At 45.3% G+C, this 72089-nt stretch overlaps 1 protein-coding gene across 2 annotated transcripts; it reads right to left on the minus strand.

Moving 5' to 3' along the window:
* Positions 1–14735: 14735 nt before the first annotated feature.
* On the minus strand, positions 14736–33579 carry SHOX (SHOX homeobox). 2 transcript variants are annotated; one of them, XM_084841772.1, is made up of 5 exons: positions 33264–33579; positions 29229–29437; positions 20058–20115; positions 19862–19950; positions 14736–14981 (listed from the first exon to the last, which is right to left on the minus strand). In XM_084841772.1, exons 1-5 carry the CDS (start codon positions 33577–33579, stop codon positions 14736–14738), a joined length of 918 nt encoding a protein of 305 aa, XP_084697898.1. The 2 variants fall into 2 exon arrangements, with proteins under 2 accessions (XP_084697898.1, XP_084697897.1); XM_084841771.1 differs by having other exon boundaries at positions 19859–19950.
* Positions 33580–72089: the final 38510 nt, after the last annotated feature.

Raw genomic sequence — 72089 nt, forward strand, 5'->3', positions numbered from 1 at the left:
GAAATTATCTTAACCATTGCCTCCAAATGATCATTATGAACAATATCAGAACTGTATTAATTATGTTTTGAAATTAGTAACCCATGGTATAATATACTTCTAAACCAAAAGAGATATGCCTTGAGTGACCTCGACCTTTGGCCTGACTACGTAATGTTGTCTCTATGTGGTAACAATAGTGGTTGTAGTAGAGGCAATAGGAGACGAGACTTCAAAGTGGTGATGTTTATGTTCAGTTGCTACCCACATTTAAAAAACCCTTTTAAATTTACTTATTTTAAAAAATGCAGTAAGTTATGAGCTATGGTCAATGAGACATTTAAGTACTGTTCTGGAACACAGAATACAAAGTTTCAGAGAGGTACATGTAAAGACAGGGTTTATACATATACTGTACTTGTACCAAAAACATAGGGCTGGATTCAAAGGTTCCCTTCCTCCAGCAGAAGGAACTTCCTTCAATGGAAGGAGTTCTTCCACTGGAGGAAGATTTCTTCCGTTGGAGGAAAGGAACCTTTGGATACAACCCACACAGTTCTGAATTGGAATCTATGTGACCCACAGTCCATTTCTGCAAATACTGCTGCCTGCCTGCTGGATTTATAGTTACTGACTACTGTGGTGTTTGGCAATGCAGACATCTGTACAACGTATCACTATGGGCTGACTTACATGTTATGGCTTAGGTGTAAAGCTTGGGACCAGGTTACTTTAAGGACAGCCTTTGCCCATCTGTCCCTGCCCATTCATTCAGATCTGCTTCAGAGGCCCTGCTTGTGTGCCTACTGGTAAAATCAGTTAAGTTGGCAAGCACAAGAGACAAGGTCTCCTCGGTGGTGGTCCCACAGTTATGGACCTCCCTTCCAGTTGATTTATACTTAGCTCCTTCAGTACAGGCCTTTAAGAAAGTTTTGAAAATGTATCTCCTCACTGTAGTCTTTCCTTAAGGGTGTGAATGGCTTCTGTGATTCACAGCAGTTTTCCTCTTAGTAACTGTATGCCTATCTGATGTGCCCAACTGTATCTTCCAACATTCATCTTTGTAGGTCGCTTTATGAGAGCTTGGTCCTAAAATGTGACTTAGAAAACAATCCTATGGACCCTGGGAGAGCATTCCAGGGTCCATAGGATTGCTCAGAAAACCCTTCTGAGGTCAGAGATGGCTCTCTGACCTTGGAAGGGGGAGTCAGAGATCCAACCCCCCTCCCCTGCCCCCTCAAAGCTAGCATGGAAAGAACCATGCCAGCTGCTCTCCAAGGTTGGAAAAGTAACCTCAGAGGAGGAGGAACGGGGGTGTTCCGGTGAGCAGGGAGGGGAGGAGACTGGAGAGACTAGGATATGAGATATCCTGAGCCTCCTCCAGCCCTCTTCCCTCCCCCTCCAAAGTGCCCTCCTTAGACAGACTAAAAAGCCCATCTAGGGAAAATCGCCAAAGACAGAGGACAGGGAGGAAAAAATCACCTCCACTGTTCCTCCTGCCCTACCAGCTTCAGCCCAACAAGGCATAGGAATCTCAGAAGCCTCTGGGTGTGGAGGCTTCTGAGCAGCAAGGATGCAAATGGTAGGACTACACCCTTATAAATACTTTGGATGGATAGACAGACAGATAGATAGATAGATAGATAGATAGATAGATAGATGAATGAATGTATGTTGTGGAGTAAACCCCCGTCTCAGAACACAGGTCAAAGCTGAACTGCTATAAAGTGATGGGGGCCATTTTGAGTGTAAAAGTGGTGGGCAGGAGAAGGCACTGGACCCTCATCCACCACATATTCTCCCCCTCAACCCCAGGCTCTCCTAGCCTGGCCCCCGTCAAACTTATTTCTGAACTCAGGGCCCAGCTGGAGGGGAAGCAGCAGGTAGGGAAAGGATTCCACACTTTCCTCCCACCCAGCCACCACTTCTCCACTTCAGATCTCACACCCAGCACTGCTTTATAGTTGTTCAACAGCAACTGGCATTCTTAAGTGCAAGACTGCCACTGAACAAGTTGTTTGGCCTTAACTGTGGTGGTATATCATCATAGCTACTCAGTGAATGACACGCAAATCAAAGAAAGAAATTCATCAAGAAAGAAAGAAAAATGTTGTTGTTTTTAAACTGACAACATATAAGGGCTCTCTTCTGTTATGGTGTTTGTTTATACTTCATTTAATTCAAAAAATCTATGAAGAAAAAGGTAGAGACTCCAGCCCAAATCGCTCATGGTGATGGGTCAAACCATATGTTTTTGGAATGGAAAATAAATTCTCCGCTAGAAGAGAATCATGAATGGATAAAATCATAGGGATAAAAAGCCTCAAAACTGAACAGCTTCAGAAAACAAGAGGAGGAAAGTGACACTCAACAAAGCATACTTACTTCAAAGAACAACAGAGAAGAAAAGCCTTTAAAAAAAACTTTTTTTACACAACAAAGCTTTAAAGGCATTTTGTTTTGCTTTACCTATTAAAATCATTGTAATTACTGTTTTTTTATTTTTGTTCTTTTCCATATGTTGAATTAAGATTAATATGGAAATGGACATTTTTATAAAACAAATGTATGAATTAATCTTTTATACAACTTCTGATTTAGACAACAATACTGTACGATTGTGCACCTATAATTTCAGTTACACCAATGAGATTACATAGAATCATAGAATCATAGAACAGTAGGCTTGGAAGGGGCCTACAAGGCCATCGGGTCCAACCCCCTGCTCAATGCAGGAATCCAAGTCAGAGCATTCCTGACAGATGGCTGTCCAGCCTCGTCTTGAACGCCTCCAGTGTGGGACAGCCCACTGCCTCCCTAGGTCATTGGTTCCATTGTCGTAGTGCTCTAATAGTCAAAAAGTTTTTCCTGATGTTCAGCTTGAATCTGGCTTCCTGTCACTTGAGCCCACTATTCCTTGTCCTGCATTTTGGGATGATCTAGAAGAGATGCTGGCCTTCTTCTCTGTGACAACCTTTCAAGTACTTGAAGAGCACTATCATCTATCCCCTCAGTCTTCTCTTCTCAAGGCTAAACATGCCCAGTTCTTTCAGTCTCTCTTCATAGGGCTTTGTTTCCAGTCCCCTGATCATCTTTGTTGCCCTACACATCTGGGACAGAGTATTACATGTAGATTATTTGTACCTAAAGGTGCCATGTTATGCTTGTTTATTCACCCCCTATAATCACTAGCTTTAACCAAGCATAGAGTTATACACAATTAATTTCAGATATCCAAATGTAACCACAATTTCCCTATCAGCAACCCTGTGAGGTGGTAGAAACCATGGGACCTGGGTTCGCACAATAATGGTATGGATGAAGGCAGGAAATGCGTAACAGTACCAATAGGGATCAGGAAAAAAAGGCTGTAACGCTGGAAACCAAAATCAAAAAAGGAACAGCTGCACCAATTGAATCTCCAGCATGTTTTGACACTGGTCTTTATCAAGGGGAAAACTCTTAGAGATTCTTCTGGAGGATTCCCTCTCCCTTGCTTCTTCTAAAGAAGAAATATCCCTAAAATAGTGTGTGGTGCCTCCAGCTGACCAGGACCTCAGAATGGGGAGGAGGGAAAGAAACTCATGAGTGATGTACTGGAATACATAAAAACCAAGAACTAGGATTCATTTAAAAGGGGAATGGGGGAAAAACAAAAAGAAAATTCCAAGCAGTAGAGAATGGTGATTTCAATGTCATTGAAGCTGTCCCAGGTGCTGGGAACTGAAGCACCTTGGACAGCTCCTTTAGAGTTCTGACTGGTTCTGACTGAAACCCAGAGAGGATTCACCGCCCACTGACATTGGAGCCACCAGCCTCCACTGGTTCCAAGGAATAAACACTTTAACACAAGTTTCTGAACAAAATAGTGGGGAGTGGAGTCCAATAATTATAGGATCCAAAAGTGTGAGGGCATCTCTTAATACCTCTGGTTGTGCAGTCCAAGGCTCCAAGGTAGCTCAGTCACTAACACATACTGAGTCATGGAATGGCTGCTGAATTAGGAGTGTGGGGTGGCAGGAGGCTACCACTATGGATGCTTCTCTTCCCTGTCTCCTTTTAGTACTCCTCAGAACCTCTGTTCTCCATCTCTGTCTCACTTCTCCTTCCTCATGGTCACCTCAGAATTCCCCCTTCTACCATGGTTCCTGGCCTTCCACCTGAGGGCTGCACTGAACATGGTCACACTTATTTTACCTGCTTTCTTTCCCTTTGCAGCTAATAGCAGCTATGGGGTGAGAGGCAGGGGCAGGGAGAAATAAATAGGGGAAATGGCACATGGAAATGGGCCCTGCTGATCCAAACTGGGGTCCCAAGCAGCTACTTTTAAAGAAAGAACAAGTCATCGGGAGACCCGGTCCCAGATCTCTTGAATCATGTGTAGTTTGGCCCAAACTTCCATGGGCACAATGCAGGGAAACTTGGATGCACTGAAGTCCCACTGAAAGCAACAGAACGTAAACACAAGGTATGCATGTAAGCCTGTGATCTTTAGTGAAGTAACTTCCACTGAAATCAATGACACTTCTAAATAAATAAAAAGGGATGGAATCAGGATGGCGGTCTGACTGATTTCAGTGGCACTCCCAAGGCATTTAACATCTGGGCGGTATTCATTGTATAGGGTCTAAAAATATTCATCAGTTAACAAGCATTGATTTATTAAGATTTCAGGGTTTCAGATGTGGATTTTTAACCGGATGCGCCCCAAGCAAATGAGTGTGCATCGCTGATTATTGCACCCTCTCGTCCTTCTCCACTTAACTCAGAAGGTGTGTTTGAGGTGATTTGCACAAGATATTATTCACATACATTATGGAGTCAAACAAAACTGCTCTCAGGATTGCATTTCCTCAGGAAAGCACCTACTTCCAGACAGTGTGAATGTTAATCAAAATATTGACCCTTTAGAAACTTAGGGAGCTGCCTTATACTGTAGGCAGACCACCGGTCCGTCTAGCCCAGTACTGTCGTCACTGATGGGCAGCAATGGCTCTCCAGGGTTTAGGCAGGAGTTTTTCCAACCTTACCTGGAGATGCCGGGGATTGAACGTGGGACCTTCTGCATGCAAAGCAGGGGCTCTGCCACTGAGCTATTTATTTATTTATTTCATTTATACCCCACCTTTTTTCCTCTTGCGAGGAACCCAAGGCGGCTTACATTATCCTCCTCCTCTCCGTTTTATCCTCACAGCAACAACCCTGTGAGGTAGGCTGGGCTGAGAGTCTGTGACTGGCCCACAGTCACCCAGTGAGCTTCCATGGCCGAGTGGGGACTAGAACCCGGATCTCCCGGCTCCCAGTCCGTCACTCTCACCACGACACTACACTGGCTATGGCCCCTCCCTATAGTTCCATTGTCTAATTAAAAGCACACACACCCCAGTAGCTGATCCAAACCTCAGGGATGGCCCTGCCATTAGGAAAATGGGGGGGAAAGCCTCAGGTGGCAGATGCTGGGGGAGCAGCACTGGCAGGCCCCCAGCCATTCCTCCTGAGTCCCTTGACCATTCCCCTCTACCTGTACCTCTTAAACTAGCCTTCTGCCTACAGGTCTGTTGGCTGATGATGTCCTGTTGCCCGTGTTGAGGTAAGATTAAACTGCCAGTCCAGTCAGCTTCTGTATGTGGAGGGGGGGGCACTTTTTTCTTTTGCCTCAGGCAGCAAATTGTCACAAGCCATAATGTTAAACTTGTGTGTTTTCGTAGAGATATAAGCTTCTCCCAGGTTTAGATTTGGTCACAGAGACAGCTGAGTTTCTGGACTGCTTTCAGCTTACACATTTTCAAACTACATATGGGTCTTACGAAATGAACCATCCACTAGAAAACTGGTCATCCATTGATAATAAACCATTACCTCCTACACCAAGAAAAGGCGATTCAGTTCATATGAAATAAATATGATTATGTTTTAAGGTAGGGGCAGGCAACTTTGTGGCCCTTCAGATATTTGGCCTACAACTCCCATCATCCCACACCATTGGGTATGCTGGCTAGGGCTGATGGGAGTGGTAGGCTAAGAACAACTGGAGGGCCACATGTTACCCATCCCTCTTTTAAAGCAACGATTTTTCAGTGTTCTTAGAAACTCAGAGTTTCTTTGAAAGCTTAACAGGGGTTTCTTGACATGAAGATTAGTAATGGTATGAAAGAGAGATTAAATATAACTTGCTATTACAAAAAATCATAAAGAAAACCTCCAAGCAGCCAATGGATTCCACCCATATTTTTGTCTATAAAGGGGGGAAATATGTTAAATGCACTACCCTCTGTCAACAACTAGGCCTAAACTTCCGGTAATTTTCTTGTCTTTTTGTTTGTATGTTTATGTTTGGAAAACTAATTTTTAAAATTAAAAAAGAATGAAGTAATGCTATGGCAGCCAAACGTCTCTGAAAGACAGCTAGACTCCCATTACTGCCTTCCCAGAGCATCCCTGGTGAGACTTGTTCACTGCATTCTAGCATTCACTTCCTGGTTATGTGGCACAAGAGTTAGGCCTAAAAGCAAGAACAGGCCAAGACATTTGGGTGTCTCTGAGGCAGAAAATCAAAATGGTATCCCCATGGTGGTTAAAATAAATTATTCGCAATTTGGTGGCCTTTCATGATACACCAAATGTTGCTCCCTACAGTGAGGTCACCTTACCCTGCCTAATGGTAGGATCAGACCTGCCCAACAATTGTGGCTGATATCCCATGCAAATGTATAGTGCTTGATCAGAACCCTTTATAATGAGATCCTAATGATATTGGGCGGGATACAAATGTTTTGAATGAATGAATGAATGAATGAATGCGGGTTCTTCCGTGAAAAGGATTCCCTGAAATTAGGAAGCATCAGAGAGCCCCCAAATGAACACTTTGCACACCAAACCAGGCAAATGGTCTATTGAATGGTCTACTGAAGGCACAGGAAATCCAATGCAATCCTACCACAGCTGCAGTATGTCACCTGTGAATATCAGCCCCTTTGTATCCAGGGCTGATTACATAACTAAGCCCCTGATGACCTAACCAAGGTGATGACTGGATGGGAAGGACCCTGTTATTGACCCTGTTCATGTGGTTCCAGTACTCATAGACATTCTGTGGCCATGTGTGATTGTGCCACAGAGAAGGAGATCCCTAAGCGCTCTGTGCATTGCGTGCTTGTGTGTGATGGGAGCCTAGCAGAATAAAGTATCCAGGATTTAGATACAGTAAACAAAAAGTAGAGCCTTATGTCCATCATGATTTTTTGTTAACAAGGGGAGAATGAAAACAAAAGTCAGAATTTCTCAACATAAACTAGTTTGTTTGTTTGTTTGTTCGTTTGTTTGTTTGTATAAAAAGCATGACATTGAAAAGGGTGCAATGTGTTAATTTTTGTTGGCAATAGTTAGTCTATCCTGCCATATTTAAAAGTTTAATTTACTTCAGGGGGGCTCCTACTCATAGAGGCATGACAAGTTATATATACTGCATCATACATGAGATTCATTTCCTTTTACAAACATAAAGATGAAAAATAATATACAATCTCTCTGTATATTTAATGCAAAGAGTCCGATTATGAAATATTTCCTTTGGCATCATTTCCTTTGAGTTTCTTTTTAAGACAGGATTACAAATATTTATAAGTTTATTCATATCTCAGTTTTACAAGATGTACATTTATATCATGTGATTTGACATAATAGGCTCTGGAACTGGAACTCAATGTAAGCATGAAGGAACATGCTGACATAACTAAAAGTGTGAAAGGTCTCTGTTTTCTTTTCTTCTTTCAATTTCACAATAGTTGAGGGCTACATAGTTTAAGATCTGTTACTTTTCGATTGGGGTGTTTTTTTTCCAATTATTGTAGAAATCCCTGATATGTCTATAAATTCAGACTGCATATACAGAATCCATACAATGCAATGATATTTTAAATCATTCGAGCTGCCCATAATTCAGCAAAAGCAAGTGCTTTAAAAATATTTTTTAAATGGAAAGCATTATCAAATTTACACTCAACATAATTAAAACATTATACATTTAAAAAACAAAACAATAAATAAAATGTCCACATAGACCTGTATAAAGAAACAAAGAAGTCAACCCATCTGTGATGTCATTCACACATACAGCAGGCTTAGATTCACAAAATAAATATTTTTCAGCCAGAAACAACTCTTTCAGCAGAGCATATTGCTTGCCAGAGATCCAGAAATAAGCTGTGTATCACCACACCTATTCATTTTGATGTGGATGATGTAGAGCACAGCACACCTTATCATGCTGCAAACCTGGGTTAGCTAGGCCTTCACAAGTACAACTGCTGAAACTGTTGTGGGATTAGGTTATAGAGCACTCTTCATATGCCACAAAATCAGATCAAATTAAGTGGATGAGTACCTTTTAATCCTTTCTGAGCCATTTTAAACATGAAAGGAAGCATGGTGCATAGTCAATGGGACTATTGGGACACATGGTGCATGGGCTAGAATCACCTCACAATGCACACGAGAGATCACTTACTTGAAAGCACCCTCATCTGCAGAAGCTCACAGCACATGGAAAGCTGATGTATCATCAAATTAGGCTAAAAGTCTTAAATTCTGTGGGATGCATGCATTAGCTTTCCCAGCACAAGGAACTTTTGACGTGGAGCCCCTTTCAAACAAGGGATTTGCATTGTGAGATAGTAGAGGCTCAGGAGATTACCAAACTTCATGTCTCCTCACATATTTGAGTTGAAGATGGCAGGATTCAATGAACTATTCCACTTGTGCCGGAGAGTTATAGTTCTGCAATTCTACAACACAGTTTTAAAAGACATTATTTAGACATTAGCAAATGACTCTAGTTCATTTCCTCATCTGCTAATACAGGAATCTTGCCTTCCTGCCCTTCATCCAGTGTTCTTTTATTTCCTTGTGTCATATACAGGGAAAATAAAAGAAGAGACCTGATGATGGACAGGAAGGGGAAATTGTTCCGTGATGTGAAGCAGTCCTACAGTAATGGACAGAGCAATTCTATGGATGTCTATTCAGAAGTAAGCCCCACTGACTTCAATCAGGTGTACTCCCAGTAAGTTTGCATAGGACTGCAGCCTTAGTTAATCATTATACTTTCCATCAGCTGAAAAGCAGATCCATAACCATTCTTGGTGACAACTCTCCAATCAATAGCTTTCACGTTTCTGCTTATAAGGGGTGGCCACCAAGAAAAAAGGCTGTATGTGTGATTATTTAGTGCCAGAACCATTCTTCCTTTTGAATGGACTATCCATCTGCTGAGAGAGGAAAAGCTGAACCAGAACTGTCACCTACAAAATGTGAAGTTCATTATTTCCATGGCTAGAGACAAACAATTTAAAAATAATAAAGCTAACGGTGGTGTGATGTAGTGTATGGGTTGGAGCCAGACTTTGTCATACTTAGAGCAGGAGACCCACTGAGATCATTGGGACTTGTTACTCATGACAAGCCCCATTGATTTCAATGGGTCTACTCGAAGCATGACTAAGTCTGGCTCCAACCCATTGTTTCCTGTAGGGCACCCATTCATTTCATTTGCCTCTACCATTGTCTCTGGGTCAAATGGGCTTTGCATATTTTTTGAAGCACTACAGAAATGGGCAAAACCTGTGAATAGAGACAGTGTGCGCATACCACAGGCAATGATGCCACTTCGAACTATCAGGGACGGGGGAGGGGGGGATGACCATCTTTCACCAACCTTTGTAAGAATAACATCAGTTACTATTTTATATGTGAGGACGTACACTCTTTTTTCCTAAATGAAGATTATTTCCAAGTTGGAAAAATATTGCATGTGGAGCAGTCCTTTTGGATTAGGAAATAGTCATTCAATCCTAAACACAATTATCATTCAGTATAGCACAGGATGCACTTAAGACCATTTATGGTTAATGGACTTGTGCACTCATCACTTGTGGCCATTGTGTGAAATAGCACCCTTTACAATTGGCCTGTAAATCCACCATTCATATTCTGCACAGAGAATTACTAGGGGCCCATTCTGATTTTACCAATAACTATAGAATATACCATCACACTGAATGTAGTAGCCAGTACTAAATGTTACAAGGAAAGTGTAAAGGAGTGTTAAACTATATGGATCTGATTATATGGCATTGGTATATACATACTTTATGAAAATAGAAATATCACCAGCAAATGAAGTTCTGACTGTATAGATCCTCAAGTGAAAGAGAAAATGGTGAGGCCCAATATACAAACACAGCCTTCCCCAACCTGGTGCCCTCCAGATGTGTTGGGGAGGGCCATGCTGGCTGGGGGTGACAGTAGCTACAGTCCAACACATCTGGAGGGCACCAGATTGGGGAAGGCTGACGAATCAGAACAGGAACTATGTTCTAAGGACAATAACACAGCACAAAATGCAGCAATGGAGGTCAGATAAGAGATTGTACATGAACAGCTTTCAAAGGCACAAAATGGCACGTTAGCACAACCTGCCAATTTCACTAGTGCCATTCTCATGCCTTTTGTGCTTTGGAAAATCTTTCCATTGGGCCCAGTCTTGAAACGCCAAAAAGTCCCATTTAATAGGGTCATCTGAAAGTCCTACTTGGCTATGGCATCCTTTCCCAAGGCTACTGAAGGCCACTGAACTAATCAAGGGCCAATTCAATTCTACAGGTAAAGGCAGGGTCAAGGTATGGGATATCTCCTCTTGCAAATGGACAGTTTTGTAGTAGACATATTAATTAGGCATTGTATAATGCATATTGTAGTATTATGTGTGTGGGGGGAAGGAGATCAGAATCCAATTCATGTGGAAAAGATCTGTCACATCTAACCTTGTGCATGAGATAGTGATAAAAGTTCAAATGATTGTGAATATCAAACAAAAAGGGCACTGCAGTTGACTGGTGCTTTGTGGTGAATTAAAGGGGAATTATTGACTGTACTAGGCCCAGCTCTCGGGGGCTGAATTCCAGTGGTGGGTGCGGCCGAAAGCAAAAGGGGTGGCCCAAAATACCAAAAATACCGGCATATTTTAGCTTAAAGCTCTTTCAACCTTTTAGAATGGGAAAAACTGCACAAATGCCAGGAAACCACCAAACAATCAATGATCAGGGGAAGGGGTGGGACCTCTGAGGGGATCACTGGAGGGCCAGATTTGGCCTGCCAGAGGGTTGGACTCAGTCCTCCGGCCTTATGTGCTGCACAGTTGGTCTTGCTGATGTTACGTACAGGTTCACAAAGCATTTCCTGATTGTCTTAATCTTTTCCATAGCTCGGTAGCATAGAGCCCAAGCTGCAGTCCTGCCCTTTGTGTTCTTCCTGCTGGTTTCACTCAGTGGGGCTTTCACACAAGATGTTCTGCACAGATGATGGCCTTTGGCTGCAACTCCCCATGAAGTTGCATGGGGGGTCCCCATCTAGAGGCCCCACAGACAAATCTGTTTGACCATTATTTAGGGATGCTAGAGAAATTCTTAACAGATTCAAATAAGGTTGGATACCAAAATCCACAGCAGACCAGCTCTACTTGCCAGTGTTAGCACTGGCAGGGAGAGCAGGAGGTTGTACGCTGCTTGCAAATTTCATCTAAATTTTTCCCTTTAAGGATAGCAAAATACGTGAATGGGATAAGCAATTTGCGTATCTGGGGCAAATTATATAAGTAGCACATTTTATGCAAATCGCAGCCATGAAGTGTTCAGTTATGTGCAAATTGCAGCCACAATTTAAGCACAACTAAGCACTTTAAGGGCACAATTTGCATATGATATGCTGATTACAGCCATAAGTTGCCCAAGATATGCAAATTAGTTACACAATTCACGTATCTTGCTGTTTTTAACAGGAAATCTTTAAACAAAATTCACAAGCCCGGCTGGGGGCTCCAAGGAAATCCACTGAGCCCCAAGAGGGCTAGATTGTCCCATGATAGACATCCCCCAGACTGGACCCAGGTGGAATCACATGTCCCTACTGTCATTGCTTTTCTCCAATGGGAAATGGGAATTGTATTTTTGTGAGAGCACTCTAGATGTCAGAAAAATCTCATTAGGGAGCAATCCTACGGCCGCTAGATGGCCATAGGATATCCTGTTATTTGGGAACCGACCTTGGAGCCTGGAACCCAGAGAACCAACCTCCCCCTGACCTCCCCCTGCAAAAGGAGTACAGAGTGGCCAAAAAGGGGCGTTCCGGGGGGCATTCCAGGGCGGAGAGGTCAGAAATGCCTGTATGACACATCCAATGTGTCGTACAGCAGCCTCCTCTCCCACTCCGTCCTCCCACAGCTAGACAGCCGCAATCAGCTGTCTAGCTGAAAATGCAGGGCAGGAGAAGCATGGAGGGAGCGATCCCCTCTATGCATCTCCTGCTCTGTTTTGGATAGGCAGTAGCCTCTGCGTTTGGAGGCGGCCGCCTATCTGGATAGGATTGCGCCCTTAAAGCCTTACAAAGGTACAATTCTCAGTCGTAGGGCGGGAAGAGTGTTGACCTCTATCGAGCCAGCTTTAAGATCTCAGTGTCTTTATATAACCACACTTATTTCAGTGTGACATATGCACATACATCTGTGTGCAGGACTGCAGGTATATTTAATTTTCTGTTTGCACTATAGTCTTGGCATAAAGAGGTACTGGGGCTTTCACAAAGAGGTAGGAAAGTCAGGTAAAATGTATCAGTGCTCAAACATGTCCAAAATATAATCACTGTGCACAGAATAAATAAGACAGAAAGGAGAACATCCCAACAATGAGATTTACATGCAGGTGAGAAAATATTATGAGCAAAAATTGCAAATATCAACTTTTTAAAAAATGCAATGGATCACTGTCCTATATGGACACTGAGAAAAAAATCAACCAAAATAAAAGCCCAAAGTAGTAATGGATTGCTTTAAAAAGAAATACACTTGAGGGCAAACTGAACAGACATAATGACTTTATGCTGTTGAGAGGCAAAGATTCCATCAATGAGGCTTTGATATCAAATGCAAAAACAGATATAGAAGTAGACAAGACCAGTATTTGTTTCTAGTAGAAGCACCAGTTAATAAATTGATTTAAAGGAATTTACATGTGAGTGAGAGATATGGGTATAATAAACCTAGACACTTTGGTAATATAATTTCAAGGATTTTTTCTCAGTTTCTCTGACTGGTACTAGTAGCTCATAGTAGCTGATAGGCTCCAAAGAGCTTGCATTTAGTGTGTATAAAATTGGTATTAAATTCTCTCTCCCCACCCCACCACCCCACCACCCCACCACCCTGAACACTGAGCTTGTCCACCTCTACATGACATTGACTTGGTTGTTGCTTCCTTACTATAAAACAATTTGCCAAATAATAATAACAATAATTATAATTATAATAATTAATACAGGCATTTGAGTTTAGTTCCAAGAAATATGGCACATGAACTGGATTCAAAATCATGGCAATTCTCTTTTATATATGCAATTCATATTTCTTTACCAATCTGTTGAAGGCTCAGACTATATCATTTTGGCAACAAATGGCAATCTCCAGGTCTGAGCACAATGGACAAGGTTTCAGTTCCTGCAGAGTTGGTTACGAACAGAATAAGAATGCACTGCTATTTTTGTTTTCCTTTTAATCTATAATATTTACAGTATTGCACTTTACTGCACTTAATTGCATTTCACTAAAATTAACGCTGCATCAGTATTAGGCTTTTAAAATGGTGTGTCCATCTTTGACAGAAGAATCAAGCACTCTAGATCCGTGTAAACCAAGAAGGCTTTCCTTGGAGATCCAGACGTCTGGAAATAAAAATGATGAAGTCAACCTGTTCGCACAGCACAAGCATTTCAGCCTGTCCAGGTGGTTCTTAGGAAAACAGATGTGTTCATAATTGTTCCCATCACATGGATCACTACTAAGTTTGGTGTCTTTTTCTCACAAACACTTTTGTTGTTGTTTTTGCTCCATGTGAAGGATGTAGCTTTTTGGACTGCTTTGTTTTGAAAAAACTGTGTTGTCTCAGATCTGAAATTCCACATTTAAATTCAAACCAGTTCTGCAGCAGCTCCTTAATGATGGAAGAAATTCATGAGATTGAAATAATACTGTTGGCAACAAAGAAGAAATGTCATCTTAATGGAGACCAGCCCCAAGGATTTTTCTTAAGCTTTTGTTTCGTTTTTTTGTTTCAGGATAATTGGTGATTTTCAAACGGTGTTTAAAGTTAGGCACATGCACAACGTAGCAAAACTGGCAGCAGAAAATGGTGTCAGCTTGACGGGATGATCACTTTGGCCAGGGTCAAACTCCAGTTGTCCCAAGATTTCACGGATGCCATGTGATTGGGAGAGTTCCCCCCTCCCCCGCCGCCATCACCTACTTTCTTCCAATATTTTTCTGGATGTTTTAGCTTTAATTGATACTTATACATAGGATGCAGACTGATTTCAACTTAGCATTATGCAGCTGGTGGCAGAAGAACAGTTTAACTGCAATCATTAGCACTAAGTGCCATTTTTAAAAAAAGGGGAAAGTAGGTTAGGCCGGTGAGTCCTTCAGTCCTTGGATCAACTGAATGAGTTGCTGATATTTCTGAACAAAAGAAAGGAGAGGAGAAGAGGGAGGAGGGAGGAATGAAAGAAAAGACAAAAGAACAGGCCAGTGCTAACCATGTCTACAAGTATTTGCAGGCCTTTTAAAAGGTAGCAATCATCCTTATCCCAGCCAAACTTGGATGAGAGAGCTATTGTCCATCCCTGGCGATGAAAAGGCTTGTGGGAAGGAAATGTCAAAGCCCCAAGGCCTCGGCGTGTTTCCGGGCCTTGAGCCTTAAGTCAGCGATACTGGAATTCTTGCTGTTGCTCTTTGCTGCTGCGGCCACTACTGCAGCTGCAGAGGCAGAATCTGCCAAGGAGGCGATAGGGAGTCCAAAAGGGGGTGGAGGGAACATCAGGTAAGGGGCATGAGCAGCCAGGTGAGGGTGGAGATGAGGGTGGGCATGAGTGACGCCTTCCAGCTGTAGCTGAGCTTGAACCTGGAAAAAAATACACCGACACAAAAGGAAGGAGAGAATGAATAAAGGAGCTTCCGAGAGGGTGGCCAAATGGGCATAGCTCTGTGCATCTGCAAACAACTTGCCATTAATGGTTGTAGCTCTCTGTAGGCCTGACTTTCTAGGGGATGAGGGGACATCAAGATAGGCATTGATCTATATCTGCCTGGGCAGACAGAATGGCTTTCTATATGGCTTTGGCTGTGAAGGTGGATGAAGAATTGCACATAAGGACTGATCTTTCAGGGTAGGGTGCAGCCTTTGGCCTCATTTCATGTGGCCCTCAGCTTTGTCTGGCTCTCTGGATGCTGTGGGCCCAGCCTCGTTCTCCAGGCCTGCCCTCTGGGAGTCGCTCCTTCAACTTGGGGTACGTGTGTGTGAGAGAGAGGGAGGGAGTTACGCCAGCCTTCCCCAACCTGGGACCCTCTAGATGTTTTAGATTACAAATCCCATCATCCATTGCCATTATTTGTACTGGGTGGGGCTGATGGGAGTTGTAGTCTAAAACATCTGGAGGACACCAAGTTGGGCCAGGCTGAGTGATGCAATGCTGCATGCTGTACCCACTGTTGGCTATCCCTCCAGTCACCAGAAGCTACTGCCCCTATGACTTGTCAGTGGGTCAAGAGCCTTTCATAGGAGAAAGATCCTTGACCCTGCTTTAAGGCATCAATAGCTTGGGGTGTGGCTTTGAGTGGGCATGGCTTTGGGGATAGGAATGACTTCCTGCCAAGTTGAATAAAAGGTCAGTAAGTCAATGCCACAGCAAAGCAGTTAGATGTTTATGGCAGCCTTCAGCATATTTACAGTGCTCTCCAGATGTAGTTGGACTACAATTTCCATCAGTTCTAGCCAGCATGACCACTGATGGGAGTTGCAGTCCAACACATCTGGAGGCCAACAGGTTGGGGAAGGGTGCTTCCTTGAAATAACCTCCAGAGTCCATACTCACACACAGTCATATTCACACTCACATTCACACACTGTTACTGAAGTCACCTGCTAAAGTCCTTGTGGCAAAAGTCCAGCAAAGGTGGGACTTTTGAATTTAAAAAGGGGACCATGTGGTTAAATAGCTTCCAAAGTGAGCAAGTTTGAACTGGTCTTAATACCAACAGACTTCTAATTTACAGCAGAGCTGTGCAGAGCTCTGTGCAGAGCTCTGTGCAGAGCCAAAGCTGTATAGAAAGCCATTCTGCCTGCCCAGGCACAGCTCTGTGCAGAGCTGTGCCCTCAGAGTGGCTAAGTGCCCTTCAGATACTTTCTCTGGCCATTACATATAAGTGTGTGTGTGTGTGTGTGTGTGTGTAATGGCCAGAGAAAGTATCTGGGTGGGTAGGTGGGTAGATAGATAGATAGATAGATAGATAGATAGATAGATGATTGATAGATAGATAGATAGATAGATAGATAGATGGTTTAATAGCTACTTAGCCTAGAAAATATTGAAATGAAGCAGGGGAATGAAAGGCAATGGGATAGGGAAATGTGGCTTCATTTACAGCCTGATCCTATTCAGAGTTAGGCACGCCAGGTATGGGGGGGGGACCACATACCTCCATCCCTCTCCCCTTATTTTGTCACTTTTGGGGCATGCATTTCAATTCTATACAAGTCTGCTCAGAGTATTCCCCAGTGAGTTCAGTGGTACTTAAGCATGGATAGGATTGCAGCCTAAATGGCTATTTTAAGGCATATTTATCTGTAGCCATGTAAAATACTCTACAGGGACAAAGTGACGGCCAGAGAGGCTTTAGCTATTTTGAGGAAAATGGAACAGGGATCCTAATCCTTGTGCATGTGTGTGTAATTCTATCTATCCTACATAACTTGTGTGAGAGAGTGGCTATTCTGAATTTTTAAGAAAACTACACAAGAACACGCCATGTGCTTGTCAATCATCCCGTGCCTTTGCACTCTCACTGGCCAGAAGCTGGAAGCGCTTTTCCTTCTTGGAGAGCATGCGAGTTCTTTCCTTAAATCTCTATAGGTAAAGGGGTGAGAGATTTGCTTGGTTGTTTGCTTGATTGTTTTAAAGAGAGAAGTCAGGAATGGGCTTTGGATATTCTTGAGCGAGCCAAACACCCACAAGCCCCAAAGTGGCCTTGACTAGGCTCACTGATTTTCTCTTCCTCCTTTGTTTATTTATTACTTTCCCTTGCCTTTGGTGGGAGATATCTATAATAAAACTCTATGGCCATCTCATCCAAGCAAAAGCCCCTTAATCATAGGTATATCTTTAAAAACCATAAATAGAACTATATTCCTAGTCCATTTTGCCGGACCCTAAGCACTAATGATGGTGAAATTGACACTGTGTCAAATGCTTTTGCCCTGTCTCTTCGAGCAGCCGGGAGGAAGGAAGAGTCCGGAAGCAACTGCCAATATTTTCCCTACCACCCTTCTCCTCCTCCTGGATTTCTTATAGAAATGAACTGGAACAAGGTCTATTTTTCTGGTGTCTCGGTAGTGAGGGCACTTTTTCAGATAAGATCCAGTTTCTCCTGGCTTTCTTTTCCTGAACTGAACTTGAAAGCATCTCAGAGTCGAGGGAATATCTATCCAGAAAAGCACCCACGACAGTCCCAGGGACACCCGTGGGAGGGCTGGTAGAAAAACCACTTTCCCGCCCTACACATCCTGCCTGGCTATATAAGCGTTTGGGGCTTTTCTTCTGGCGTCCATCTTGTTACCTGTGTGAGGAGCATTAATGGGACTGAACTTTATAGGCAACATTTCTGAGTGGCTTTGAAAAAGGAGATTCACACAAGCCTCTTCTAGGTAAGCCCGGGGTGCAGCCTAGAGAATTTTCAGAAGTGACTCAAAAAGCCTCCCTCGTGCTATTTGAAATAGGGTTGCCCATTTTTCGTCTGCCTCCTGTAAGCTGTGCCTTTACAAATGGCATGATATGCAACAATTAATTAGGGGATTGAAGCCTTTCACATCATGGATATAAACTTTTATCACCACTGATATGCTGACGAACAAGCCTCTGTTAAAGGCAGAGCAGCCTGGACCGATTGAAAAAATGGTAACCATACTCTTTTTGAATGTGTTGTTAAAGATGCAGGATACAATTTGGAATGTACCATGATTTGATTTCTGCTCTCTAGTATAGGTTACACATTTCTATCATAGTCCAACCATGATTTAAGCTTTGTGTGTGAAATTACATGGGGTAATTTCTAGGCTGCGGGAGATGGACGTTATAGAAAAGTGGGCAGTATAAACTGCTGTCAATTCACCAGCCAGTTTTCTGAAGCCCCGTAGAAACAACTGGGACCTTTTCAAGGGCTTCAGAATCACAAGAGTGCTAAATTATATGTTTGTTTATAGCAGGCGTACACTGCACAGAAGCAAAATCGTCCTAATTCCCTTTGGCCTGTATCTCTTTGCTACTGACTCCCTCCTACCTGGTCAACATCCTTATTTATTAATACTTTCCGCTCCCTCTTGCCAGGCTGACAAAGATGTATTCTACACTCCCTAGGAGGAAAAGATTAAGGGCAAAGCATCGCTGTTATCTTCCATACAGCGCCAGGCATAGTACCAGACCAGTGCAGGGTAGCGGATGGAGTATTAAGCTTTCACGTAGGAAACCTATGCTCAAATCTCCATCCAACTAGTTTATTTATAGAGAGCTTTTGATTAGAAGGCCCAAAGTGATTCACATGCTTCATTTTAGTACTCCTTACAACAAACCTATTATGTTCTACATACTTAAGGCTGCAATCCTATGCCCTCTTATCTGGGAATAAGTCCCACTGAACTCAGTGGTACTTACTTCTGAGTAGGCATGGAGAGGATGGCACTGTTCAGCTCTCCTGGCCCCTCAACTGCTTGAGGTGAATAAGCAGTGTCCTCAATAGAACTGTGAACTCAATGGGACTTACGTCTGAGTAATCATGCATTAGATTTCACTATGTCACAGCAGCCCCCAGCAGGTATATCACCCCAGTAAGAAATGAGGTGGTGTTGCAGTATTCTCTCTGTAGCTATCAAGCTCAGTTTGGTTGTTGTTCAGTCTCTGGGCCGACCCTACCTCACGGAGATGTTGCGTGACTAAACTACTTCACTGGGATCCTTAGGAGAAGAAGAAAGACACAAAAGGTAAAATCCAACCTAAATCCTACTTAGAGTAGACCCATTGAAATGAATGGGATATAAGCTAGTCATGCCTAACTGGAGTCCCATTCATCTCAATGGTTCTACTCTAAGCAGGACTTATGTTGGATTTTACCCAAAGGTAAAAGCTGCCAGAGCTGTTAAGAGGTGCAGCAGGTGACAAATTGCTAGAAAGCAAAGCCAAAGGATTGCCCTTTATTTCCAGAGGATGGATAGAAGTAGCCCTGGCTTTTGTTTTTGGAACGATGTGGTCCTCCTAAGCGCTCTTACTTGGAGATCCTAGTGGCTTACTTCGGAATAAACCCGCAATGAAGCAGTCCGTCCGAATCCTGGTTTCATTGTCAGGGCAAGTCCGAAACGTTTGTAACGGAGGTGCATCTGAGCATTTGCAGAGTGTGCTCCTTTGCCACTGAATCGTCCCATCCCTGAGCTCCTGCATCGGAATGACAGAGGCGTGGTCCCTCGGCGGACTTCGGCTGCAATCCTGTGCACACTTTCCTGGGAGTAAGCCCCATTGAACTCAATGGTACTTACTTCTGAGTAGACATGGAGAGGATGGCACTGTTCAGCTCTGTTGCCCCTCTTCTGCTCGAGGTGAATAAGCACCATGCCTCCCTTCCCCCTAGGCGGAAGATGTGTCCCTTTCTAAAGAGAAGGCGTCTTTGGACCATATGATCGATTCGCAGCAAACCTATTAGGCAGGCGAGCTGGGATCAAAAGGAAGAAAAACGAGCTACCTGCTGGAAAGGCATCCTCAGGGCACCCATGTTCACGTAAGGCGCCACTCGGCAGGCGTCTAAATGGCTGGCCGTCCCCAAGATCACACCTGCAGGCAGAGACAACGGCTAGGTGAGGAAGGAGATCCGAACAGCCATCCGAATGGCTCCCCTGGCCCCGCAGCCGCGCCCACCCGGGTGCCTAAGTTGTACCCACCTTTATGCATCTGGTTCTCCTGTTTTCGGCATTTGGCTCTTCTGTTCTGGAACCACACCTGCCAAAAGAGGAAGGGAGGGGAGGCTGGTGATAACGAGAAGGACCAATGAAGAGGACAGTGATAATAACTGAGCCAAGGGAGAAGCCAACTCCCAAAACTTCCTTGAAAGCCTGAAGGGGAGGAAGCGTTTGGAACTGCCGGAAGGCTGAATGAAAGGATGGGCAGAAAAGGGTAAGTTTGGTTCGACTGGTAGACGTCTGGGTGATCTGCGGTAGTTCATCAAGGAATTTTGATTCCCAGTTGAGTAACAACAACAACAACGACATGACTCTTTCCCCACCAGCACCACCCTCAAATTATACTGAAATTATACTGAAATGAAGAAAGCTCGCAGTATCCAGGGGTGGGGTTTTGTGTGGCAGGACAATGAGCTCCGTTCAGTTTTTTCAGAGAGAAAAAAGCCCTACACCTCGCACCATCCCCCAGCTGGTCATGCTAGCTGGGGGATGCTGAGGGTTGCAGGACCTTTTTCTGTCGAAACAGGGTTAGGATTTCTTTTGCACCTGGCTCTGGTTCGTGGATTTCTAATTTTAAAAAAAAGAAGAAGAAGAAGAAGAAGAAGAAGAACGGAAAATCTTTGCAAGTGGATGGTAATGGCAGTGACCAGAGACCCAGGACTCGATCCTAGATATGTCTGCTCAGAAGTCCAGCTGAGTTCAATGGAGTGCATTCCCAGGTATGTACGGGGGAAGAGGGGGACACCTATGGCCCTCCCGATGTTGTTGGACTGCAACTCCCATCATCCCTGACCATTGGCTGTGCCGTTTGGGGCTCATGGGAGATGGAGTCCAACAACATCTGGAGAGCCACAGGTTCTCCATCCCTGATGTACAGGATTGCAGCCTGAGTGTTTTGCTCCGTTTTTAAGAAGAAAATGGGGAGACGTCTTTCCTATCCACCCTCTTTTATCAGTGATACACGCCTCACTAGACCACTTGCATAGTCAGCGATCTAGTGCAGGATAAATGGGAAACTGTAGATCTGCATCATGCCCTTCCTCCCATTGGAACGACATGTAGCGCTGATGGCATTAAGGCGCAATCCTATGCATGTTTAGGCAGAAAATTCCTACAGCTCCCAGCATTCCCCAGCAAGCAGTGCTGGCTGAGGAATGCTGGGAGTTGTAGGACTTCTTTCTGTCTAAACATGGATAGGATTGCTCCCTTAAACTATCTGCTTCCGCAGGTGATAGCCACAGCCTTGTACTAGAAATACAATGCCCCCCCCCCCCAATCCGGATGAATAGTGGCTTTCTGCGTCACTTTTTTTTTTCTAAACGAAATTACTGGATCAGGAAATAAGCGATACAAGCCATGAGACGAGTTTGCCGTGGAAGGATCATAGGTGGAAATAGCTGAGTTCCTTCTAGCAGACAAGATCGAATCCAGCAGCCTCCATCCAGTGAGAACAGAGAGTGAGACAAGGATCTAACAGCGGTGGGGTGGCGACCATTCCCACAGGATGTCGTGGAGAAAGGCCCTCAGCATCCCCTGCTGTAAAATGGGGATTTAACATGTGGGTCCTAAGCACGTGTATTCAAAAGTAAGCCCTGCTGATTTCAGTGGGACTGACTCCCAAACAATGGAGGTTAAGCGCGGCAGCCATTGTAATCTTCTTCGCAAGGTGGTGGACAGCGGAGGCTACTGGCTCCTATGTCAGCGAGGCAATGAATCTACTCTGGGCTTCAGTCAGAACTCTAAAGGAGCTATCCAAAGTGCTGAAGTTCTGGCTGAAATACAGAGCGGATTCTCTGCCCTACGACATCGGAGCCACCAGCCTCCGCTGACGGTGGATCCAATTTCAGAAAGCCCCGAGCTGCCTTAAGGCAGCGACACCGCCGCCCCTCTCTCAAGCATGCGCACTTGGGTGCAAGTTCCATTCATAACGAGACATCCTTCCGCGCCAAAGGGGTTAGGGGGCGGGGGAGGGTGCTCGAGTGCAACATAATTCCAATAGCTGCAGCAGCAGCCGGTCAAAGACGTATGAAACAATACAGTGGCCTGTAAGGGCTAGAGACTATCATGAAACACCCAACGCAAAATGTCCGTCGCATAGAAAGTTAGGCTAACATCCTTCTACCTGCCATCGCGCCCGATTATGCGCGAGATTTTTATTTTCTTAGTATGAAGACGTGTTCAGTCATGTGACCTCACATCTGGAGACGGAAGTGGTACAGCCCTGGCACAAGTTTACCGCCTCCGCGAGGAGGAAGTCTGTATTGTACCTCTTGTGAATGCTGAGTTGCTGCTGTTGTTTTGTCGCTGCTTTTAAGAACAATGCTTTTAAATCTGTTTTATTGTGTAGTTATATCATTGGCTTTATTTTTGCTTTTGATGTGTACGACGCCCTGAGAGCTTCGGCTCTGGGGCGATTCATTAAGTGAATGAATGAATCTCGCTAAACTGTTAACCCTTCAAATCTATCTCGAATAGCTCAGCAGCCAACAGAGCAGAGTGTCAAGTTGAATGTCTCGAGGGAGGGGTGGGGAGGGAAGAGTCGGTATGGGAGACGCCGTAGTTCGGTGGGAGAACCCCTCCTTTCCATGCAGAAGGTCGCAGTTCAATCCCAGCATCTCCAGGTAGGCAGGAAAAACCGCTGCCTGAAACGCTGGACAGCCGCTTCCAGAAAGTGAGCTAGAAGGGCTAATTCAGTTTAAGGCAGCTTCCTGGGGACCGCTCTTGGATATATACAAGATTTTAACTGCAAACAAACCAATGTTTTTTAAGAGCCCTTCTTGTGGTTACTTTTCAACATCCCATGAGGGTAAAGTTACGAATATGTCAGACACGCATACACACTATGCAAAGCAATTTGTGCCGTGGGCATACACAGGCGTATTTAATGGTTTACAATATATGTCTAGTCAAAAGTTAGTTCCATTGACTTCAAAGGTCTTACTCCCAGGTAACTGTACAGGCTGCAGTCTTAGAACAGAGTAGAAACCAGTGTGTTAACCAGAAATATAGTTCTTGAAGAACAATCACATATGGGGTAAAATCCAACGAGTCTGCTTAGAGCAGACCAGTTGAAATGAACGGGATGACTAACAAGCCCTATTCATTTCAATAGGTCTACTCTAAGTAGGACTTGGGTTTTACCTTGGGTTTGAAATGGAGAGGGGGGTGCTGCCCTCTTTAAATGGCACACCTGACGACTCATGGGAAAGAGACACCCTTGGGTACCGATTGGGCAGAATTCGACTGTTAGAATTCCTGATCCGTAGCAACTCAGATGATGGAGATCGGTATTTGTCTATTCAGGCCATACCAATGTACAGTGCTCTTGCGATTTAGTACGTCGTTGGTTCTGCCTCAGAGCCCCCATTTTCCATCTAGCTCCAGTTGGTGGATCTTGGGGATTCTAATAAAACAACAACAATAAAATAGATCCCGCAAGTAGATCTGCCCTTCCTCCCCTGCCCTACGGGCTAACCCAAGAAAGAAACTGTGTGGGCAAGCCTAAGGCAATTTGTGGCCTTCCAGATGTTTTGGCCTACAGCTCCCATTATCCCTCACCTGGGGCTGATGGGAGCTATACGCCAAAATATTTGGAGGTCTACAATTTGCCCACTCCTGCCCCTAGAGTATCTCCGGCAGCAAGGACAGCCCGTTTGCTCGGTACTTCCTGAGCTAGAAAGAGAGCGGAAGGGAAGCGCTGATCCGGAACTTCTTTGCGATCAACCAGATTGGAAAATGATTTCCAGGCGCAGAGAATGAGACGGTTAGGAAGGATCCTGCGGTCATGAGGTCTAGCTCCATGGAGTGTGGGGAGAAACGGGCGAGCATGCCCACAGACATACACGGGTCACACTAATATGGCGGATGCCTGACTCCAGCAGGTCTCGGAAGCAGCCCTTCCCGCGAGAAAGGCCGAGTCGCTAACAACGTGCATCTACTGTGCTGGCTAGAACCTAGGGGGGGAATCGAGCCTCGCCATTGGCTCTCGTTCCTCCCGTCATCTCCTGCATCTCCCCAGGCCGGCCGACCGTGGCGCTCTTTGGCCAGTGCGGCATTTCGTCGAGTTTCTTTTTGAACCCATATAAAGATGGATCGATGGGCCCCGCGGTCGCAACCCGGGTCCGGACTCTATAAAAAAGGCTCTGGACGGCGCGGCACTAGTCGCCACACAGCAAACGGAGAGCTTCCATTATTTCTTTTCTGGCGTTTCTACGAGTAATAATCCACCTCGCCCTGCGCTTCGTTTTATCATTCCGGGCAGGTTTTTCAATGGCCTCCTAAAATATCCAGCCATTGATCCACACCACAACTAAATCCAAACACGTAGGCCTGTTCGATCCATGTTGCCTCAGAGGTACGTCCCACAGTTCAAGGGGGCTTACTCCCAAGTAATTGTACATACATCGGGGGATGGATCGCTCGATAGGGCTGCACACTGACGCTGATTAGTTCTCATAGAACTTTATAGGGAGCCATTCCAGAAAGTAGCCCTATTGTTCCGTTTCAGGAAAAATAGGAAAGAGTATGATCATTATCTTAAAGGGGAGGAAGGGTGTTTTGTTTTTTAAAGCTTGAGTCTACGTCAGCAGATGCAAGGAGGCACGTTTCATTGAATTCACTGGGGCTCACTTCCGAGTAAACATGCGTAGGGTCGCACTGCATGGCCGCGATCCTAAACCACTTACTTGAAACTAAGTGAAAGCAAATTCCACTTATGTGAAGGTAAATCCAACATTGTGACAATTCCAAGACAATTGTCACAATGGGGGCTGTATTAATCCAATTGATTTTCAATTAGTTCCTTCACTGGGCTTGTGGATCCGACAGTAAATCCACACAGTCGCTGGCGTCATCGTGGCTGGACGCTGTTTTTGTTTTCTGTTTTCTTTTCAGGGTTCCTGCTGACTTTTAAAATAAGCTTTACTTCCAGGTGACAATCAAAATCTTTCAAAATTTGGGTTTAAGGAATTATTTCTAATCCTGCCATCAGGATTTATTCATTTTTTAAAAATGCAATCCAATAATCCTCCTCCTCTAATTCCGGAAATTCCTGATTATATAACGTTCGGGGGTGTCCCTACAGCTCCTCGGCGGGTCAACTACACAGTGTGGGGAGTTTATCCCAGGAGAGGGAGAAATTTTGCAAACATGTTTTAAGGATTATGCTTGGTGTAGCGCTCTGTCCCCCTCCCCCAATCTAACTTTAGTCAGCTAGTTACAAATCTGGGAGTTAAGCAAACATCCCTATCCCTGCCCCTCGCCCCGCCCCCTCCAAGTTCTTCCACTTGCCAAGTTGATCATACGGTTAATTAATACTAACTGCACTTCCTATATCACATTTCGCCTCCAAGCTTTCTTCAATTGCCTTAATGATGGCCATTTACAACAGAGTAATTAGTGCAAAGAAAGGCTTCCAAATACATTAATTATCCAGGGGTATTTGAGTGGCTTTCTTAAACAGGAATTGGCCGCCTTCACACTGGGACACGTGGGATGAATTCCCCCCTTCCCCCAGGTCGCCAAATAGGTGTTGCCTTGAATTAATGGGGGTTCGGGAGGAGAAACGGCGCAATTTTCTGAGCGCTCTCTGAACTTTTTCAACAGGATCTTTCTTCCCCTTTGCCAATATGTATGTTCTTTTTCCCCTCCCCTCCCATCGTTCCTTGGAAATCCCTTGGATTTCCAGAAAGGATGGTCCCCCAACCTCTTTTGGTATAGCCCTATATCCCCAGTCGAAGCCTAGAGAGACTTCAAGCAGACGAACGCTTCGACCCTTAACCATCCTCCATTCCGCTCCCTCTGGAGTACATGTCACTGATTTCCATGAAAGTGATTTCCACCTAGGTATGTTGAGAGTTATAGCTTTAATCAATTTCAGCCCAAATACTTCGGCTTTAACTAGGCATTGTTTTGACTGATAGCAAAATGAACGCCCTCACTTTAAAGAAAAGCTTTTTCTTCTACTTCTAAAAAAAAACCGAGCTGCCATAGATATCAATATGGTTTTACCAATGGGATCTTTAGATGTGCTAATAATAATAACAATAACAACAACAACACCATCTACGACAAGGGTAAAACCCTAACTCATATCATTTTAACCCAGATTAAGTAATCCAAAAACCATTTAGGACCTCTAATTTGTCATTAAATTACCAATTAGACAAGGATATGCATTTAAAACGTTGGGAATGGAAAATCTTCAGCTATTCTGACTGAAGACAGAAGGTGGCTAAACTATATAAAAGGATAATTAACCTATGAGTGAAAATGAATATGCCCCCTCGGTCTATACATCCGAGATCACAGCCCTTTATTCAATATGAATTACTATTAATAATCACCACGAGCGGCTTCCATACTAATTCGGAGTGGAGTCTCAGCTCCACTATCAAGATGGAACCTGTACTAATCCTGGTAGAGCTCCCTCCCTCACTGGCTTGATCGCCCTGTATCGTCCTGAAACGTGAGAGAAAGGGCCAAATTTTGACCTCCCCTCGGGGTACAGAAGGATGGTAAATTCAGAGGCGGACTGTTCTTTGGCCACTGTTTGACGACCTGGCTGGCCCTGAGTCTCGCGCAGGGGGTGGCTACGAAACGGTGTGAAGGAGCAACTCATTCGCGTTCAAGGCTGGCGAGTAAGAAGGGGCCCTGGAATCCATAAACGTACCCTGCTTACGCCCTTGGAGCTGAGAAATAAACCGCACCCCTTCCCTCTCAGCTCTGGAAGGGGAGAAGGAGAAAGTGATGAGGAAAAGAAGTGATAAATTAGCCCGCGCGTGGAGCCATCATAAATCAGCCCGGGTGTGATTCCCGATCAATTCCAACTAGTCATGAATATGCTAAGTAAAGCGCAGGACAGTGTTTTAGACAGTTATTTCTTCATTAAGGATCACTCAGTGATTTCTTTCACAAATGCTCTAATCTGATTTCCTTTTGATTTCCATTAGAGACAGTGAATAATGACATTTAATTTAGCCCTGCGCCATAAAACCCAAAGATATTTGCTCGTAATTGAATTACTGCCTGCTCCTCACTATGGTCTCATAACTTTCAATTATAACCCTGACAGCTGGGCGATATGAGTTGCCGGTACAACACTAAAAATAAAAGGTTAATAAGGAGTAGCTACCGTAGGAGCTCCAATTTATTTACAGCACATTTCCACACTAAATTGAAACTAGATCCTTTAACAACAAGGGACAGGCGCTACTGACTGGGATTAGGAGGCAATTCTGGAAGTATTAAAATGCCCCCCCCCGACTCTTTTACCAAGAATAAGAAGCCGATCGACTGTTATTAAGCCGATCAAACCCTTTATGTTTTAATTAAGGGTTCTCTCAAAAACGGCTTTCTCGATAGCCCAGATTTATTATTATTATTATTATTATTTGCTTTTTAAAATTTTTGAGATGGGCTGAGAGATTGAGATCTCTTTCCCGTTCGGAATTGCCGTCTGAATCATGTGAGAAGAGGGGAAAGTTAATGGGGGGAGGGGAGAAAGGGGGAATATTTCAAAACCTGCAAGCACTTGAAACACCAATTTTCCTGTAACTATGAATATCCTGTTAAGGTGCCGGGTTACTTCAGTAATAAACTACTTGAAAGAAAGAGTGCAGAATTCAATTACATGTAATTTATTTTTATAGAAACACTACAAGTAATTCATTTTTTATAGAAACGCTACATCAAGGGTCTGGCAAGATATTATAGAGGCTCTCCTAGAAGGAGCTGGGAAGATGACATAAAAGTAGATGTCCCCTTCAGCCAAAGTTTAATCTTTCGTTCATTTATCTTAGGCCGTTAGATCAATCTTTGGTGGGGCGCGGATGGGGGGCAATGGAAGCCACTACCTCCCTTGCCCTCTAAATAGTCCCCTGATACCCACTCCCTTCCAGGAACAGCAAATCAACGACCACCATTCCATTATTTAGAGTTTTATTTATTTAATTTTTTCAATGAAAACTGTTCAGAGAGGAGGGGTGGTTTTTCCATTTATTTTCTTGAAAAGATAACAAAGAAGCTATTTTTAAAAGTTAAACGATAGACTACACTGGGAAAAGGAACTGTAAACAGGCGTTCTAGAGAGATCCAAATCTAGTCCCTAGGACAGACAGACACCTACAACGCATAACGTGGAAGTAAATCTTATTGAAATCAGTGGGATGTTCGAGCTAAATTAGTATTTAGGAGCGGGTTGAGATTCTCCTTTTCAGTCCCCGCTCCCCGAAAAATATTTTAAACCTATGGAAATCGAAGTGCAGTTCATTAAAAAGAGGTTTTGCTATTGTGGTAACTCTGCTAGAATACTCAAATTCAGCTTGATCTTGTTCACATGCCTTTGACCCTGAAGCTACGCTCCAGAGCTCCACAGGTTGATCTTATTAAATTCCTCTTTTTACATAGCATCTGTTTGAGGGGATCGATACCACTACTATCGCCATGGCATACTTGGCTCCCCCCCCCCCCGTTTTGTTCTTTTCATTACGTTTCTTATGAACAAGACTAAACAACCGATTTTTTTTTATTCTTTTACTTTAATTTTAAAACAATCTGTTCACATATGCTCTAGCAGAATCATCAGCAGACAAACAATCCAGACACCTTCTCGAAAATTTGGAGACGTTTTATTTTAAGGGAGATCAGCGTGGGAGAGGAAAATAGAGCAGATGGGGTCCTATGAATTCATACCCTTGTTATGCAAGTCAAAGGGAGGCACTTCCCCCCCCCCCGGCTCTGGATAATCCAGTCCCAAAGCACCCAACTAGCCTAGCTTTATCTATACCAATTGTTCTCCCAAGTTGGTTCCCACCACCATCACCCCTTAAAATAGGGCCACAAGGAAGAAGAAAACAGTGAAAGGGTTTTGTGATATTTTTTTTTAGTTGACAACTGGGCTACTAATCAGGCATCTCATTGGTCAGTAATGGGCTCAAGGATGCTTCGAACATCCTGTGGAAACAAGGGAAGATTCTAAGGGGCGAGAAATCGAGAGGAGCGTCAGTGGCTGGAATTGCCTTCTTCACCAGCTCCCCACCCCGGGTCGTCTCGTCACACATGTCTTGGTCCTGCGTGCCACGAAAACGGGTTAGTGTGTTAGCGATCCGGAATGAGGCCAGGAGCCGGCGTCTGGCCTTGTAATAGCAGCCTTACCTGGACCCTGGCTTCAGACAGCCCCAGTCTCTGGCTCAGTTCCTCCCTCATGAAGGCATCCGGATAGTGCGTCTCGTCGAACAGCCTCTCGAGCTCGTTCAACTGCTCCAGTGTGAAATTGGTCCTGCTTCTTCTCTGCTTCAGTTTGGTCTGCCCGTCTTCGTCTTCGGATTTCACCTCTTCCCGTTTGTCTTTGCATTCATAGATGCCTGCCGGGGATGGGAGTTGAGGAGGGAGGAAGTGGAGGAAACGGATACAACAAAGTTAGGCACCAGAAGCTCCCTTAATCTCCTCGGATTCGATCAGTTGGCTTTCGGACTGCACAGGAGGCTTCATCTGCTCAAAACAGACTCGAGTGTGACTCCCATGTAGCACGGACTCATTTTCCATTCTGCCAAGTGCAGATTATTTATTTCGGAATAAGGGGGGGGGGGGTGTCCTTAGAATCTTAGTTGCCAGCTGCCCTTTATTGGTAGGGACATCTCCCCACCCACTTTACTCGCTGATTTCCGAAGGCTCCAGTATCATAGACCTCCGGAGGAACATCATCACGGTTGTGCATGCGGCCTGGATTTGTAAACGGACAAGCCTCCAGAGCACAGTTAGAGCCAGACGATGTCCCACTCAAGCCAAGAGGAGCAACGATTTGGGGGAAGTCAGTCAGAAGAGGAAATGACAGTGTTAGGAGGATGTCCATAATTGAATTCCAAGTTAGCTGCCTGCGCTTGGAGGGAAGAAAGGGTGCCCTGAGCTGGATCAGGACCTCAGCATGCACTCTAGACATTTGGGGTGGGGTGGGGTGCATCCCTTAAAGAGAAGGAAGGACCTTTTTGCCTAAGCAATAAAAACTTGAGAAGAGATGTCATTCTCATTCACGCGCTTAAAGGGAACTCCAGGGGACATTTGAATTCAGGTCTGCACATTGTGCCCAACAGAGAAGTATCAAAAATCTGGAGGGGCATATCAGACATTAAAATATATGCTAGCCTCACACACACACACCATATCATAAGATCCAGATTCTCTGTAGCCACCTAACTGCAAGGACTGAACATGAACCTGGAGAAAGGAGCGGGGGCAACCTTTGGCCACAGCGGACTAAACGTTGTCTTTGGTGGGCCGTTGGAGGAGGAGGAGGTGTTGTCGTTTTCCGGGAAGCTCCGTAAACCCAGACACAAATAAATACGAAAGGGAGTGACCAGACAAGACCCCGCCGCGGTCGCAATGGGCTGGCCTCGAGTTTAGATACGAATGTGGCCTGTGTATTTCTCCCTGCCCTGCTTCGAGGAAGAAAGAATGCCGGTCTTCTCCTGAGACACTCTCTCTTTCCCCCACGACGTCACGCTTTGGGGAGACGTCACGTTTCAAAAGGAAAGGAGGGTGTAATGATGTAACGAAGGTATGGCTAACCTCCGTCATCTTTCCTCTGTTCCGAAGAGGCGGGAATGGAACATTCAAGACAATATTCATATTTTCTTTGGGCTGTCGCACTGGAAAACTCAGGTCACGGACAAGCAACTAATCTAGACAGGAGCGCACTCCACCCAGATCCAAAGTACCTTTTTTGAGAAGTAACTCCTGAGTTCAACAGGGCTCCTTTACTCTCAGTGAAACGCTACAAGAGGACTGCAACCTATCGGATTTCTTGCTTCCACAGACAACCCAGCCGCTAAATGTATTCCTTGGAAGTAGTTCCTATCGATTCCGGTATAGCTGAGTCCCTGAAGAAAATATTATTAGGATCGGGACCGGACGCGATTAATTTCGTGTCCCGGTCCTATACCCACTTACTTGCAAGTGTTCCTCTGAAATCAATAGGGCTTACTTCCAAATAAACAGGTTTTAGGGTCAAGGTACTTGAACTCAGGCAAAATTTTATATGTGAGATATTCTGAAAAGTAAATGTACTTAACAATCCTAGTTCTAGCCTAAGATTGAACATAACGGGGAAAAACATATGCTTAATCAGAGGGATCTTTATAACTATGTTATAACTGTTTAAAAATAAGTTTAAAATCACTGAATGAAGAAAAAAATAATTTGAAGACTGCACTATCCTTGCACGTTGCTGCTGCTTTTCCATAGCTGCTGTGAAAACGACCGGATAAAGATAAATGAATCTAATGGATTATTGTCACTAACACCTGGATTTTTTAGGACATTATCAGTTAGTCACTTCAACTGATTCCAGTGGAATTTACTTCCGGCCCAATCTTCTCCCCTCCCCCTCCGCACAAACCTTCAAATGGTTTCCTTCCTCACAACCCTTGTGATGAATACACTTTTGTGTATGTTTTGCCTGTCATGTTTATTGTACCGCTGTTCCTCCATAAATTCCTGCTATTTGAGGTGACAATATCCTTTTGAATTCAAGATTTTACCAAAAATGAATGCTGACTTGAGGTGTGTGAGTGTGAATGAATGTTTGTATGTGTATAACAGTATATTTTACTATCTTTCACGATCACACTTTCAGTGGAGTGTTGAGCAAGAAATGCACTTTCCTATTATATATGTGTGTGTGTGTGTGTGTGTGTGTATACACACACACACACACACACACACACACAATAGTTTCCTAAAATAATAACGGTGTATTCGAATTGACAGTATCTAAGTATTTGGGGCAATTGTTAGGATTTCATCCATTCAAAAATGAAACAGTATTCAGTCATATTTAGAAAGGCCTTGAACTAAAAATAGTGAAGTGATACGTCTAGAATATTTTTCTCAAATCCGAATGATTAAACTAAAGCTTCCAAGAATTTAAATGATCACCTCTTCTGTCCTGCATTTAAACTCCCCTTTAGACTTTAACGAATCTAATAAACAAAACAAAAATCGAATGATTAATCATATGAGAAATTGAGATTATGGGGGTGTAGATTTGAGTGAAAGGGCCTTTCTAAAAATGACAGACTACTACTCTACTTTTAAGTGGATGAAATCCTTACAATTATCTGAAGTCCTAGATACTATCAGTTCCAATGCAGAGTCATTGTTATAGAAAACAAACAACCGTAATGGACGATGGGACAAGATTATTTTAAGAAACCGCAGATTGCGGATCATTCAGGTTTTAACTGAGTACTCCTCCGAATTCTACTTTAAAATACCCCATACAGAGTCATATGCATGGTAGTCCTTATTTCTCAGATCGAAGAGATTGTTATACTTAATTCCATCAGGTTTGCTCAGTACCCCAAGAGATACAAAACCTGTCTCAATGGCCGGAAAAAAACACTTTCTCAACTTTCTAAACGACTTTCTCCTCCCCTCCCCCCCTTTTTTTTGGGGGGGGGGAGTCACATTTGAAATGTCTTTATCTGTAGGCGACTAAGAACGAAAAAAGGAAGAGCTATCGACGTTGTGGGGGAGGGGAAATGGGACTCTCGATCAAAGAACTGAAAGGAAAGAACTGAGCCCAGGCGAAATTGACAAAAGAAAGAGACAAAAACGGATCCGTACAAAATCTCGGCCGAGGGTTTTTCCTCCGGATTCTCTCGTCCTCGCAGGACTCTCTGACCACCAGTTTACCCTAAGCTTGGTTTCACCCAAGGCTCTTTAAGAAAGAAAGAAGGGGGGGTGCCATAATTGGAGCCACTATGTGAAGGCTCGATCCAGAACACATTCCATCCACATCAAGGGGCAACAGGCAGGGTACAACGCTTTCGGCCTCGGATCGCCGACTGTCATTCCTCTAAGCCTGCGCCTTTCTTTCCTATTGTTCCAAGCTCCTAAAACGAAAGGGGAAGGGAACTAAAGTTTCCCACCCCCACGCCTATTCTTCTTGAAACCACAAATTAGTTCACTGTCGGAGGGCTCGCCCTTATTGTTGTTCTTGCGGGGGGGGGGGGGTTTCAAACAACAACATCTCTACATTTGATTGAAGTGCCTGGCTGTGTCTGGATGGGATTTCGGTGCACGAGAGAAGAGGCAAGGAGCCTCGGGGCCTCTGGCGGGGCGGGGGGCGGGAAAGGGGAGCCAGAGCCCCCTCCCCGTGCGGATCGGCGGTGGGGCCCGGCGCTGCCTTACCTTCCGAGGTCCTGCTGGCGTGGTTGAAGTCCTTGAGCTTGTCCTTGTCGCCCTCGGCGTGGTCCTTGAAGAGGTGCACCGGGCAGTGGGCGCCGCTCTCGGCGATGTCTTGCAGGCTGCCGGCGTCCGAGTTGCCCAGTTCCCGGGAGCGCGCCAGCCCGCTCTCCAAAACTTCCCTGTACGACGTGATGGTCTCCTTCTTGTGGCCGCCGCCGCCACTGCCGCCTCCGCCACTGCCGCCGCCGCCGCCGCCGCCGCTGCTCTCTTTGCTTTTCTGGTCAAAAGATTTGGAGACAAACGCCGTAAGTTCTTCCATGGCGACCCGGCTGGGGAGGGGAAGGAAGAAACCCAACGAAACCAAACACAATCTCTATCCACAAGCGAGGCGTCCTCCGGCTGGGTTGGTGTCCCTGGGTGCCTTTTCAACTCAGGAGATCTGGCCGTGCTGTCGTCCAGGCTCTGGTCCGGGCTGCTGCAAGGTTGTTGGCTTGTGTGTGTTTTGCTGGGGAGAGGGGGAGAGAGAGAGAGAGAGAGGGAGTGTGTGTGTGTGTGTGTATGTGTGTGTGTGTGTGTGTGTGTGTGTTTTTAAATCATCCTCGTCATTATCATTACAACAACAAGACCTCGTCGAAGACACGGGGCGCTGTATAGGGGTTAGATCACTCCTGCTGTTATTTATGCCTTTCAATTTGAGATCACACTATTTATACATGGCTACCTCAGCCCAGCCCCCCAGCTCTCGCTGTCTCCAGCAATTACTGCCTCTTCCATAGTCGCAGGCGGACTCCGAGGAGCGATCTCCCCCACCTCAGGCCAGCAATTGGCTTTCTTTGCATTTCATCACGCTTTGGCATCCGTCACACCTTGATTTAGGGGAGCCAAAGAGCAGAGGGAGAGAGAAGTGGGGGGGGGGGTAAGAGGGAGAAATCCAAGGAAACTCTTCCCCCCTCTTCCTCTCTCCCTACCCCAACCCACTCCCTCCTCCCAAACAGGTATCTATCTGCATTCTTTTCAATGGCTCGCAGGAACGAAACAGAAAGTGTGTGGGGTGGGGGAGTCAGCGAAGACTTCATTGGCTGTAAGGAGATCCTGCGCTTATGGACACACTAGGAGGAAAATCTGGTCCAGTAACTCTTGATAGACAACCGGGAAGGGGGAGGAAATGAAAGAGAAAATCTGATTGTTCAATAAAAAGGTAAATCCGTGCAAGCTGGAGACGAGTATTTTCTTTGTAATGGTTGGTTATTGCATTGTCATTGTTGGTTATGTTTTGATTTAAATGATCATATTGGGGTGGAGGGCAATGTCACCTTTTCTTTTTTGAATTCCAAATGTTGCTTTCCAAGTCCTACTTAACTTAGGCTGCAGTTCAGCATATGTCTACTCAATAAGCCTCACTGACTTCAACGAGACTGACTCCTGGGTAAGTATTATAGGCTTGCTTGGGGGGGGATTCTTTTTTCTAATATTAGAGGGGGGCTGTATGTGGGTGGGAGGCGGGGGGGGGAGAACCCTCAGAGGCATTTTGTCTGTTTCGCTTGTAGAGAGAGGGACTTCAGAGAGGCTTAGAGAATAGAGAGCGAGAGCGGTTTCCTTTCTAATGCTGACAAATTCCAGAGGGTGTTCGGGTGTTTGCAGCCAGAGCAACAAAGAGTCCAGTCGCCCCTTGAAGAGGAACACCTTTGCTGTGTCTCACAAGCTTTCGTGGGTTAAAGGGCTCCCTCACTTCGCCAGCTGCCCTGCGTTTAATGAAGCGAGGCTCTAGGCTAGCCCACGAAAGCTGTCCTGCCATAACCCGTTTCTTGCCGTGCGATCCCGATCCATACGTCTACTCAGAAGTAAGCTCCGTTGAATTCAATAGGACTTACTCTTAGGTAAGTCCGCACAGAGGCTGCAAATGCGCTCTCTCTCTCTCTTCAAAGTGCCATCACAAGACTCCGCGTTCTTCTCCCTAACGCTTGTTGTGTCGCCTGAAGATATGAGAGAAATAGCAGATGCGACTGTGTGTCTATCTATCGATCGGATTGATCTATAAAAATCTGCCCTGGGGGACTGTTATATATATAAAAAAGGGGGACGATTTGCAATAAGGAATAACTCCTACCTATAAACGGCACCGGAATATTAAACCGTCTGCATTATATCGGAACAACAAAAAAAGAATCCAGACACGTGCTGTCAGACTGAAGACAGCAATCTGGCGCATTTCTCCACTTGGATCCTTATCTGTTCTTTCTTTCTTTCTTAATGCTAAGGCTCAGTTCCCTAAACATGCTTGGATCCTATGTATATTTACTCAGAAACGATACGTGTTCACGTCCCCTGACGTGAACTCTCTAGTAAGTGTTCTTAGAACTGGGATACAAATCTAACCATATCTGTCCGGAAACAAGCCATCCTATTAAAATCAACCGGGCTTACCAAGTAAAACGTTCGTCGTGCGCTGTTACTTGGAAATACACGCCATTTGGCGATTTTACTCCTAAAGTAAAAGTCACGTTAGCATTCAGATGTTGGCCGCTTAATTCCCACTCAGTCCGTTGGCATAAATACCTCACTCCATACAATGGCGTTTATTTACATATATCAGCAAATATACAGAGATAGATCTGAATGGCAAGTTGGGGCTTTCCCCCTCCTCCTGTCTCTCTGTGTGTGTGTGTGTGTGTGTGTGTGTGTGTGTGTGTCTCGGGGAGATGAATGATCATATCCTAACTCTCAAAGGATTTAGGCTTTCACAGTCTCCTGGCAATTGTTAAAGGATCCAGCGAGGTATCTCGTCCAATCTGGTAGCCCCTAAAAACGGGGATTCTCCACTGAAAAGCCTTCCGCAAAACATCAGGGGAGAATTCTCTAATCGCATCTTCGGGTCTTGTGTCCTTAACGGGAGATTTATTAATGGAACTACGTGTATCGTGTCGCCCCCCCCCCCGCCTTACCCCCTCCAATTGTAACGAGTCGTCTTGTTTGGAGCACTGAATAATTGTTTCCTGAGTAGCACGACCTCCCTCCACACCCACGCTATTCTAAAGCTGCAGTCCTCTGCACGTTTGCCGGGGAGTACAACTTACTTCCGAGTAGATGCCCACAGGATCACACTGGCCACCCAGCTCTTTACTTGGCTGTAAAATGTAATTGGCTGCAACGGAGCGTTTCTTCCTCCTCGCACCTTTCAGGTCCGAGTGTAAGAAACGTTGGGGATGGCTCTACACAGCAAATGTACACACGTCTACTCAGAATTAATCCTCCTTGAATTTAGTGGGATTTGCTCCCAGGTAAGTGAGTATAGGACGCAGCCTAAATCGTGAACATAACACTAAGGTTGTAGCCCATGTTCGTCTCATTTACTTCTATAGGTTTACTCTAAGTAGGGCTAACATTGGCTACAACTTTATAACAACACACACTGCGTCTGCGTGTGTCTCTTCCACTCTCCCGGCCTCTCTCCGAAGGCTGTTTTTAATTAATCCACTGATACCCACAACAGCAGCCTTGGCACCTTCACCAAGGGAGGAGGGAGAGGAAACAATTAATAAAAGCGCTTTTTAAAAGGAGATCAATTCCGGCGTGAATTTTAAAATAATTATCTGGAGGAACTAGGATTGATCGTTTGATCTTGGCGCAGCCGACGGGCCTCCTGACGTTTTTCGAGGGGTCCCTCTCCCTCCCCCTGAGCCTAGAGCTGGTTCGACGAGGCGAGGACGCCCTGGCGCCCTTAGATCGTAACAAGCGGGCCAGCTCTTCACGCAAACGCCAGTCAGGCGCGAGTAAATAATCCACGGAAATCGATGGTCTGTATTAAAAAACATAACGCGGCGGCGGGGCGGGGGGAGCGTTGAAAGGGCTTTTCTGCTGTATACATTGCGGGACCCTCCCCTGGCCTCTGGCGTATCCGATTCTGGCTATCTTCTCCATCCAGATCGCTAAAACAGCCACGCATCCTCCGAAGAGTTCAGGGCACACACAAGTGTGGTTATCTCACTTTATTTGCACACAGCAACAACGGGGGGGAGCCCCCCGCTGGGAAAAAAAAACAACCCCTGTATTCCCTTTTTCATGCTCGCAAAACCCCTGGAACTGCTGTCCTGTACACACTTATGTTGGAGCACTTCTGGTTGAACTCAGTGAGGCTTACTTCTGAGTAGACATGCCTAGGATTGTGAAGTTAGGGCGGAGTAAAGGTCATTGCGCTGAAAGTGAAGGCAGGCCAGCCCGACTCGCTAACAACCTTCAGTGGGGCAGGGCAATTAAACGGTGTTAAGGGATAACTAATCCGCATTAGGAGATCTGCAGTATGGCAGTGAACATATCTGGATGAAAAGCGAGATATGAGCTTTAAAATAAATGCAAGTAACAAAGCCCTGGTTCTCTGGAAAAACCACGAAAAAGGGGGTTGGTGGGCAGTGACTCTCCAGAACAGGTGTCAAAAATACGCTTTTTATTAAGTTGGCTCCACATTGATTAAGTAGCCCCAAATTTCTTCTTGGAAGGTGTTTGGGAGTCATCTCCTCATATTTGTCTTTTTGTTGTTTTGAGGCGACCCTCCCGTTTTAGGTTTGGTTTGGTGTCTCTAGAGACACCACCAGAAATAGCACGCAGCGGAGCGTTAAGCATCTCACCAACAGAGGAAAGAATTTCTCCCATGTGTCTCTACCCCACTTCACTCCCCAGGTCATGTTCAGAAAGGTGGCCGTCTTTATAAGGCGTACTCGGGTCTTAAGCGCTCCAAGACTGTCCACGTTTTTCCTCTACCAAGCATGGAGATGATGCAGGCGAGTGGTAAGATGTCACGTGTCTATCAGCTGCCAATCGTAGTTTCCCTAACGAGCGTGGGCCCCAGCAAAATATACACGTGCGACATCATCACACGTAATTGGCATATACCGCATTTCTTTTCCACTTTTACAGCCTTCTAGGGAAAATACCGCGTGTGGGAAAAAAAAGGTTCAAACAGCGAGGTGAAAGCCTGCAATATTTTTAAAAATCTTGATTACAAGAACACTGGAATATAATTCTTGGAATTTAATTCGAAATTAACAAATCTTCCAGGTTAATTACAGTATTTGGATGGTGATAGTGATGAATACTAATACTGATAATGATCTAGCTTTGGTGAGGTATTTCCCTGCTAAATCTCTGCACCGACCAATAGGGTAACAATTTGATCAACTTCTAATAGCCTTGAAAGACGTTATTGATATTATTATTATTATTATTATTATTATTATTATTATTATTATCTAGAGATGTGGAAGGGCGTAATCCCCATTAATAATAGTTCTCTCAGAGTTGCTTCTTGTCTCACCCTTTCTTCAACGGAAATGAGCCCATACAGACGACCAAACGGTGTCTGTTATCATGTGTATCATCCAACCCAGTGGTAAGGAAGAGTTTAAGCACGCATGTGGTGCATGTGGTTATGCTACAGTGGTCGTCTGTATGCATCCCATCTGTCTGGGTAACTCGCGGTTCTTTGAACTCCCTTCCTCTGGAAACTGGGATCTTGGAGATAATTCGTCTCTGGACTTGGAAACACAGCTTTTTCAGAGCCCCGGGAGTAGACAGAGGCTGTGTCACTCCCAGCTGTTCAGGCAGAATCGAGGCTGGGGAGCCGGGGGGGTGAAATTGCAGCTTCCATATAAGGACCCTACTGAATTCAAACCGGGGAAGCAAAACCACTTCCATATTTTTCCTCCTGACGTTTTTACGAGCGTCCCGTGGCAAACATAGGTTCGCCTATTTGCAACACAAATTAGGGTTCGTTCTCTAGTATGAGTTGATGAATTGGGCCATGGAAGGAGAAGAAGAAGGAGGAGGAGGAGGAGGAGGGGGGAGTGCAAAGGAAAAAGAGGGAGAAAGGCCCAAAGCATTTGATTTTCAGGAAGGAGGGATTTGGAAAATGAATGGGGGTATGTGACCTCGATCCTCTAGGTGGGACTCGTGAACCTTCTCCAGGTTCTCTGCTTTGCCTTGCCAGGACTGGATCAAGACCTATGCTATCCCTCCTTCTGTATTTAGCTCAGGCGCGCACGCACACACCTCCTTGGGAAGTTCTCCTGCTCAAGTCCCGTTGAAAAAAATCGGAGTTGCGCAAGACCACTTCCCCGTGGATCAGCCTTTCCAGAACACTTCCTTCTCTTTGCCTCAGCCAGACACCGAGAAGGAGTTCCCAGTAGTGCCCACACAAGTAGAAGCAGGATTTGCAAATCAGAATCTGCATGCCAACTGTTAACGACCTCGCAAGCCCGGGGATAGCGAGCTGTGTGTGTGTGTGTGTGTGTGTGTGTGAGAGAGAGAGAGAGAGAGAGAGAGAGAGTTTTAAAGATAGTGCTTCAGTCTCTTCCCCTATGTTCGCTCCATCTCACTCATCTCAGTCCCTTTACGCTTTAGATTCGTATAAGACCCCAGGTTCATAGAAAAGCTTTATGAGATCGCTTGGTGGTGACACGCTTTGACAACACGCCCCCTCACGCTATTCCCCACCGGATTTGGAATCGGTAAAAAAAAACAAATAAAAAACAACAACCCAATCCTGTGGGAGGTGGTGAGGGGGACCTGAACCGTCTGTCCGCTGTCCCATCACCTACCAGGAGGGGTTCCTTTTCTACCCTCCTTGATCTGGATTAAAGAAATGGGTCCTTCTCCCGCCCTACCACCTTGCCCCACTCTTTCACCTAGTTTTAGGGGCGGGGGGATAAGGAGGTTGCCTTCCGAGCGCATCAAGGAAAACACGACTGTTTGTAAAGGGAAGGGAGCACCCAGTCCCGTGATCCTCTCCAGTCATGGTGGTTCTCTAGTGGCGCCTCTGTACACGAGACAACAATCCATCTCCTTGGCCTTTGACGGTCACCTCGGGTAAGAAAGGCGCACGCAGATTTGGGATGGGCCCTCCACCCCGGGGCTCTTGCCTCTTTCAGACCTAGCCCTCCCTTCGCCGGGCCCGCCCTGTCCGAAAGACCCGAGACACTCCCGCATCTAAAGGCAGGGACATTTGCTGAAAGTCCCTGGGGCTGAGCCTCGGGTCAGAGCGGAACGCTTCCCCGAGCAGCTGTCAAGAGGGAGGACAAACAGGGCAGTTGTAAGGGCTCAACCGACTACGGTTTGGTTTTGTTTTTAATGGCACCGGGTAATATGCCAATTCTCCTGGCATCGACTCAAGCGGTGTAAAATAAATGATTCGATTAAATGTGGGTGCAGGACACCCTCGCCCCCAACTGCCTATTTGACGGAAGGAAAGAAGGAAGGAACAAGGAAGGCGGCAAGCAAGTATGACAACTATCTCTGCCTCTACCGCATATGCGCTCTGACTTCGAACATGGATTGCGCATGAAGGTGCGTATGCCCCAGGCAGGGCAGCCAAACGGTGAGGAAAGGAAACGCGACGACAGTACTGGTCGCTTGACGTGCCGCAGCCTCAGACAGACAAGAGGACATTTCCACAGAGGTCTCGCTGGAGAGAGCTTCTCTTGAACCTTACTCCAGTCCGTCCTGATGCTGATCCTACTCTGGCGCTCGCTCGCTCCTTCGCTCGCTCTCTCAGGCGTTTCCCTACTAGTCCAGGCTCTCTAATCAGGAAACGATTTCTGGCCGAGGCCTTCTCTCGGATTGGTAAGCCAGCGTTTTCCCCAAGGGCCAGCTTGACTGGCTCTTCCTGTGGCGGGGGAGCCCCGTTCCCAGAAGCTGAGCTGAGCCAGCTCCGCTGCTGATGAATAGCGTGATGAGGTTGGGAAATCTCTTTATAGCCCAGGATTCGCTGTAAAGATTAAGTCAATAGATAAACGCTCTTTTTTAGCATCTTAGCCCAAGGTGTCATTACCCTAACCGAAAAGATTTCGCTCTGCGAAGGCATCTCTCCCTCTCTCTCTCTCTCCCTGTCTCCCTCCCAATTCAGAGACAGTTATTTAGGCCATTATACATCCCAGGTCCAGCTTGAGTCCGAGACTCCAGACCCTTTTTGACTAGCTTGCATGAAAGCGAGTCAACATTTTCTCAGCAAATGGCCTTTCAAAACCGGTTTCTCTCGTCTTCCCAACGCCCCCTTTTCACAGCACATCAGTCTACGGACAATTTGATTTATTAATCCGAATGGATGCGGTGTTAATAGCTAAAAGGGTTCTTTCTTTCCGTCTGTCTTTCTTTTCCCTAGGCCATTAACTATTTATAAAGATCGATCGAGAGGCTTCAGAGAGGTGTTTCTCTTCTTCGTACCACATTTCATAGAAGAGGGATTTTTTAAATAATAATAATAATAAATAGAACGCTCGTCTCTTTTATGCTCTTTATTGATTTAAGCAATAGTCGCGTCTCCCACGGAGGAGCTAATAGATTTTAATTCAAATAGGAGGTCTTCATTCCTGATTATGAATGGATTGGATTGATCCACCCCAGACACACTGGTCATCTATAAAATGTAATAAAAGGCGTGATTATGGCGAGGGAATGCATGGCCCTGGTCACATGACTCCCCTCCCCCCCTCTCTCTCTCTTCCCTCCCCCCCCCCCAGATTTAAAGATTTATTTTGGGATCATCCGATGTCCGCCAGGGGAGGGGAATAGGTTGGGATGAATCAGCTTTTATATTCTGACTACGGGGCGCAATCCAGGAGCAAGTTCCCCACAGACCCGAGTAGGAGCTGCATTGCTCTTGCATATTTCTCAGGCACGTTGCGCAGGAGAATTTCCCCCTGGATTGAGAGTAGTTTTGTGTCGTTGTACCTTCCGATGCAATGAATATTAACCTGAGCACGCTCCGGGAGAGAGCGCAGGACAGGAAGGCCTGGCGTGCTATGCTCCATGGGATCACGAAGGGTCGGACACGACTGAACGACTGAACAACAACAATCTTCATTTCAGTTTATAGCCCAGATTTGGAATATATCCCTGAGGAAGTTCAGATACTTCCTTCTTTTTTTTTTTTTAGGAACAAATATTCCTTTGTTATTCTTTTTCTTCTTCTTTAGGAAACAGGCCTTAGATGCCTGAGGTGGCTTTTGAGGATGGTTGCCCTTATTTTGAAGAGTAAGCCTACAACTTCAAACTAACAATAGACTTAGGACTCTCTGAGAGTACAGAGCACACCAGAAGGATTTCTTCGGGAGCTTCAGGGTTCATTTCTATGGTAAATAGAAGGTGTCCTATTCTTAAACGCTAACGACTAGGGACACAATCCAGCCGAAGTTAAGCGCTTTTTCGTTCTTTTGAGCTTACATGAAGGGTTCAGTGGATGACGATGGTTGCATGTTACCTGCATGTTGTAGAAATGTAGAAAGTAGAGGGGGAAATCCAAGAGAAAGAAAAAAAGATCTACTCCTCTCTTGTCCATCAAAATTCGTTTTGACCAACATTAATCGGTTAATTACTATGACCAGTCGCCCAATTTATTAAGCAGGGCTGGTTTTTAACAATGTGCGTTATCCTTGGAGGAACCCCTTGTAAAGCCTCGTTCATTTCTAAGGGCGCATCGTAATAATTAGCCAGTGAACATCTTTCGACGCAAGCAGTGCCTGGAAGAAAATGGAGGCAACAGTCATTTATCCCTAGAAAAATAGACAATCCAAAAATCCCCCAGGGATGGTTCTCTGTCTGTGTATGTGCGCGCGCGCACGGGGAGGGGAGGTCCATAATGCATTCTCCTTTACTTCAACCCTGTGAAGTAGATCCAATGTATTCCCACTTTTTATTCTTATTTTTTTTACAGAGGAGTGGAGCTTCTCAGACTCAGTGCTCAGGTTCGAAACCTGTGCCGAGCGCCTAAGGCATAATGAAGTGGCGTGAAGAGAGTGATTCAAAGCATGTGCAGAATGCCTTTTTCTGACCACAAAAATACAGAGGGAGAGAGAGAGAGAGAGGGAGGGAGAGATCTGGGATGAAGAAATGAGAACTTTCAGGGCCGAGAAGATGACTTCCTAATCCAGCTGAGCCCCTGGCACCTTTCAACTTAGAAAGTGACGCAATCGAGCTGAAGCTTCGATATACTGTCTTTTCCCACGACCAAGAAGACTTCCACTGGACCCGAAAGCAGTGTCAAAGCAAGACCTTTCAATCAACGTTTAAATATTTAAATTTTTTTTTAAATAAAATATTTAAATCATAGTCGCCCGTGTTCTTAGAGGTGGGAGGGGGAGTTCTTGAAAAGATCAAGGAGTCCAGCTCCCAGCCATCCTGTACTGGAAGCATTCTTCGCAAGAAGCTTTGGAGAACTTGGTTCTCTTCTCCCAATTATTCTTCGGTCCTAAAGAACGGCCGAGTGAATGTGAGCCAGAGTTGGCAGTTAAGTCTGCCCCAAATGGGCAAAGTAGATCTGTCAAGAACTGCGGAGGAGTCCCTCGCCTGGGAGAAAGTGAGAAGTATTGGAGAGTCTGAAACTGGCCTGCAGACTTCAGCTTGGCCTGAGCCTGCATAGCGAACAGCGTGTGTGGCTTTTTAATACGTGTTGAGGGCGTTGCATTTATTTTATTTTATTTTGAAACTCGCAATAATGATTCATAACTGAGCGAACTAAAAAGGGCATGTTTGTCTTTCGGTGTTATTTTTTCAGCGCTCCAGGGAAAATTCTGCATGGCGGGGAGGATAGACTGAAAGAAAAGTCTTGCAAATTGTTAACATCCCCCCCCCGCCCCCCAGTTATTTCCCCAACTAGCATTCCATTCCAAGGAACTGTTACTTGTCCCCGATTCTCAGGGAAGATTTATGGGATCACGAAGGCGGCTAGTGGAAATATTATACAATGGAAGTTTGGAGCCTCTCTGGGGTTGTACACCATTTGATAGCCATTTCCAGATGTTAATATCTTTTACACACATGGCGCGCGCGCGCGCACACACACACACACTCAAATTAGTGTATTAGAAGGGAAGCTCTTTATTTATTGAATTGGATTCCGTCGAGAAGACAGGCGGAAGTTGTTGGGGCCTGGTGTTTTGTTTTTTGTTTTGTTTTTTAGTTGTTTAGGCTGCAATCCTCCACAGCAAGAATGGGCAGAAAGTAGATCTCTAGGTGCTTTGGACTTCAGCTCCCAGCATTCTCGACTATTGGCCGTGCTGGCTGGGGCTGATGGGAGCTGAAGCGCAAGACACCTCGAAGGCACTAGCCTGGAGAAGGCTGCTCTACAATGTAATGAAATAAATACATAAACTGCAGCACAATCCTATGCAAACCTACCCCAAACTAATGTCTACTGGGAACCAAGTCCCATAGAGTTCAATGGTCCTGACTCCCGGGTAAGCACCTTGACTAAGAACTATTGGACTCAATGGGTCTTGCTTCCGAGTAGACATTACTTTGGGGTAGATTTGCATATGATTTCGCTGTAATTTATTTGAGAGCTAAATGAGAGGTTCCTTTAATTGAGTGACTTTGTAAAATATTTACTCTAGAGTAGGCCCAGGGGCTCCCTGATCCGTATTGGGGGCCTAGCAGGGGGGTAGGTGGGCTTTAAAGTTCCGGATCAGGACCTCTGCGCCTAGTCTTGAGTAACTGAAGGCACTCCTGCAACTGGATGAATGCCCATGTAAGTACAGGCATGATCCACTCGCAGCCAGACAAGGAGGTGGTGTTCTGAGCTAACAGGACTCGATTTAGACAAAGGTGCCCAGCACGCCAATATAACACGATCCATGCGAACACGGAGCATTTCCACACACATACTTCCCATTAGACCCAGACACGAGCATTAATTGCAAACAGAACGATGATTTTCCTTGGTGCCTAGGTCTTGCTGGCTTGATCTAATCTCATATATCTGGGAACAAGTTAAGCAAATTGTCAGCCCTAAACCGGCTCTTTGGGGTTACATCCCATTGGTACCTGTGGAAACTCTTTCGGCCCAAGTGTTTGGTTGGAATCCACTTGGAATTATATCCGCACAAGAGGAGTGCAAATATTCCATGTATCAGTGGGATTAAACTTTCACCTAATTATGCTTAAAATGGCAGGGGGTTGGGGTAGGGATCACTTTGAGGCATGATCAACTTTGAGTGGGATTATGCTTAGGCTGCAATCCTATACCGTTTACCAGGGAGTAAGTCCGAGTGAATACAATGGGACTTACGTCTGACTAGACATGTGCATTGAAATACTCCGAGGTTCAGTTAAATTCGGACAAGAACCAGCCCAAATCAAACAGGTTTTAGATCAGCACGTTTTAAATCCAGTCAAAATCAAACACGTTTCCCCGATGTTTTAAATAATATAAGAGAGATGAACGCTTGGCCAGGAGGAATTAAACTTGCTTAAGTTTGGCTGGATCGGGCCCGACCCTATTAATTTCTGTGCAACTTACTTTCAAGGAAGTAAGAGACACTGGAATCATTGGTGGGAGGGGGTACTTTCCAGGAAACGTACTGAGTTCTGGGACATTGAAAGGCTGTTTCAGTCCAAACGGCCACATCACACCAACTGAGGCGAAGGAAGTTCTTACTCAGATCAACCGGGTAGAACTTCTAGGGAAAATAATATCCATCATACAGAGATGCTACTAGCTATGGATCCGCCACTACCGGATCTTATGAATGCTTACTCAGGAGTCAGCCCCACTGAGTGCAGAGGGACTTACTCCCAGGATCGCAGCCTGAGAAACTGCGAAAACCTGGCGACTGCGAAAGGAAGCCGGTTTACTCGGAAATGTCTCAGGAACAGCCACTAACACTTACTTTCGAGTCAGTATGCTGAAGATTGCAGCCTGGTCGTTAGCTTAAGGAAGCGACAACAAGCACCCGGTCATCGGAGGCGCTCGTTGTTCTTCCCCTGTTCTCAAATTCAAAGACTTGAAAGATTCGCACGCTCATGCACCTCACTACACGGGATTTCTGGCAGCTGAACATGTGAACGGTGAAATGCTTCCCTTTGGGAGCCAGACAAATCTGTATTTAATCCGTGGTGTTAGAACCGTGATTGTGTCCGTGCGCGCCCCGGAGTCGCACAAAAAACGTGGGAGTCCTCCAGGGATGAGCATGCACGTGTGAACCCGTCGATTTGACGGAACTGGTTTCCTAGCCAAAAAAGAAGACGGCACCGCCAAACTCCTTAGGCTGGGGAGATATCTAGCCCTACTCTAAACGCCTGACTTGGGCCGTTCAGTTCAGTGGCACATCGTGGGACGAAATGAGCTTCCATCAGCGGGATGTGACTGGGGGGGGTGGGTGTGCGTGTGAAGGTGCCCTCACTCGCCCCATCTGCTTTCAGTCTCCCTCGGCCACCGCAGACAATGCGGGAGGGAGGCGCTGGGGACTCGCCTGGCCTCTGGCCGAACTAATTGAGCAGCCGATCCGGGGTCCAGCTGCAGCCACCGGCGTCCTGGCGCGGGCCGGCCAGGGCTTGCGGGCTGCTCCTCTCCTCCCCCTCTTCAGGGGCTTCTGGCTTCAGGCTAAGCTCAGGGCGAAAAGAACAGCTCGACCCGGCGGCTGCTGGAGACCAGCCAGACGCCTGCTGGGTTGGCGCGCGCACACGCAGCGATCGGCCCTTCAAGGCTCGTTTGCCAGATAGAAGGAGCGCCTATGCTAATGCCGGGGCCCGCCTGGGGGTGCTGAGCGAGGAGGCTGGCTCTGATCCCCTTGGGCACACTGCACAGGGGCAGGAGATGCTCAGGTTAGGGCGCTTTGTTTCCAAGTGGTCCTCCGGCACGCACACGCACAGTTCGGGTTCCAGCTGGGAGCCTTGAGTTCCAGTCTCGCCACAGCCACAGCTTCAGTTTGTGACCCAAATGCGCACTTCCTTGAGAGTTCCTTGCTCAGGCTCCGGCATCAAGCAAGTCGCTAGCTCCTTTAATTCTCAGAAAACCACGGGCACCGTAATTCTTAACAAAGGGCATGTAAGTCACGAAGGGTTTGTATGCAGCGTTACCCATTCAGTTCAACAGGTCTGTTCTCAGTAGGACTAACGTTGGATACAACCCGTGAGAATGGATCTTGTTAGAATTGCAGAGCCCGAAGAGAACAGCTTCGAGGGCTGTTGTAATGTAAAGACAGAACAACAAAAACAGTGAAGACTGCAAACCAGCCTTCCCCCAACCTGGCGCATTCCAGATGTTTTTGACTCCAACTGCCATCATCCCTAGCCAGCCTGGCCAATAGCCAGTAACGCTGGGAGTTGTGAACCCAAACATCCGGAGGATAACAGGTTGGGGAAGGCGGTGAAAGTCTCCAATCATAAGACTTAGGGCGCAGTCCATAGCTGGCTGGGGGATGCTGGGAGTTGTAGGACTTTTTTCTGTCTAAAACTAAACATGCACAGGATTGCACCTTTAGTTGAGTTCAGTTAACCCTTAGCTCATTATAGACAGATGCTAGCGGGGTAGATCTTTTTATTCTGTTACAGCCAAACCAACACACATTAGGGCCGAATCTACACCTAGCAGTTTGACCAGTTATCATACCGCAATGATAACAGTATAACTGCTAGGTGTAGATTGCTGCCATTATTGTTATATTCCGTCTTTCCTCCAATGAGGTCAAAGTCTCGCACTTGATTCTTTTCCTTCCCATTATCCTCACAACAACGTTGCGAGGTAGGTTGGGCTGAGCCTGAGAGACAGTGACTGAACTAGGTCACCCAGTCGGCTCCAAGACTGTGTGGGATCCGTGGTACCTTAAAGCCTAACATATATTGGGGTCTAGACGTTCGTGATCTGGGCTCTACTTCATGAGATATATGAAAACGTTACGTGTTATGCAGCTAATGACACGAAAGCTTGTTCTGCAATAAGGCTGTAATCCTGTACAAGCTTACTTGAAAGTTAAGCTCCGCTGAACTCAGCAGACTTACTTCTGAGTAGACATGGATAGGATTGCACTGTAAAATCTGTATATTTTCATAACTTTAAGATGCCACAAGACTCTGCAGTATTCTCGTAACCTCACACCCAGCCTCCTCTTAAACCGATGAATCCGGAATAACGCGGATTCCACTCCCGCAATCGAATCTCCAGGTCACCTAAATACAACGTTCCTTGAACTCCTCCTTAATCCCATTTCTTCTCGCTACGAGTGTAAGTAGAACAGAGTGGTTAAGGCAAGTTAAGGGAAACTTGTTGTTGTTGTTCAGTCGTGTCCGACTCTTCGTGACCCCATGGACCATAGCACGCCAGGCCTTCCTGTCCTGCGCTCTCTCCCGGAGTGTGCTCAGGTTCTCTCTGTTAAAGGAGCTTGAGTGGGCTCCCCATCGGGAAAGGAGTATGTGTGGGGAGGGCGGTGTTACGCCTTCTCAGTATGTAGAAGGGGGCGGGGTTCTAGTCCACCATTCTGATTCCGAAACTAGCGGAGAGAGTTTACAAGAAATGTACGAAGGCAACAGCGCCGCCCCGCCCCTGCCTGACTCCAGCGTCTGGTACTCAGCAGTACACTTCCTCTATCCATGGAGGTTCTATTCACAGGGACGTACTCCTTAACATAGAACGTGGTATTCCCAAAGGAGAGCGGCAACAGATTTTCTGGTTGTTTTCAGGGCGGTGTTTATGGATGTCTTGGCATGGCGAAAACCATCAGAAAACCAATTGCCTGAGAGTCAGAGACGGTGTTCACAGGCGCCTTGGGATGGCTCCGGCTGCAGCCTCCAGTGGCCGCTTCCGTGTTTGCAAGAGGAATGGCCAGTCAATCGTGCCAGACACACAAGATTTTCTACCGAAGCCCTTCATCCACGGGGAGGCCTTGAAAGTTAAAGTCGTCGAGTGATGGTAAGAGGCAGCTGTACATACATGGGTGAATAGCTCCTCATTTCTTCATTTCCTCTAGAGTAGGAAGTTGCAAGGATGGTATGTATGTACTAGTCGAGCCTTCTCATCCCCCCCCCCCGACCTTTTGGGGTAGGTGGGCACATTTGGGATTTTTTTAGGGTGTCATGGGCGCTCTCACAACATGCTCCCAGGGTGGTCGTGGCCGGTCACAGAACACCATTCACCAGACGCCAAACTGGGGAGACAGACAAGTAACTTGCCCAAGAACAAGTTAGAGGTGGTGGGACTGAGCTCCAAAACACAAAAACACTCTTTTGAACCCAAATAAAGATGGCACTAGAGAGCAGCACTTCGCTTTGCAGCAACCCAGCCTCTCAGTTATTTTTTTTAATTAAGAAAAACCTTACCAAGTAAAATAAAAATCAGAAGGGGCAGAGAGCCTGGTGGGCAGCAGACAGTAGTAGTCCCAGAGTTGAGGAGCCCCAGTTCATTCCCCAGGAGGCACCGCCGGCCTACCCTCCAGTCCCTTAAAAGAGAAACCTTTCCCTTCCTCAAGGGCCAAGGGCCGGATTTTACCCTTGATGCTTCCAGATTCGATACTGCTTAATGCCGAAGGTTTGGACTGGGTTCGGCAAGAGCCCGTTGGAACGCTGACGTTTCAATGGAATGTTGGCTAACGACCGGATTTTAGGCGGGCAAAACCATTCTTCCAGCTACCAGTCGGCACGTGTTCATACTGTATACACTTCAGCCGGCTTCGAGGTTACCATGGCTCCTTTTCTTCTTCGTCCTCCTTCTGCCGCCCGAAAGGGTCCTGGGAACTATAGCTCTGTGATGGGGTTGGGAAAGGTACAGAAACTTTTTTTTCCCGCCTCAGACTACAATTCCCAGAATTCTTTGTGCCAAGCCATAGTAGTAAAATTCGGTTTAAAATCTCCGTAGGAGAGATGTATTCTGAAGCTCGTAAAGTGGGCCTCAGATCTCAGTAGGCTGGGACGTAAAATGGGTTTGAAGAGGGGGCTGGCCAGGGGGAAGAAGTTCGAGGATCTTCGCAGAGCCATAGCTTGGCATTATCCATGTAGTTTCACATCTAGCCAGGGCTCAGCCGGAGGAATTGTTCAGACCTTGAGAAGTCAGAATAAAGAAGGAGTGGTTTTCGCAGGCGCAGAGCGGGCTTTCCCCCTCATAGAAGAATCTCAACTACATTTCAACCGTATCCAGGTACAAACCAGGGGTGGTTTCTCAGAGCCCCTGAGCCCCTGAATTCTTATTTTCAAAATGAAATAAGTATCGTGAATCAACTAGTATAAATCCAGACCCCCAATTTTTTTCATGAGGACTGGCAACCCTCTCACATACACCTTAAGACATATCACTTCACTTTTGTGTAAGCGTTGAAGAGGTTAAAGGGCCGACATTCAGGCTTATGCCCGGAGTGAAAATTGCATTAGGGCCCAATCCTGCGCATGTTTAGACAAAAACAAACTCCTATAACTCCCAGCATTCCCCAACCAGCATGGCTGCCTGAAGCATGCTGGAAATTGTAAGGCTTCTGTCTAAACATGCACATGATTTCACCGTTAGTGACTGAACACGCGATCAGGTGGCAAGCTATTCTGTATCTTTGTTTATTCATTCATTTTTAAATAATCTGTCCCACTTTTCTCCATATAACGGTCCCAAGGCGGGTCAGACATTCCGTATAAAGAGGTGTGACGTATGGGTTGTGCCAATGTCAGTCCTATTTAGAGTAGACCCATTGAAATGAACGGGGCTTAAGCTAGAGAGACCCTCTCTGTGTTGCATAAGTCTGCACTTTTTTCAATAACCAACCGTGACATCGGGGCAGGAAAACGGACCAGCTTCAAGCAGCTGCCAGTTCTGACGTTTCCAGGGCAGAGTTGTGCGCTGGACCGGTCTGCCACTTCCATTTAAGGGTGGGCCCAGGAGCAGGAGCCCCCTCTAACTCCCACTGCCGCCCCTCCGATCTGAGCCGCGTTCAACAATAAAGCCCTGTTGCACAGGGGAAAAAAACAACAAAAACCCGCCAACCCAGGCAGACGCGAGCCAAGGGCAGGCAATGCATGTTCCTATTAGTGTGTTGCTGTTGTTTTAAGGCAAGCTGTAAAAGGCCTTGAAATTAAACGGCATTTAATTCGAAGCAGTAAAGGGCTTTTTACGACTTGGAATCGAGTTCAAGCAGAAGAGAACGGCCGTTTTGATTTGGGGGCGAGGGGTGAAGAAGTCAGTCACTCAGCCCGGTTCTGGTCTCGAAACTCCACCGGAGTCTGTTTTGGAACTGGGAGCCAAGCTCACAGTTGCGTTTTATTTTATCTTTTGAAGTTTCTGTGCCTTTTAAAACAAGGATTTCCGTTGTTCTAGGGAGGCGGAGAGGTGGTTATGTTAGGGATTATGGGAGGTGGGGTTATTAGAGCTGAGACTGTGGCGAGGGCAGGGAAGCGACGCGCAGGGAGTCCTCAGACGGATGGGGGGAGAACAAAGAGGTCGTTGGAACCTCTGGAGCGAAAAAGCCCCCTGGGAAGTCACCGACACCGTCATCCTAAGTATCTTTGCTTGGAAGCAAGCAGTCCCATTGGTTTCTGGGGATCCTCCTATTTAAATTGACCTTTGTTTCAGGACCTCAGCGCAGGACTCATTCTCACGATCAGTTGCCCTTCAACACATTACGGGCGCCATCCTATCCATGTTTAGACAGAAAAAGTCGTACAACTCGCAGCATTTCCCAGCCTCCATGTAGGATTTTTTTCTTTTCTTTTCTGTCTAAACATGTATAGGGCTGTGCCCTAAGGCTGCAGGCCTGTGCGCACTGACCAGGCTGTGATCCTACTTAGATTGACATGGGAGTGAGTCCTACTGAAATAGGAGGGCCTTTGCTTCCGAGTAAACTCATCCAGGCTTCCACTGCACGCATTCTTTGGCAATTAGAGTGGTTAAAAATTGGGGAATGGGGTAGATTTCCCTCAATCTTATAATGCACATTGACTGATAAAAGGAGAAAACCTAAGCCGCGAAGTAGTTAAATATTAACCCGGGAAACTTTACAACAACCCTGCAATGTAGCTGTATTATCATCCCCATAATTGCAGGGGGGAGGTGCGAGGCTAGGTGTCAAACAATCCAGTCCTATGCATGTCTACTCAAAGGTAAACACCACTGAGATCCACGGGGCTCCCTTCCAGGTAAATGTGTACTTCGGTTCGTGGCAGGGGAGGATTTCAGCCGAGGAGCTCTTGATTCACACGTCGGACTATACGCATTTAGGTGGAAATAGATTCCACTGAACAGAGTACTTACTTCCAAGTCAGTCTTTAAGGCTGCATTCTTATGCCCATTTACCTGAGAGTAAATGAGCCATTGAAGCCGGTGAGACTGCGTTTTGAGCAAATGCTTCTACTAGGTTTGCTCTGTTCAACACTGACATCGCTACAGGAGCTCTTATACACTACCGTTATAATGAATCAAGGGAAGGGGCGAGGAAAAGCGTTTGTGTGACTTTCTTGACACCAGTCTCGAGACCACCGCCTCAAGACAAGACAAGGCTGCGAAGTCGCTCCGGGACTCTTTGTCTGGAAAAGAATCACGTGGGACGAGGTTTTCGTATCTAACAGCGCGATCCTATACATGTCTACTTAGAAGTAAGTCCAAGGAAAGGAAGGGCCTCCAACGCTGGAATGGGTGGGAGACTGTAACAAAATCTGTTTCAAAGCAAACGGAATGTGCAGTTCTCACCAACAAGGATCGCCAGGTGGGGTTCCTTCTACTGCCCTTGTTCTTCGACAGCGTGGTGAAAAGAGACCTAGGCCGGATTTGCCGTTGAAATTCATGCACAGGTAGCCGGGGTGGGCGGGACAGAATAGCTCCTAGGAGGAAATTCAACTCTCTCTCTCTCTCTCTCAAATAAACTGCCCTTTCACTCCAGCAGTTTGCAGCCCGATCCTATGGAAAGTTAACAGTGCATATATATGTCTACTCTGAAGTAAGCCCCATTGAGCTCAATGGGACTTACTGTCTCGTAAATGGCTATGCGACTGTAGCCTACGGGGCACCTAAGATCAGTTCCTTAACGCACAGTCCTGTATATTTCTACTCCAGAAGTAAGACTCGCTATATCCAATGGGTATGTTTAGGATGACAACCTTAAGGCGCAATCCTACTTATGTTAGAGCTGGCTGGGGAATGCTGGGAGTTGAAGGACTTTTTTCTGTCTAAACGTGGATAGGATGGCGCCCTTAATCGCATTGTAGCCCTAAACACATTACTTGTGACCTGTGGTACCATATGGCATTTAGGGCTGAGGTTTTGGTATTAGTTAAGGGAGTTTCTGCCTTCGGTAGTCTTTTCTTTCTCTTTTTAAGCGAAGTGACAGAATTTACATCTATAGATCTCGCCAAATATTGCCCTCTGATCCTAAGTGCCACTGAAATAAGACGGACTTTCTCCCGAGTAAATCGAATTTAGAGGGGGGGGGCTATTAGACCAATATGTCGCTGGAAATTAGAAAACAGCCAGAAGAAAACAAATGCAAACAAACTTCGGGTTCCTATTTTCTCCTTCGGTGACGAAAATTAAAATGGGGGCATTCTAGTATAAAATTCCCCCCCCCCCGTTCCTTTTTCTTCATGTTTTCTTTTCAACCTCAAAACTGTGTGGACGGGGGCGGGGGCGGCACTTCTCTTACTTTATCTCTAGTATTTTCCCTAGCAAAGTGGTCAATGAACGTTAGAGGCCGCGATCCAGTTAAAATGGGGCGTCCCAGTGAAAGCAGCGGGAATTCGGTTAAATGCCCCAAACTCGACGCGCTCGGGTTTCACTGGACTGCTGTCCCGCACGTCTAACTATAGCTGGCCTGGATGGCAGAGTGAGACGTTTTCGGAATCCAGTCCTTAGCCTGCTGAAAATGGGCTTACTCCTGTCCTGACTTGGGGAACTGAGGCCGCCTGGATCTGCAGTCCTGGACTGTTCCGGAGAGGGGAAAGTTCGCCGCGCTTGAAGCCTTGAGAGTCCCCACTATTTTCCGGAGGCGTAGCTGCTCTAAGGTCCGCCGCCATCGACTAAAAGCGTTGCTTTGGGATCGTCAAGTTCATCGATTCAGTGCAACATCCCTCCAACACTAACGTCCTAACCTTCAAGCACGATTGCTTCGGTATTATTCTTCCAATTATATGGCTGTTTAGGCTACAATCCTACAGACGCTTCCTTGGGAGTAAGTTCAATGGGAAGACGCGCACAGGATTGCACTGTTACAGTAGCAATCCTGAAACTTGTTTTGCCCTGTGCGGGTGTTTTCATGGCTCGATCCACCCGCCCCACGTTCAGCGAAATTCCCGCCAGTCCTAATATATTTAGCCCGACCCTACGCTCCCTGAGTTCCACGAGACTTATTTCCTAGTTCAGGATTCTGGCAGCCTTCTTTGAAGACAAGCAAACACAAAGATCAAGGCGCAAATGAAAGTAATTCCAATGCTCCAAGGCCCTTCCTTTTCATCCTCTGGGGTGGTAGGTGGACAATGTGTCGGGACCCGGCCGAGAGGCAAGAGCTGGCTTCAACAAGCCCAGTTCAGACGTGCAGCTCCTCTAGGTGGCTTTGAGCCATTTACACGTGTTCTGTAAACACTGCCTCACCCGGCAGTCCAAAGGACAACTTCGGGATCACCCCGCCTTTGCCGCCTGGCGGCCCTTGCAGGAAAGGCGGCATATCCCTTTTCTCTTTTTTGCCCAGCAAGAGCCAAGCTATTGGCCAAGTCCACCCAGCGAGGGAACAAAGAGGCCCGGGCGGGTCGTTATCTGCAGCAGAGGGCTTAGCCTTTTTTGCATTGAGAAAAGCTCCAAGAGCAGAGGAGGCAGAGAAGCACGAGAGGAGCCGCTCGCTGGCTGGACATCGCCCCCAGTAAGGCCCGAGATTTCGCTCGAGTCCCGCCCAAGTCTGAAATCCCGCAAAGGAAGAAGTCTGGGCCGGCACTCTGGTCACGAATAAGCGGACGATGGCTCAGCGTTCCCGGAGGGTCCCCGCCCCGAGCTGGAGACTTTCGCTGGGAAGGTCTTTCGCTGCAGTGGGATTGCAAACCGCCTCGAATGGTGACTTGGGGTATAAATGAAAGTCTTGCCTCGTTCACGGAAGGGGTTTTTTGCGGGGGGGGGGGTGTCCAGACGAGGCGTCTTCTAGACGTGTTCTTAGCGCTTCTTCCGTCTCTTCCCTTAACGTAGAAAATCGGTTAAGGGGGAAAAGATGGGACACCTGCACGATGCCCTACCGGGAGCGCCGGGACCCTCTTTCTGGGAGCTCGCGGAGATCTGCCTGCTGAATTCCCCAAGATCATGGATTTTGAATCGGTACACAGGGCATCCTCCCAGCTTGGAGGAACGGCTCAAGACAGGAGACCGGCTGGAGCCTGGGAGTAGAAATCAATTCATACCGAACAGTTATATGTCATGATCAGTGTCACATATTTACATTTGTATTCAGTCACTCACCCATACACGTGTACACACACACACACACGGGGCATGTCAGAATTAACCCTTGTACCTCACCTTGTACATTGCTCTGCGTATTTCTTACTCATCTGTAGAAATCGCAGAGCATGTGAGTTTGGGCTCTCCTGCTGCTTCCCATATGGCTGCTTTCTTCATGGCTGGTGGTCTTCTGACTTTGTGTTCTGCTCCTGCACCACAAATAATGAGTTTCCACGGGGAACCAGAAGTGTGTGTTTGTGTGTCTCTGTGTGTGACTTCAGATTTTCCTGTGATCCAAGCTGGGGGCCTGCACCAGAACCCCTAGAGATGCTGGAGCACAGGCATGGTTGAAAGGCGTAGTCTACATTTGTGGGTCAAATCCACATACTCACGTTGGGCAGAGTGGCACTGTGGAATGGAACACACTCTGGGAGCACTCCCATCTGTATATATTATCTGCATGCTTTTATGTAAATGTTTTTTAAACTTTGTATATTTATTTTAATGTTTTACCTTTTGTAAAGTGCCCAGAGAGCTTTGGCTATGAGGCAGTACAGAAATGTAAATAATAATAATAATGGTGTACTGCGAATAGTATGGGAGTACAATGAAAGGCGTTTTTATTTCCATTGGGCATAGAATTCTTCCCAGCCTGTTGATCAGTCTTTTGACTCATTCCATTGAGGGCTTCAAGTTGGGTAAATAGGCACTGCACCAGGAAAACTCATGTTCCGCACCACGATTATGCTAATAAATATGCCAATAATTATGCAAAAAATATTAAATTATATACAGGGAATATTGGTTTTATACATTCTGAGCCTTGTTTAGTTTTTTTAAAAAAAAACTGAAAAGTTGAGAATATGTAAATTATAATAAGAGTTTGTGTACTGAATGTAAAATATTGCTCTCTTGGATATTAAGATCAGAAGTGCGAATTTAGATGCAAATCAATAGCAGTTCATTGTACCTTACATGTCTTGTCTGTATTTGCCTGGAACTCCCTGTATCAGTGTCAGCAGAATTCAGGTTGGCTTTAACTTGTTATTCTTTTCTCTTCATGGAAAACAGTGTAATGGGGAAAGGAAAAGTATAGACAACAGATGAAGCAGTGAAAGCTGAATGGAAGCCATGAGGGCTGGGCTACCTGCTAATGTGATCATAGAAGCTCCGGCCCTTGAACATGACGTTTGCAAGTACCCGCTGCATAGTTTCAGTCCTATCTCAGTAACCATGAGGACTTGTGTTGTTTATTCAAGAGTCGCTTCCGACTCTTCGTGACTTCATGGACCAGCCCACACCAGAGCTTCCTGTTGGCCGTTGTCACCCCCAGCTCCCCCAAGGTTGAGTCCGTCACCTCCAAAATGTCATCCATATTACTAATATTACTGTAACCATGAGGACTGGAACATTATTTATCTGAACAGCAGTATCATTTCTATTGTTGTTGTTGTTTATTCGGTCAGTCACTTCCGACTCTTCATGACTTCATGGACCAGCCCACACCAGAGCTTCCTGTCAGCCGTCACCACCCCCAGCTCCCCCAAGGTCGAGTCCATCACCTCCAGAATATCATCCATCCATCTTGCCCTTGGTCGGCCCCTCTTCCTTTTGCCTTCCACTTTCCCTAGCATCTGCAGCATCTTCTCCAGGGTGTCTTCTCATGATGTGGCCAAAGTACTTCAGTTTTGCCTTTAATATTCCCTCAAGTGAGCAGTCTGGCTTTATTTCCTGGAGTATGGACTGGTTTGATCTTCTTGCAGTCCAAGGCACTCTCAGAATTTTCCTCCAGCACCACAGTTCAAAAGCATCTATCTTCCTTCACTCAGCCTTCCTTATGGTCCAGCTCTCTCATCCATAGGTTGCTACGGGGAATACCATTGCTTTAACTATGTGGACCTTTGTTGTCAGTATGATGTCTCTGCTCTTAACTATTTTATCAAGATTTGTCATTGCTGTCCTCCCAAGAAGTAAATGTCTTCTGATTTCCTGGCTGCAGTCAGTGTCTGCAGTAATCTTTGCACCTAGAAATACAAAATCTGTCACTGCCTCCACATTTTCTTCCTCTATTTGCCAGTTATCAATCAAGCTGGTTGCCATAATCTTGGTTTTTTTGAGGTTTAACTGCAACCCAGCTTTTGCACTGTCTTCTTTCACCTTCGTCATGAGGTTCCTCAGCTCCTCCTTGCTTTCAGCCATCAAAGTGGTATCATCTGCATATCGGAGATTGCTAATGTTTCTTCCAGCAATTTCAACTCCAGCTTGGCTTCATCAAGCCCAGCACGTCTCATGTTGTGTTCTGCGTACAGGTTGAATAGGTAGGGTGAGAGTATACAACCCCACCGTACTCCTTTCCCAATCTTAAACCAGTCCGTTGTTCTGTGGTCTGTTCTTACCATTGCTACTTGGTCGTTATACAGATTCCTCAGGAGGCAGACAAGATGACTTGGTATCCCCAGCCCACCAAGAACTTGCCACAATGTGTTATGATCCACACAGTCAAAGGCTTTAGAATAGTCAATAAAACAGAAATAGATGTTTTTCTGAAACTCCCTGGCTTTCTCCATTATCCAGCGGATATTGGCAATTTGGTCTCTAGTTCCTCTGCCTTTTCGAAACCCAGCTTGTACATCTGGCAATTCTCGTTCCATGAATTGCTGGAGTCTACCTTGCAAGATCTTGAGCATTACCTTACTGGCATGTGAAATAAGTGCCACTGTTTGATAGTTTGAACATTCTTTGGTGCTTCCCTTTTTTGGTATGGGGATATAAGTTGATTTTTTCCAATCTGGTGGCCATTCTTGTGTTTTCCAAATTTGCTGGCATATGGCATGCATCACCTTGACAGCATCATCTTGCAAGATTTTAAACAGTTCAGCTGGGACACTGTCATCTCCTGCTGCCTTGTTATTAGCAATGCTTCTTAAGACCCATTCAACCTCACTCTTCAGGATGTCTGGCTCTAGCTCACTGACCACATTGTCAAATCTATCCCCGATATTATTATCCTTCCTATACAGATCTTCCGTATATTCTTGCCACCTTTTCTTGATCTCCTCTGCTTCTGTGAGGTCCTTGCCATCTTTGTTTTTGATCATACCCATTTTTGCCTGGAAGTTACCTCCGATGTTTCTAATTTTCTGGAAGAGGTCTCTTGTCCTTCCTATTCTATTATCTTCTTCCACTTCCGTGCATTGCTTGTTTAAAAATAATTCCTTATCTCTTCTGGCTAACCTCTGGAATTTTGCATTTTATTGGGCATATCTCACCCTATCACTGTTGCCTTTTGCTTTCCTTCTTTCTTGGCCTACCCTGTCCCTTGGGGTGCAGAACCTAAGGCCCGGAGGCGGGGGGGGATCTGCCCTTCCAGGGGACCAGATGCAGCTCTCCAGAGTTCCCCAGAAAGCCTTGCCCCCTTTCTCTGGCCATGCCCTCTTCCTCTTCCCCCAGTTATTTGCTGATTTTCCAACTGTGCAATTTTGCCCCATTCTTAAAGGCTGAAATGTCTCTCCTAAGATATTTCAGCCTAAAGCTCTTAGTTACTGACAGTACAAATTTTGAAATACAGTGGAATTTTGCCCTGCCGCTTTTGCCTTTGGCCTGGAATGTGGCCTCTGAGAGCTTCTTCAAAATGGAATTTGGCCCTTGGGTTGAAAGGGGTTCTGCACCCCTGCTCTATAGGAATATCGGAGGGACAAAATTAAAGCAAAAACGTATAAACTGTTTTTGTCCACATTGCAACATATATTTTCGTTATTTACCTAAAGGGTGATGGCTGTGCATTCTGTTACCTATTGGGCCCTTTTGATAACATAGCACTGTTGGATTCCTACCCAACCATGACTGTAAAAGTCCTAGGAGAGTGTAGAAAAAGTGTGGGCTGTCTGAATCCACTCCAACTCTAGTTTACCATTGTGGAAGTGCAAACCCTACAGTGGTTTGGGGGGCACTTTATTGTTATCTCTGTGCTGGTGAAGCGAAGGTCTCCGACATGCCTTGGTGATCCCTCCGCTTATTTAACAATTGGCTAGCTAAGGTCCCGGGGCTGTTGTAAGCAGCTGTGGAAAGCTGTAAGGTTAGCCAAATGGCCCACAGATGTCAAATTATTTCTTCCCCTTGCCCTGGCAACACTGGGGTCTATCTGTCTGGAGACCTCAATGTGTTGACTTCCTTGTGGAGAATGAGTAATTCACACACTCCATGTTATTAATTAGAAGATTAGCAGCTGTCAGGGGTGAGTTTGTCTGCCAGAGAGAGAGAGAAGTTCTAACCAGGCCCAGAGCATGATGAAGGCAAGTGCCAATTGCCTCCCCTTCTGGTGCTCAGGGCCTCTGCTTTCTCCATCAACACCCAACTGGAGGGATATGAAAGGGATTTCTGAGATCCTGAGTACGTTTCCACCAGGCTGAGGAAGGAACCCGACCCAGCGTTTGTTGTAGACAGCTGTGCTGCTGTGGCTAAAGCAGCTGCTGGAGAGGTGAGCCCCAGGGATGGAGGGCAAAGGTCTCCTGCAAATGCGCAAAGAACTAGCGTGGGGCTTTAGAAGAAGAAGAAAACTGCCTAAGCCCTCCTGGAAGCTCACAAAAGCTGCAGAGCTAGGTGTGAAAAAGAGGGCAAGGTGCACAGGGGCGGCGAGGTACATTGCCTCTGACTACCTCTTCTCTTTAAAACTCTTTGTAGTTGCTTGCTAGGGTCCCATGGGGATATTCCCGAGTTCGCTGTTTCTTCATACAGTTCCATGCCCCTTTTTCATATTGCAGCAGCCCATTCAGAGCAAGCCTTGACCGGTTCAGTTTCCTCTAGAGGTGATAGGAGCACTGGAAGCTTATGGTGTCTGTTGTAGTAATCTGCAATTATTTGCCAATATACATGTCGCATAGGTATGATTAAGCACACAGCACAGGACATACAAGGTCTGTGGCCATTTCAGTCCAGTCTCCCTCCTGCACATGCACAGAGCAGCTGCCAGTGAAATCCAAGCTGCTCCTACTTATCTCTCTGTGTATACATTCCACAGCTTGGCACCCCCCAGGTGTTTTAGACCATAGCCCCTATCCCCCCAGGCTAGCTAGGGCTGATGGGAGTTGTAGTCCAAATCACCTGGAGGGCACCAGATTGGGGATGACTGCCTCACAGTTTGCCCTATAGTTTGTCACCCTCAGCGTCACTTTGTTGGTTGTGCCCAGGGGCATTGCTGGGCCTCGGCCCATGGGGCTCTGGCCCTGAATGTATTTCCAAGGGCCCTGGATCTATTTCACAGAGCCTTGGATGTCCATTAAGTTCCATGCAGGGGCAAGTTTTAAGAAAGATTGCCGCTGTTAATTCTTCCCTTCCCACATGCGCGCACACACAGACACCAAATCTTCCCCCTGCATGGCAATAAAGCTGAGAAAAAAAAATTCTATTGGTTTGGGATGATCTGGGTTAGGATGTAAATTAACTGAAGATTTTTTTAAAGAATATTTGGATGATAAATTAATTGTCTCCTGTGAAATTTAAATAGAGCCTAGTAAGTAATTCTAAAATTTCATATATAGATATGAATGAACGTATGCAGATTTGTGTCCTATCAGCCTGGGCCTGGAATCATAAGAACATAAGAAGAGCCTTGCTGGATCAGACCAAGGGTCCATCTAGTCCAGCATTTTGTTCACGCAGTGGCCAACCAGCTGCTCACAGGAAACCCACAAGCAGGACACAAGTTCAACAGTACCCTCCTGCCCATGTTCCCCAGCAACTGGTATACATGGGTGTAATGCCTCTGATACTAGAGGTAGCGTATAGCCATCAGGACTAACAGCCACTGATGGCCTTATCTTCCATGAATTTGTCCAACCCCCCTTTTCAAACCATCCAAATTGGTGGCCATCACTACATCCTGTGGTAGCGAATTCCATAGCTTAACTATGTGCTGTGTGAAGAAGGCCTTCCTTTCATGTGTCCTGAATCTCCCACCAATCAGCTTCATGGGATGACCTGGGTTCTAGTATTATGAGAGGGAGAAAAATGTCTCCCTATCCACATTCTCCACACCATGTGTATACACCTCTATCATGCCTCTCCTTATTCTCCCCTTTTTTTTTAAAAAAAAAAAAGCCAAATAGTCCCAGGTGTAACCTTCCTCATAAGGAAGCTGCTCCAGCCCCTTGATCATGTTAATTGTCTTTTTCTGCACTTTTTCCAACTCTACAATATCCCATTTTAGGCACGGTAATAAGAACTGTACACAGTACCCCAAGTGTGGTCGCACCATAGATTTGTATATGAGCCGTATGATATTAGCAGTTTTATTTTCGATTTCTTTCCTAATTATGCCTAGCATGGAAGTTGCCTTTTTTCCACAGCAGCCATACACTGGGTTGACATTTTCATCAAGCTGTCCACCACAATTCCAAGATCTCTTTCTTAGTCAGTCACTGCTAGCTCAGATCCCATGTGTATGTGAAGCTGAGATTTTTTGCCCCAAAATGCATCACTTTATACGTACTTACATTGAACCACATTTGCCATTTGGATGCCCATTCTCCCAGTTAGGAGAGACCCTTTTGAAGATTCTCACATTCCCTTTTTGTTTTGACCACCCTAAATAATTTGCTGTCAGCAGCAAACCTGGCCACTTCACTGCTCATTCCTAATTCCAGTTCATTTGTGAACAAACTGAAAGGCATTGGTCCCCATGCAGATCCTTGTGCGACTCCACTGTTTACATCCCTCCATTGAGAGAAGTTATCATTCATTCCTAGTTTCTGTTTTCTGTTTCTTAACCAGTTCCTGATCCAGAAGAGGGCCTCTCTTCTTATTCCATGACTTCTAAATTTGCTCAGGAGTCTTTGGTGAGGAACTTTGTCAAAAGCCTTTTGGGAGCAATCCTATGGCCCCAAGATAGTGTCGGGCACCATAGGAAGCTGCAGATCACTTCCTCCATGCCCATAGACAGAGCTACAATTAAATCATGGATCTTCCCACCCCCTCCTCCATCCCAGCTCCTATGGGAAGCTTCTCTTATGAGGTCACAACTGCAGACATCTCCAAGAGGAGAGGGAGAAAATGGGGGATGCTTGTGGGAGAGGAAAGATCATGATATGCAATATTCAATGGGCTCTCTAGTCGCCTCTCCACCCACTGAAAGGTAAGTCAGCTAGATGGGCTCAAAGGCCTGTCTAGCTGCTTTTTGCATTTTAAACAGAGGAAGAGAGGCAAAATATCCTCCATATTCCTCTCCCTTTGCCTGGCCCTTTCTGTCAGGTCATGGGATAGATGGAGGCCTCTGAGGCAGAGGGCTATGTCTATTGGGATCACAGCCCATAGGATTGCACCCTTAAGTGCTTAGCAACTCCCCCATGCCTCTTCAAACAAATAGCTTCCCACATAGTTAAGAGCCCATGCATTTGATGCTCAGGGTGGCAACCACACTGTCAGTATGGCAGTGGGTTAAAAAGAATGCCTTTTGTGCAAAATGTAAGATACACAAGATAACAAGCATGCTTAGTTTATGTTATTGAACACACACCTAGAGACATGAGTACAAGGCCAACACAGAGTAAAATGACAAAAGCAGCTCGAGGAATGGGCATGGCACATAGGTTAAGAAAGACCAAAATGTGGTGTCCTGGAATGTCAACTGCTGTTTTTGTTCCAATGTTGAGGAGGAGCATATTTTTAAGTCTGCCCGGAGATGGAGAAATGTTGAAATATGAACCTAAATGAATATATGAACCTATGTTTTTAATAATCATCACAGGACACCCTGTAGTCCAAAAAACAAGTTTTATGGACATTTTAGATTTTCCCCCCACTTCCTGCACTGATGAATTTCACATTTTGTGTCTTCTGCTGAAAACAATAGAGGTAGAAGGTAACAACACAGCCTCGGATACCACTTAAAAAGATCATCCTTCCCAGTGTTCGTTTGTTTGTTTTTAATTCTTAGGAACATGTCATGTGTTCATATCAAATCAAATCTAACTTCTACAGAGTTACAATTAATGTTCTGAACTAAGATTAGAAAAGCCTGAAACAGCTGCATTCTATCGAGATGTCAACAAAAAATGCTGCTAAGGTATTTATCATTCTACCCAAATGTGAATGAAAGAATACATATCAATGTAGCTCGTTGGAATTCTTTCTAAAAAGTGCTCATTCCTCTGTAGAGTATCTTCAACTACATCAGCATGCTATATTAGAAACAGCCTTGCAGATGAGTCCAAAAGGAACTAGCCCACAAAATTGTAATAGTCACATATTCGCAGATACCTGCATAAATCAGTAGAGGTTTCAAACAAACAAAAAAGAACCAAGTTCACTTGGAGGCAACTCTTACCAGGTCTGTAAGCAAGGGCTTATTTACAAGCCTACGAATTCAGATACATTTATTTATTAAAATCATTAAAAGCCCTGATTTTTGAGAAGTAGCATTGATTTCTAGGTATTGGGGAAGTTATTCTTCTAAATGGTATATATAACAGAACAGTCAACTTTAATCCATTCACAGTACCATCCTATGCACGTTTACTGAGAAGCATTGGGCCAGTTCACACAATCACAGAGGGGGAAATAAGCCACAGTGGCTTATTTCCCGTGCTGCACGTGCTGGGGGGATTTGCATAATTACCCTTACTGGCACAGCTTGTCATGTCATGCAAACCCAGCAAGGGTGGCTTTTTTCCATAGTCTGGTATGTTACAGTAATAGGAAATGAACACGAAAATATTTTTTAAATGGCCTTTCATTTGTTGTTTTTAAATTGCACATTAGCGTATATTTCCTTCATCATCTCAAAAAGGCATCAACATTCAGGTTTTGATAATTTGCAGATTGATGTCAATGTAATTGATAAATTCATTGGTTAAAAGGCAGGTAAGTAATCCACTAAAAAACCTTTAATTGGTCAACATCCTTAATGCACATACCAGCTGATTCTGACCTACAGTACACTGGAACAGCCATCTGAGTAAATCCGTATTTAGAAATGTCCCATCAGTCTACCATTTTCTCCTCACAGGTGGAGTCCAAACTATTAAGAATGCCACAACACCTCTACTGTTAAGGCCAAATGAGCATCATCAGAATAGTTTGAAAAATGTTTATAAGATTTTTTAAAATTCGAAACATGAAATAATAATTTCAATATTTATTTGATACATGGTTCATCAACTACATTTAATTTTTACAGCTTTTTTCACTGTATCTTTTTTTTATGAATGCCCTATTTTGCAGATCTTAAAAAAAATCATAATTGGCTGTATTTATAACTAGTGATCGGAACTGGAGATTATTTATACTCTGTTTATGTCAACAAAGATTGGGTTAATTTTCAGCTAAACAGCAGGTGAAAGTCCATGTGCACTGTTTAAATTATTCAGCACAAATAAATTCAAATCTAGTATAATAGGTGAATTCATAGCCACCTTTGCTTTGCAGCTTAGGATAGGAAAATGACCTCTAATAATAATAATAATAATAAAAACTCCTCATACAGTGCTTAGACTTCACTTGCCAACTTGCCACTAAGGACCTGATTAGCTATAAATTTATGGGAAACTGCAATAACGGATGTTTGCCTCCTGATAATGTTTTCTGACACATTTCAGGAGACTCAGCTGATCTGTGTTAGAGATCACTGTAAAGAATCTGCAGTTTATACAGGCAATAAGTAGACAGAAGGTCCATTTGAGACCTTTAGCTATAGAGAAGCACATAAGGAAATGGTTTCCATAGAAACATGCCCCAAAGCTGTCGTTAGTATAGGAAAAATAGTTTTATGATTATTTCAATGAAGTCTCATCTTTTTGTTTTCAGTACTAGGTAAATAAAATAAGTACAAGGTCAGTGGAATGTGGAAATGATGCTTGGAACATAGCATTTGGTACTGGTTCTAGCGATGTATGTCACAGAGTTGTGATAGATCGTGGACAAATCCCAAAATGGTAACCATGTTACCATTTGCTACTATGTAGCAAACCTCCCCAAATCCAAGAGTTTCTGGTGTCTTAGAGACAACCAAATGTATTGGGGATGTAAATGTTCATAGGCAGGCATCTACTTCATCAGGCTAGACCATGGTCCAATTTTTGATGCACCTTGGGAATAATTTATAGAAATATATCAGTGTTGCCCAGGAGATCAGAATCCATTCATTTCTCTACTAGCACTGCAAATTTTGGGCCGAACACCCCTGAGACAGACAGACACGTGGCAATCACATTTTTATCCTGTTCTCCCACCCCTGCCCCCATCCCTGCCCGCCCAAGATACTCAAGGTGGCATACATGAGGCTATTCAGGGCTGTCCCCAGACATTTTGCTGCCTGGGGCAAAGACAAGATGGAACCCTCTCCCCGTTCCACATACAGAAGCTGACCAGATTGACAGTTGAATCTTACTTTAACACTGCTGACAGGACATGTGCTCCCATGCACCTGAGGGCAGCAGACTAGCTTAGGGGGCATTGGGCAGGGTGTGTGGTGCTCACAGCTATGTATCCCAACACCTCATCACCGCTCCCTATCTCCAACATCCACCACCTGAGGCAGCTGCCTCACTCTGCCAGCCATGAGGCTATCCCATGTCATACTAACAATAACCCTCTGAGGTAGATTAGGCTCTGAGGTTGTGACGGATTCAAAATCATCCAGAGAAATGCATGGGTGAGCAGGGATTAGAGCTTAGGTTTCATCTGTCCAAGCACATCATTCCACTGCACCACACAGACAGCACAATCCCATACATGTCTAATCAAAAGTACTTCCCATTGAGTTAAATGGGGCTCACCCCCAGGTAAGCAAGTGTAGGATTTCAGCCTGAGTCTCCCTTATCAGAATCTCAAAAGATACTCCCAGCACTAAAATGAGTGATTAAAAGCTGATTTTGAAGTGTTAGTCACATTTCCTGCTAACTTCTCTTGCTTAGGCAAAACTTCCCAAAATGTTGGTTCAGGAACTCTGATAATAAAGCTAAGGCAATGGTTGTACAAACTCTTACTACCCCACCCAGCCTTTGTCAACACCACCTTTCGTATTGTGTTTAATCTTTAAAGGGCTAAATGGAAATGGTGGATAGGTACTCTTAAGGATCTGTGGAGATGTATGTATCCTTTACTGTTGAAATACTTTCAAAACATTACCTTGGGCATGTTGGGAAAGTATGGTCCTCATCACCATGAACGATAACAGCATGTATTTAATCAGTGCCTACAACAGCCAGGAGTAGTGCTGATGATGTTCCTGGAAGCTAGGGCTAAAACAAGGCATTCATTGTGTGCTCGCAGTTCCCTACTCACAGTTGTTTATGGGTTCTTTAAATAGGGATGTACGAAAGTTCCGCCACGGATCTCGGGGAGGCCAAATGCCAGCGCATTTGGCACCCCAAAATCGGTGGCAGAACGGCCCCCCGCCCCCCCCGGGATGGGACTTACCTTAGGTGGATCTTCCTGGCAGCGGCTCCGGTGGTGGTGCGGCAGCAGCGGCCGGTCTTCCAACCAGCTGCCGCTGCTGCCATTTCCAGGTAAAACAACAACAACAACAACAGTGATAGGCTACGTAAAGATTTACGTAGCCTATCACCGCTAGATTTTTAAAAAACACTGTGATAGGCTACATAAATGTTTACGTAGCCTATCACGGCTGATTTTAAAAAAAAAACCACGCATATGCAAATGGCGGCGCCCATGGGCGCCGCCATTTGTGTTCCTTATTTTGGCACGTCTTAGTCTACATAAACATTTAAGTAGACTAAGACGGCGAAAATAAGAGGAACGCAAATAGCGTAGCGTCTACACTATTTGCGTTCCCCTTATTTTCGCCGTCTTAGTCTACGTAAATGTTTACGTAGACTAAGACGTGCCAAAATAAGGAACACAAATGGCAGTGCCCACGGGCGCCGCCATTTGTGTACGTGCATTTTTTTTTAAAATCATCCGTGATAGGCTACGTAAACATTTACGTAGCCTATCACGGCTGACTGCAGGGACACAAACGGCGGCCAGCGAGGATTCCGGGGGGAAGGACGGAACGCCTCCCCCCACACCATCAGCATAATCCCCGAAAGGTAAGTGATTTTTGTACATCCCTATCTTTAAATGACCTCATGACTCTGCAGTTTCACTTCTGTGTCTAACCAACACTTTCCCCTGATTTTTAGAGCAGGAAAATGCGACATTTAATTGTGAAAGTGAAAGAAAGGGCTATTTCTACTTGTGTATTTGCCCCCATTCTGCTATACCACAGGGCCAACTAGAGGTTATGTTGTGGAAAAGTAGGAAAGGAAATGCTCCTTGTGTAGTCTCCAATCTCAATTCTGCAATGAAACTGAAAGTAGATACAGCAGATTAATAGCCTGTGTAGAAAAGCTCCTAGTTCCAGCTTTTCCCAGATACTGCTTGAAGCACTATAAAAACTCACAAAATCTACTGGACCAGAGTATGAAAGGAGAGCAGGCAGGCCGGGGGGGGGGGATGTGTGTATCATGAGCAATAATAATTCTGTGGTACCAGCTCCAAGTTTCTGAGATGTTCTTGTCTATACACAGGTGTTGCAAAAGTAGAGGGAGAACTGTAGAATGGTATGTTCCATTGTCAGCCCCTGATGTGATGGTTGGAATGGAATAGTCTGGGGGCTGAGTAGGTGCAAAAGTTGACCACTGGGGTGGGGGTGGGGAATTAAGACTGGAACAGTTATTTTCCAATCTAGTTTTATTGTGAGCTTGCTCTGTATTCATTTTTTAAAACCCTGTTTGACTAAAAACAAATGATCAAGTGTGTTGTACAACTATTGAGTGATCTAGTTATACGAACAAGTAACCGTCTTCCTATCAGGGTTGTTTTAAGACCATTAGCTAGGCTGATGATTGAGGATTAGACTAGGATTTTCAAAAAACCTTTTAACCCACACATCAGCAGAGCATGAAAACCCAAAATCCACAGTTAAGCTACACCTTTATTAGGGCCAGCCAAATGCCTCAAAAATGTGCATGCTTTTGAGTTCTCCAGAACTCTTCATCAGGCTAGGTGGTACAAAAAAAGCCTGATGAATAGTTCATGGACCAGCATGACTATCTTTGGTGGTGGTTGTTAATGTGAATGGGAATGTTATTCTTCACATACATTCTCCCCCCTAAATGGATGTATTGGGGGGGGGGGATTTACACTGATATAACCATTATGTGGCATAATTATGTAGGTCCCTGTTTTGTAAGATGCAATTTTTTATTTATTTCTTTAGAAGTTCTATATCCCATCCTTCTGTTGTAGTCATAGTAGCCACCACAGTTTACAACAGTTAAAAACAATTACAAAAATATATGTCGTACCAGTCTATGAATACAAGAAAACAAAAAACAGTGGCAGCAGATAAAAGCAGCTTTTAAAAGAAGAATGAAAGATCAATTCAATTTAGAAAACAGAGAGGGAGAAACTCCTCATTCCAGAACGTCAAACACTTGCTGGAACAAAGAACATCTTAGCCAAGCTGCGGATGTTCGGGACAGTGGAGGACTAAATGGACCTCCCTCGGCAGGGAGTTCCATAGCCTAGCCTTGTTCGCAAGCTTTGGCTGCTGGTAACAATTTCATGGATGTGCTTCATTCCCAGTGAATATAGGTTTGCATGTGTGATGTACCTGTGCAAAGCTTGGAATCTAAATCAGGGGTGGACATCAAATGTTTTGGCCTACAGCTCCCATGAGCCTTCAATCATTGGTTATACTGGCTAGGGCTGATGGGTGTTGTAAGCCAACACACCTGGAGGACCACAAGTTGCCCATCCCTGCTCTAAGGGCTTAATCCTATGCATATTTAAACAGAAAAAAGGCCTACAACTCCCAGCATTCCCCAGACAGCCATACTGGTGATTAGGCTCAATGAGATTCATATAATTTCCTCTCAGAAAGAAGTTCTTCCAGTGGGCTGAAAATACTAATGGATTAATTGGTATGGTTAATTAATAAATCAGCACTTAGAGATTTGGTTTCAAAATGATATTTTAATTTAAATGGCCCGCTGTAGGTTTCAGTGCTGATGGCACTACTGTTTTAAAAAAAATGCTGTATCTTTTATTCAATTACTACATTTAGGAAGCTTATCAAGAGTAAATTATTTTTAATTGTAATAAAGTGATATTTAGCTCATATTTCTACAATATCATCTCTGTTGAACAATAGTTTTGTGGCAGGAAACAAAAGCAAAACAAACATTCTGATCCAGTGTTTTATTAGAATGGAGCTCTGATTCTCGCACAGAGTTCACTCATTCAGTTCGATGGAGACAGCAGCTTCCTGGCATAAATATATGCTACTATCTTTCAATTTAATTGAATGGGGAAGCTCATCTGGGCAGGATTTCCATGAATGTACATCAGAACACACATGAGGCTCTGGATCAACAGGGTAATTATGGGGTGGGGTGGGGAATCCCACTAAGCTAAGTGTGGTTAGGATACAAAAAGTCCTCTGATCAGCTTTAGCATTCACAGCAAATGTTGCAGATAAAGCCAGTCTCATTTGCAGAGAGTAGTGAAGAGCTTCTCCCAACTGTACAAGAACCAGTATCATTTGGCAACTTTAATGTCCTTTAATTGGTACCTCTTGTGAGATAAAATGAAATGTAGAATTTTGATAGTGATAAGTACCATGCAAGGAATTGGTTTCAAGGATAACAATACATTATTCCGGCATTCGTCGGGAAACCAAAGAGAGGCTTCCTGCAGCAGGCTGGGAAACACCCACATACATACATGCAGGAAAATCATGGTTGTTAAAGCACACACGCGCACACACACATCCCAAATCATATTTGCAAGGACCAGGGGGTAGGGTGTACATATACGCCATCCTCACGCTACTAGTGAGCAGTAGCAGTATCAGAAGAGAGTAGCATACGTGCACTAGCCTACAGCCAGCAGGGACTGGCAATTAGTCTGAAGAAAAGCAACCCGTCTTCAGCTGGGGCCTTGGAGGAGGGGATGGAACTGGCTAGGGAGAATGGGCACCCTTGAGTGCGCATCCTCCAATATTACCGGAGAGCACTCTTCCACTACCGTTTTGTGTGTCCCCTCACTAGCACCTTGGTTCAAAAGGCTACATGATGCCTAGGAAGGTGAGCAGCTAGTAACAATCTCGCTAGCAAGGGCAAAACACACTTGAAAATTTTCTGTCAAAACTCTGTTGAAATAGACAAGGGAGCATCCACACCCTCTATAGTCTAGCATGGGACCTCCTGAAATTGTTAGTGTTCAGTCTTCCTCGGGGTCCTAATCTAAACAAAGCAATCACTGGCAGATCATCAATGGAGACAGGGAGGATGGAGCCCTGCTCATATTCCCTCCCCCTTGCAGGTGCAGCAGAAGCATGGAGCAACTGGCACCAGGCAGGGAGAGCATTTACCAGAACTGACTCCGTTCTCAGCTCCTGGGCAAGGCATCAATCCCAGCAGGAGTGTGCCGCCCACTCACTTTTGCTGCTGCAGTTCTCCTTTCCCTGTTAAGCCCCTAAGCACTGTGTGTTTAGAGTAGGAGGGAGGGCGGGCTGAACATTCTAGGATGTCAGCTCAGCGGATCCTTCATAAATCAGTCCCCAGGTGGCTGCTGGATCAGTAAGTTGCCATTGGCTACATGTCCACTGGCCACTTACTTTGACCATGTCACTTCAGTGTTCTCCAGAGTGCGTAGCACCCACTTGGGGCTTAATGAATGTCAAAATAGTAGTATCAACTTCCAGAGATGTAACCGTCTTAGTGGGTTGCAGCAAAAAGAACCAAGAGTACTGTGGTATCTTAAACAAGGATTTTACTCCCTTAAATAGTAATGATGATAGTAATGGGGAGAAGTGAGCTGTTTGACCTGAAACAAGAAATGGCCTTGAAATATACATGTGACTAACTCAGAGAGTGAACCCCATGAAAAAAACTACTCTTCCAGGACAGAACACAAACGGCTGCTACAGCAAAACCTTTGGGAAAATAAGAGTATATTAGAAGCCCAAATTTCTTTGCAAAGTACTGCGTGTTGGAACAGCTGTGAGTTTTTAGGAAATTTTAAATGGTTACAGTCCGCAGACAATTCACTGAGGAAATAGTGAAATTCCCCAAGCAAATTGCCCATTGGGAATTGTTTGCTGAGTTCAATGTAATGAGATTGAGGTAGACAAAGGCATGCAAAAGCGCTGGAAAAACTGAACGTTGTATACAAGAGAGCTACATATGTTAGGAGCAGCTCTGGAGTTTTTGCCCTTTTAGTTCAAAGCAAATACACAGATATTTGAATCAATCTATCCAGCAGGAAAGAGATTCCTGAAGGGTTTACTGCCCATAATGTTTCTGCAGCTCAGACTGCCTTTTGTTTGGTCTGAATAATTGTTTGCATGGGGCTGTCATCTGTTTTGTTTACGTATTAAAAAAATTAAGGCAAGTGAAGCATTTATTGCCCACTTAATTCACAAAATGAAATGGCAACATGAAAAAAGAACAATGGTGCTTTATGTGAATGCATATGGAAAGATAGTGACTATTTTTACAGCTTCCAAAACTTATGTCTTTAGTCAAAGTTAATATAGCCAGACTTTTTCCAGACGGCAACAGCAAAAGGGACTGTGTACCAATGCTATTTAACTGGAAGAGAATGGACTGCTTTTACGTCTCGATCCCAAAGACATTTATTTGCAATTAATTTCCATTCAGATCAATAGAATTTTATGCCAA

This window comes from Heloderma suspectum, chromosome 3 (genome assembly GCF_057233095.1).
Source record: "Heloderma suspectum isolate Gila_16-S chromosome 3, 16-S_ref, whole genome shotgun sequence".
Lineage (NCBI taxonomy): Eukaryota > Metazoa > Chordata > Lepidosauria > Squamata > Helodermatidae > Heloderma > Heloderma suspectum.

Bases quoted from the DNA above. Each gene is read 5' to 3' on its own strand.
- SHOX (XM_084841771.1), bottom strand. From the start codon at position 33,579: ATGGAAGAACTTACGGCGTTTGTCTCCAAATCTTTTGACCAGAAAAGC. The intron at 20,116-29,228 runs GTAAGGCTGCTA...CTCTTTTGGCAG, and splicing joins TGTCTGAAGCCAGGGTCCAG to GTGTGGTTCCAGAACAGAAG. The intron at 19,951-20,057 runs GTGGGTACAACT...CTCTGCCTGCAG, and splicing joins GGAGAACCAGATGCATAAAG to GTGTGATCTTGGGGACGGCC.